Source organism: Dysidea avara, unplaced genomic scaffold, assembly GCF_963678975.1.
Source record: "Dysidea avara unplaced genomic scaffold, odDysAvar1.4 SCAFFOLD_221, whole genome shotgun sequence".
In the NCBI taxonomy this organism is placed as follows: Eukaryota; Metazoa; Porifera; class Demospongiae; order Dictyoceratida; family Dysideidae; genus Dysidea; species Dysidea avara.
In genome coordinates this window covers 1-58,041 of record NW_027078086.1, presented here as the reverse complement: position 1 = coordinate 58,041, position 58,041 = coordinate 1, and the positions used below count along the sequence as shown (strand labels likewise).

The 58,041-nt window shown below is 38.6% G+C and overlaps 1 protein-coding gene across 1 annotated transcript; it reads right to left on the bottom strand.

The window, feature by feature from the left end:
• Positions 1 to 10,914: 10,914 nt before the first annotated feature.
• On the bottom strand, positions 10,915 to 39,930 carry LOC136246186 (uncharacterized; the record flags this gene model as incomplete). The annotated part of the gene is made up of 8 exons (XM_066037629.1): positions 39,884 to 39,930; positions 34,147 to 34,227; positions 34,049 to 34,091; positions 19,126 to 19,328; positions 16,083 to 16,151; positions 15,278 to 15,343; positions 12,519 to 12,596; positions 10,915 to 11,011 (listed from the first exon to the last, which is right to left on the bottom strand). Coding segments are annotated over exons 2-8 (616 nt in total), but the record flags the coding sequence as incomplete, so codon positions are not given.
• Between the last annotated feature and the right edge of the window lie 18,111 nt (positions 39,931 to 58,041).

Below are 58,041 nucleotides of genomic sequence, written 5' to 3'. Positions count from 1 at the left end.
GTTCTAGACTGTTCTAGAACATTCTATGTATGTTCTATTAGAAGTCCTAAAAAAATGTGCACTCTATTAGAGTATTACAATAATATTATCAAATATTGAATTAAATCATGCAATGAAATACATTTATAAGTCTGTCTTCAATAATCATCATTGTATCTACATAGAAAAGAAGAAATGTGAGTAAAGACAAACCTCAAAGTCAGCCATAGGCTGGTTTTGGGGCCTTGTAAAGTACAAAAAGGAGTGAAATCCACACAAAAAACAGCCAAGCTGTGAAAAATGGTGCGGCCTTAAAAAGTCTGGGTGAAAAAAGTTGTGAAATCAAAGGTGGCGGCCAAGAAATGGCTGCAATGATGTTAATGCTAAAAATTTTAATAATGGCTGTGTGCATTGTTAAAATTTATTAGCATTAACATCATTGCAGCCATTTCTTGGCCGCCACCTTTGATTTCACAACTTTTTTCACCCAGGCTTTTTAAGGCCGCACCATTTTTCACAGCTTGGCTGTTTTTGTGTGGATATATATATCAAGACACACGATAGTATGTCGTGCGACCCAAGAAGCCGGCGCGCCACACCTTGAGTATATTAACAGGAAGAAAGAAAACGCAATTTTCACACCTATGTAGCTCTGTGATCCCTTATCCGATTGGAACCAAATTTGCTGGAGACGTGCCGCCCAGTTAGGGTAGTCTACATACCAAATTTGAAGAAAATCGCTCCAGCCATTTCCGAGATACGAGCGAACAAAATTTCGTTTTAATTTCTTCTTCTTCATCTTCATTTCGCACACTTCGCAAAATTCGCCATAAAACACGAATGCGTGCTCGGATTTGGCTGAAATTTGGCACACTTAAAGGGCTCATTAAGGCGGATCTCCGTACCACCTTTGGTAGGAATCCGATGAACATTCACGGAGTTATGACCGATTATTTGCGTAAAATAAGGTCGAAGGTCTGTCACGCCTACAGGGTAAACGCCTTGGAGGAATCAGTTGAAAAGTGATATGTAGATGGAGCAACCATCGTAGGAGTGCCTTTTTGTGGTTTGAAAGGAATCGGGATAAAGACCATGGAGATATGACACGAAACCCAACCTGTGTCAAAATTACGCGATCGATTTTTATGAATAAAAAAACTATTAGTTTTCGTATCTACCAGGCAAACCGCTTAGAGCAACGAGCTGAAAATCAGTATGTAGCTGGAATAATCATCATAGAAAGTCCTTGCAGTAGTACAGAAGAATCGGATTACAAATCACTGAGTTATGATTCGAAAGGCAACTAGGTGCAGCAAATAAAATGCGAGATCGAGATACTCTAATAGAACAGTCACCCTAATAAAGCATTCAGCTGCATTTATAATTTACTCAGTTATATTACATTGTAAGTTATTCTGTAGGGAATTCAGCTACAAACAAGTCACCCTGTAGTCAGATCAGCTAGAAGAAGGTACCTAATAGAGAGTTCAGCTACAAATAAGCCATCATGTAGAGAGTTCAGCTCAAATAAATCACCCTGTAGAGAATTCAACTACAAACAAATTGCCCTGTAGAGTAATCAGCTAGAAGAAGTTACCTTGTAGAGAGTTCAGTTACAAAGAAACAATCATGCAAAGAGTTTAGCTGCAAACAAATCACCCAGTAAAAAGTTCCGCTATTAACAGATCACACTGTAGAGAGTTCAGTTAGAAACAAGTCATCCTGTAGATAGATCAGCTAGAAGAAGTCACTTTGTAGAGAGTTCAGTTACAAAGAAACAATCATGCAAAGAGTTTAGCTGCAAACAAATCACCCAGTAGAAAGTTCCGCTATTAACAGATCACACTGTAGAAAGTTCAGTTAGAAACAAGTCATCCTGTAGATAGATCAGCTAGAAGAAGTCACTTTGTAGAGAGTTCAGCTACAAAGAAACCACCATGTAAAAGAGTTCAGCTGCAAACAAATCACCTGTAGAGAATTCAACTACAAACAAATCACCCTGTAGAAAGATCAGCTAGAAGAAGTTACCTTGTAGAGAGTTCAGCTACAAACAAATCACCCTGTAGAAAGTTCAGCTACAAACAAGTCACCCTATAGAGAGATCAGCTAGAAACAAGTCATCCTGTAGAGAGTTCAGCTAGAAGAAGTTACTTTGTACAGAGTTCAGCTACAAAGAAACTATCATGTAGAGAGTTCAGCTGCAAATAAATCGCCCTGTAGAGAATTCAGCTACAAACAAATCACCCTGTAGAAAGATCAGCTAGAAGAAGTTACCTTGTAGAGAGTTCAGCTACAAACAAATCACCCTGTAGAGAGTTCAGCTACAAAGAAACTACCATATAGAGAGTTCAGCTGCAAACAAATCGCCCTGTAGAGAATTCAGCTACAAACAAATCACCCTGTAGAAAAGTAGATTAGCTAGAAGAAGTTACCTTGTAGAGAGTTCAGCTACAAACAAATCACCCTGTAGAGAGTTCAGCTAGAAACAAGACACTCAGTAGAGAGATCAGCTAGAAACAAGCCACCCATAGAGAGTTCAGCTAGAATAAGTTACACTGTAGAGAGTTCGGCTACAAAGAAACTACCATGTAGAGAATTCAGCTTCAAACAAATCGCCTGTAGAGAATTCAGCTACAAACAAATCACCCTGTAGAAAGATCAGCTAGAAGAAGTTACCTTGTAGAGAGTTCAGCTACAAACAAATCACCCTGTAGACAGTTCAGCTACAAACAAGTCACCCTGTAGAGAGATCAGCTAGAAACAAGTCATCCTGTAGAGAGTTCAGCTAGAAGAAGTTACATTGTAGAGAGTTCAGCTACAAAGAAACTACCATGTAGAGAATTCAGCTACAAACAAATCACCCTATAGAAGGTCAGCTAGAAGAAGTTACCTTGTAGAGAGTTCAGCTACAAACAAATCACCCTGTAGAGAGTTCAGCTACAAACAAGTCACCATGTAGAGAGTTCAGCTAGAAGAAGTTACATTGTAGAGAGTTCAGCTACAAAAAAACTACCATGTAGAGAGTTCAGCTGCAAACAAATCGCCTGTAGAGAATTCAGCTACAAACAAATTACCCTGTAAAAAGATCAGCTAGAAGAAGTTACCTTGTAGAGAGTTCAGCTACAAACAAATCACCCTGTAGAAGTTCAGCTACAAACAAGTCACCCTGTAGAGAGATCAGCTAGAAACAAGCCACCCGTAGAGAGTTTAGCTAGAAGAAGTTACATTGTAGAGAGTTCAGCAGTTTAGCTGCAAACAAATCGCCCTGTAGAGAATTCAACTACAAACAAATCACCCTGTAGAAAGATCAGCTAGAAGAAGTTACCTTGTAGAGAGTTCAGCTACAAACAAATCACCTTGTAGAGAGTTCAGCTACAAACAAGTCACCCTGTAGAGAGATCAGCTAGAAACAAGCCACCCGTAGAGAGTTTAGCTAGAAGAAGTTACATTGTAGAGAGTTCAGCAGTTTAGCTGAAACAAATCGCCCTGTAGAGAGTTCAGCTACAAACAAATCACCCTGTAGAAAGATCAGCTAGAAGAAGTTACCTTGTAGAGAGTTCAGCTACAAACAAATCACCCTGTAGAGAGTTCAGCTACAAACAAGTCATCCGGTAGAGGGATCAGCTAGAAGGATCACCTTGCAGAGAGGTCAGCTACAAAGAAATCACCCTGCTTCATCTTTTCTTCTTCCTGTAGCAGACATGGGGCCAAGTACATGAGTACTTATACTTAAGTACACTTAAGTACAGATTTGAAAGTACTTGTACTTTACTTAAATACTTTCTTAATTTCCCCAGTGTACTTGTACTTATATTCAAGTACTTTGCTAAGTACTTGTATGTACTTGAGTACTTAAAGTACTTTTAAGTACTTGTAAGTACTGCAAACATTGTACGTAGTTTGTACACAGTGGGTGAAGGTGCAGTTTACAACTTTTTGCGATTCTTCTACTGCCTTCCCCAACCTTACTATGTACCATGTTGCCACGATTAATGATGTCATAGCAATAGCATTCTGGCAAACAAAACAATGCTGCTATTCAAGTCAGTGAATTTTAAGAGTTTAAGAGAGAGAATGGTTGACAAAAACCAACCCCCTAGGCGCACTTACATACTACAATACACTGAATACAGCATATATTTTACTACAGCAAAATGTACTTGTACTTTACTTAAGTACTTCCAGCATGTACTTGTACTTTATTTAAGTACTCTCTTGATTGCTGCTGGAGTACTTGTACTTGTACTTGGAAAATTCAAAAGTACTTGTACTTTACTTAAGTACTTTTAAATGTACTTGGCCCCATGTCTGTCCTGTAGTAAAGAAAAAAATGACAGGTTAAAAAGCCCTAAAGCCGGCCATAGGCCGGCTTTGGGGGTATACAAATGCAAAAAGAAGTGAAATCTAATCCAAAACAGCCAAGCTGTAAAAAAAGTGTGCGGCCCTGAGAAAGGCTATGGTGAAAAAAGATGTGAAATCCAAGGTGGCGGCCAAGAAATGGCTGTGATGGTAGGTTAATGGTAAAAATTTTAATAACAACAATTCAGGTGAATTTGGTGCCGCTTGGTCTTGGCACAAAATTCACCTGAGTTGTCGTTATTAAAATTTTTACCATTAACCTACCATCACAGCCATTTCTTGGCCGCCACCTTGGATTTCACATCTTTTTTCACCATAGCCTTTCTCAGGGCCGCACACTTTTTATACAGCTTGGCTGTTTTGGATTAGATATATATATATCAAGACACACAATAGTGTGTCGTGTGGCCCAAGAAGCCAGCGTGCCACACTATGGGTATATTGACAGGAAGAAAGAAAGTGTCATTTTCACATCTTTGTATCTTGGTGATCCCTTATCCGATTGGAATCAAATTTGCTACAGAGTTACCTGCCAGCCAGGGGAGTGTACATTCCAATTTTGAAGGAAATCGCTCCAGCCATTTCCGAGATACGAGCTGCTAAAGTTTCACTTTTTTCTTCGTTTTTTCTTCTTCGTGTTTTCGCACACTTGAAAACTTTGCTATAAAACACAAATGCGTACTCTGATCACCTTGAAATTTGGCACAGAGAAAGGGAGGCCAAAGGCAAATCCTAGCATCAACTTTGGTGCAAATCTGATGAATGGTTCAGGATTTATTAACTGATTATTCGCGTAAAACAAGATCGATTGTTGTCACGCCTACAAGGTAAACCGCTTCATGGAATGAGTTGAAAATTGCTATGTAGATGGAGTAACCATCGTAGGAGTGCCTTTTGGTGGTTTGAAAGGAATCGAGATAAAGACCATGGAGATATGACACAAAACCCAACCTGTGTCACAATTACGTGATCGATTTTTATGAATAAAAAAGTATTAGTTTTTATGCCTACTAGGCAAACCGCTTAGAGTAATGAGCTAAAAATCGGTGTATAGCTGGAATAATCTTCATAGAAAGTCCTTGCAGTAGTACAGAAGAATCCAATTACAAACCACTAAGTTATGATTCGAAAGTCAACTCCGTGTAGCAATTGCGAGGGGTGTGACACCTTTACAAATCTGTACATGATTTGAAATCTGATTTGTGATTTGCAATTGGATCTGTGATTTGAAACTTGACTTGAAACTTCACACATGATTGCCGTAGTCTGATTTGTGATGTTATAACAGTGTTCTGAAGGACAGTAGCCCATGATTAAAACTAGTATTGTATCACTGTGAGTTTGTATTGTTTAGAAATATGTTTTCGAGAGTAGTTTTCAAGCAGTTTTAATTATTTGCGCGGGTGAAACCACTTGAGATTTTGTTGATTTGTGATTTGGTAGCTGAAGGGCGTACGTGATTTGGAGAGGTGTCATACCCCCGAGCAAATGCGAGATCGAGATACCCTAATAGAACAGTCACCCTAATAGAGCATTCAGCTAATTTATTTACTCTATTATAGAATTCTATTACATTGCAAGTTATTTTGTAGGGAGTTCAGCTGCAAACAGTTAGTCTTATAGACAGTTCAGCAAGAAGCAAGTCACCCTATAGAGAGTTCAGCTACAAATATATCACTGTAGTGATTCAGAACATTACAAGTCACACTGAAGAGAGTTCAGCTATAAACAAGTTATGCACCCTGTAGAGAGTTCGGCTACACTCTCTAGAGAATTCAGCTACAAACAAGTCACTGTGAAGAGAGTTCAGCTACAAAGAAACTACCCTGTAGAGAGTTCATCTATACAAATAAGTTACCCTATAGAGATCAGCTGCAAACAAGTAACCCTGTAGAGAGTTCAGCTACAGACAAGTCACTTTATAATGTTCAGCTTTTTTATTTTTTTTATTTTATTTTTTTATGTACAAGTAAGTCACTCTGAAGAGAATTCAGCTACAAACAAGTCACTCTGTAGAGAAGTTTGCTACAAACAAGTCACAGTGTAGAGAGTTCAGCAACCAAAAAATCACCTTGTAAAGAGTTCAGCTATGCAAACAAGTTACTCTGTAGAGAGATCAGCTAGAAACAAGAGAGAGCTCAGCTAGAAGAAGTCACCCTGTAGAGATCTCAGCTGCAAAGAGAGATCAACTACAAACAAATCACCCTGCAGAGCGTTCAGCTATAAATAAATCACCCTGTAGAAAGTTCAAAGACAAACAAATCACCCTATATAGAGTTCAGTTACAAAAAAAAGATCACTCTGTAGAGAGTTCAGCTACAAAGAAACCATCCTGTAGAGAGTTCAGCTACAAACAAGTTACCCTACAGTGAGATCAGATTAAAACAAAAGATTTCAGCTACAAACAAATCACCCTGTAGAGAGTTCAGCTATACAAGTCACCCTGTAGAGAGATCAGCTAGAAGAAGTCACCGTCTAGAGAGATCAGCTAGAAGCAAGTCACCTTGTAGAGAGTTCAGCTTCAAACAAACCATCCTGTAGAGAGTTCAGCTACAAACAAATCACCCTGCCTAGAGTTCAGCTGCAAATAAATTACCCTGTAGAGAGTTCAGCTACAAACAGATCACCCTGTAGAGAGTTCAGCTAGATAAATGTCACCCTACAGAGAGATCAGGTCACCCTATAGAGAGATCAGCTAGAAGAAGTCATGCACCTTGTAGAGAGTTCAGCTACAAAGAACCCACTTTGTAGAGAGTTCAGCTAGAAACAAGTTATCCTATAGAGAGATCAGCTAGAAACAAGTCACCCTGTAGAGATTTCAGCTACAAACAGATCATCCTGTAGATAGTTCAGCTAGATACAAGTCACCCAGTAGAGAGATCAGCTAGAGGAAGTCACCTTGTAGAGAGATCAGCTAGAAACAAGTCACCTTGTAGAGAGTTCAGTGACAAAGAAACCATCCTGTAGAGAGTTCAGCTACAAACAAATCACGCTGTAGAGAGTTCAGGTATAAAATTCATCATGTAGATAGTTTTGATACAAACAAATCACCCTGTAGAGAGTTCAGCAAGATAAAAGTCACCCTGCTGAGTGATCAGGTCACCCTATAGAGAGATCAGCTAGAAGAAGTCACCTTGTAGAGAGTTCAGCTACAAACAAATCACCCTGTAGAGATTTCAGCAACAAACAGATCATCCTGTAAATAGTTCAGCTATAGATACAAGTCACCCTGTAGTAGAAGTCACCTTGTAGAGAGATCAGCTAGAAACAAGTCACCTTGTAGATACCAGCTACAAAGAAACCATCCAGTGGAGAGTTCAGCTACAAACAAATCACCCTGTAGAGAGTTCGGCTACAGGCAAATCACCCTGTAGAGAGTTCAGCTACATTTCAAGTCCCTTAGTAGAGAGATCAGCTGCAAGTTATCCAGTAGGGAATAGTAGACATGTAATAAATATATGTATATAATTTGTATAATTGCTGATAAAATCAAAAACAGTTGAAGTATTAAAAATCTGCTTTGTCTTTCTATTCTTCCTGTGGTAAAGAAAAAGGATAGGTTAAAAAAGCCTCAAAGTTGGCCTATATGGCTAGCTTTGGGTTATACAAATACAAAAAGAAGTGATATCTAATCAAAAACAGCCAAGCTGTAAAAAAAAGGTGCGGCCCCTGAAAGGCCATGGTGAAAAAGATGTGAAATCCAAGGTGGCGGCCAAGAAATGGCTGTGATGGTAGGTTAATGGTAAACATTTTAATAACAATTCAGGTGAATTTGGTGCCGAAACACAAATTCACATGAATGTCGTTATTAAAATTTTTACCATTAACCTACCATCACAGCCATTTCTTGGCCGCCACCTTGGATTTCACATCCTTTTTCACCATGGTCTTTTAGGGGCCGCACCTTATTTTACAGCTTGGCTGTTTTTGATTAGATATATATATATATATACGAAACTCATCTAGATTATGGACAGATTGCAGTTTTGATTCTGTGCACATCTGAGAGCACACTTTCATCTAAAAAGTGGCTGTAAGGTCCTTTATTTCATTATGATGAAGAAAAGGTAACAACACCCTTTGGACAAAACAACACATGATACACAACCTCACAAGCACAAGAACCAGTGTATGTACAGAGGGGAGGTTATCCACAACATAAGGCCAAGGGATCCTGACAACTGGACGCAAAACTGTGTTTATATAAAGGCAATATGTGACTCGGTCTGGCAAAACCGGCCTTATAGCCCACAACAGCAGGTTTGATTTTTTGTCACAAACACAAAGCTACATGAACACATTATTAGATTTCACTGTCACAACCAGCCTGGGTTAACTGGTCTGCTTATGCTGGCTGCTTTTTCCAAGCCCAGTGGTGAGCTGTACAAGCAGTCTTGGGCGTAAATGGGGCTCTGGCCAACAATTAGATGGCTGTGTGTGGCTGTACGACTCAGTGGTGTTGAATAAAGACTAGTACTGTTCATTTACTTCATTTTAGCCAGGTTTGAGCCCTGAATGTCCCATAACTTGGTCTTATTCATCCCTTCACCTTCACCTTCCTCTTCCATTTTCTTTCATTAACCCCTTGCCCTCCCACTGCCCCCGCCACCACCCATTGTAATATTCGCCTGATACAGCTGAGCATGGTCAACCTCGGTAAAAAAAAAACTATCTAAAATGGTGGGAAACTTGGCTGTTGGCTACTTGTTCACTGGATGGTATTAAAGGTAAGGAAATGGTGAAAAATGTGTGAAAATTTTGCACACTTAACTAAAGCCATTGGCGAGCTACAACACTTTGAAAACTTAACACCAACGTACTTCAATACTTGTAAATAGGTGATAAGCCCAGTTTTGTCAGACCAGGTCACATACAGTAAGTCAATTTGAAGCTCCCTTAACAATTGTCAAGAACCATTGTGAATTTGGGGAAGCACCTTCATGCAGGCCTAGCCTTTTGGTGCCATCCCTTTCCATTTTGGATGAATTAGATACTAAATACAAATAAATAAATATTAATTGTGGGTTCCAATTGACAATGCAGTTAAGAGAAACTATTACAATAAGTCTCTACCTTTGTTTTGTACAAGGAACACTTTCTGGGCTTTTGAAAAGAAAGGGCTTTAAAAGTGGTAATGTATACACAATAAGCAGATTGGTTGTAGGCTAGCTTTATGTATCGTTCTCCATGGGCAAGGCTGTGTAACAGACAGAGCATAGTTGAAAACTATGTGAAACATCTATATTGCTTATTAGTGTTAGTACAATTGGCATGTCTGGAAAATCCATGTATGGACAAACCCTACATCATGATGTTACTACCATCTTTTCAACGCCAAAGTAGGGATTTTCACACATAACTATTTGTAATAGCTACCATCATTCATGTCCTATTATCGCTGGAATCCTACTTCATTTTAAATTTTGTACAATTAATTGTACTAGTTTATTAACTTTTTGCTAATGTTGTGTGGCTGTGACTGCTTTATTAGAGTAGCTTGATCTCCCTAATTTTGTCTCAAGTGAGTTACACAATATATTAAGGTATTAAGGGGTGTGTTTTGTGGCATGTTTTGATTGTTTATGGGGCATTTTTGGTACATGCGATTGATTTATAAGTGCAACTACACATATCTACTCCACTTATGCATGTTTATTCACGTGAAAAAGTTTGAACTTCTGTCGCGGCTATACAGGGTAAATTGCTAATGGAAATAACTTGAAATTTGGTGTGTCCATAGGCTAGCCATCGTAGCAGTGCCTTTTGATAGTTAGAAAAATGAAGAAGTAACATCTATAGAATTTAAAAGTAAAACCCAAACAAGTGTTAATTGTGGGATCTAGATACTCTAATAGAACAGTCACAGGGGGGTAAAAAGTGTATAAAAAATTACAGAGTTCGAGCCAGCATACCAAACACCCAAATCATTAACCACTGAGCCACTACTATCACAGCTGATCACCTCACTTAATTTCTACTTCATGAATGAAAATTCCAGCTAAAATTGTAATTTCATAGATTTACCAATGAAAATTCTACATGCATTCTATTTAAAATGTGTGTTCTATTAGAGTATTACAACATTACCACCAAAATGTCAAACAAAACTATACAATTATAACTCCTGTTTTCAGATATCAATAATCATCATTGTGTCTGTAGATAAGAAGAAACGTGGACCTCAAAACCGGGGTCATATAGAGTATTAAAAAAAAGAAATCCACCACACAGCCATTACTATCATTGCAACCATTTCTTGGCCACCACCTTTGAATTCAGAACTGTATTCACTCAGACTATTGAAGTCACACTCTCTTTTCACAGCTTGGCTGTTTTTGTGAGGTTAACTTATATTTCATGATTCCTATTATACAGTAACTACTGTGCTGTATGATCAATATCCTATATACAAATCAACTCTGCTAGTTTATGAAGATTTGTTAGTAGTAATCTGATCATGGCAGTATTTTAAGTTAACTGTGCTTTCTAGGCCTTGTCTATTCAACAGCCAGCCATTGTACTTTTAAGATATGTATTGAAAAAGGGAACTTAGCTACTGACTTGATATTCACTTACATGGTGCTGTAATATTAAAACCACCTGGTAAATATTTGCAACTACTTGATGGAGGTTCACATTCATTAGAATAATAGAAAACTTCGTCAGCTATAACCTACAACAACAAAACATACACAACATCACGTTACTTGAGCCAGTTAAGAGTGTGACATAAAATCTACTGCTGCTATAGTAGCATACACACATGAAACACATGTTGATAAACGTAAATGACTTGAGTTTACTTTAGCTGAAAGTTGATGTTTAACGTACCATTCCTGTGATTATTATTGCTATTAATATTACAAGTGTAAGTTATAGTTATATCCTGGTACGAGGGTGATATCATTGTTATTACACGAGTCCGAGGCGGAGCCGAGGACGAGTGTAATAATAATGATATCATCCGAGTATACGGGATATAACTGTTTTATATCCCAGTGCGCGGGAGTACGCAGAAGTTTACGGATAGTAAATTAAGTTCTGGTTTGAGTTCCTGTCACTGTGCTCAAGATTTCGTCCGAATTGTGTGGAGATTTTACTTCGTAGCCACAAGAGAGACCTTACATACTGCCTACAAACTGTAGCGAAGGGCGGTGTTATGAAGCAGCGGTTCCAGGTACGATTCGCCTTCGTCAGAAATTGGTATAGTGGTGTCTCGTGGTGTGCAAGAGAAAAATAAAGACCAACAAGTGGCTACCATAGTCCAAGATAGAACGATGAAGCTAGAGGAAGTTAGTTCTTCACCATAGTGACCGTTGGGAGTGATTGCTGGAGCAAAATCGTCACGTACTATTCTTGACATTTGTTAAACTATCGTATTGGTAACTTGTGTTATTGTGTAAAGAATTTACAGTTTTCTTGTAAGATTTAGGTAGTTTTAAGTGCTGTATTGGTGTGTTTTGCATCAATATTTCCTTATTTGGCTCTTTTTTCCATCGGTAAACAATGCCATTCGCGGTTATTATGATGTCACGAAAGAGACTGAGTGGCTCCGCAACAGGGTGATAAGTTAGTTATCACTGGGTGATAACTAATATATTGTACAGTAGCAGCGCCGCTCTGTCTAGCTGTATGGTAGTTATAACCCAGCGCGGCGCTTTGATACTCCCACGCACTGGGGTTTAAGGAGTTTTATAAGCTGTGTAGTAGGGATCATTACAACAGGAAACAAGAAACATCATCACCTGATGTGCAGATTAAATCCCTATTTTAACCATATGGCCAGCATGAAAGGAGTATGGATCCAGTAATTCTTTGCAATACAGCATAAGATTTAAGCAGTAGGGATACAGTGATCACACATTTTGTCATGCAATTTATTCCAACAGTCATTGCTATGGTAGTTAAAAAAAGAAAAACTTGGAATCTCTGAAGCAGGAGGTCTGGGGGTTGTAGTCCCCAGGTGCTGTAGTCTTGTTCATTACCTTTAAACATGGTTCGTATTTCACTAGAGTTAATATTAACAGAAGCAACATGAGTATATACTGGGATTGAGCTCTATTTAGCTATAACTAGTTTTTTTTAAAGCATACTGCTCAGCTAGACTATTAGAGTATTTCTAACATCTCAGTAGACACATACACACAGTTCACTAGTACATATGAACACGTACAGCTTACCTTAAATTGGTATACTTCATGTTGTAAAAGTGGTGGAAAGGCTTGGTCAAATGTGTAAGTATATGAAGTAGCATTAATCTAGATATATCATAAGTGCATAATTATTATCTCAAACAAAGTGCACACATTAACTGTAGCAAGGGCGGATCTGGGGGGGGAGGAGTCAATCCCCCCTTTGAAAGAGCCTCTCTTACTCGAGATACTCTTATAGAGCAGTCAAGATCAAGATACTCTAATAGAGCAGTCACGGTGTTCTTAAGAGGAGCAGTGTGGAGTTATAAATAAGGAAATATAGTTGGTGAGGGTATCTATGATGAGGGCCAGTTACTGTCAGCAGGTGATGACCTTTTTTTTTTTGGTCTTCGACTTGCAGCTAGGCTGAAGTTGCAATTCCAGAGTGGAACCCCCATAGTCTGTCCTGTAAATTTAACTGGCTAAACAAAAACAAACAAATATGTAGCTAGGTATGGTGCACAATGTTTACATATTATAGATTGCAGAGGTTTCCTTATTGCATTTAGCCACATACAAATTTCTATAAAATGTTCTAATCATACAGTACAGTAGTACTGTATATTAGGGATCATGGAGATTTGGGTTTTCCTAGCCAAAAATTCACCCAAAAACAACTTCATCGTGGCACCCTGGCAGTATTGGCTAGGTATAACCAAGCCCAAAAGTGCCTTCAGTACGATCCTAAAGGCTTCCAATAAATTGTTACAAAATTAGAAATTTTCTCCTGCCTGCCTGCCTGCCTGCCTGCCTGCCTGCCTGCCTGCCTGCCTGCCTGCCTGCCTGCCTGCCTGCCTGCCTGCCTGCCTGCCTGCCTGCCTGCCTGCCTGCCTGCCTTCAGGCAAGCGTAACTCGATAATGGCTAAGGCTATGGGCTTGTTTTGTTCACTGTTTGATGTCGCTTCGTCCTGAGATGTGCCTTTTGGTATACCGCAGTACGTACAATGCATGCATCATGGGCTTACCTTTGTCCTCCTTTGTGCCCCATTTCTTTTTGCTGACAGCCCAAGGTGTTAATTCGCAGTAGCACAATGCATGGCTTCCTACACTATGTTTGTAAATGGGAATTGTCTGTATTTTCTGTGGTGACTGGATTGATTGCAGAGACGATTCTAACACTGTTCTTCATTTGTAATGCTGTGTAATGAGCTGAAAATAGCTGAAAGCGAAGCGTAATGGCCACTGCACTTTTGAAACAGTATTTGATAACTGGGGCGCGTGCCGTTCAGACAAAAACAAAGTTTATTCTGGCGCCATACTTTCTTTTGATGCAGTATGCGTGGGTTCACCAGTCATAATAATGTCACAAAAAGTAAACAAACAATTTTAAGGAAAAATTAGGAATTTTAAGTTCGATTAGGGATTATAGAAAAAAAAGTAGGGAAACAAGGGAGATCGCCTATACCTGCAGATATACTAATGAACAATTAATTCCCAATTCAGTCTTGGTCTTGGGGTATAGACTGAATTAATTCCTAATTCAGTCTTGGTCTTGGGGTATAGACTGAATTAGGGATTAAATGTTCACTAGTATATCTGTAAGTGTAGGCGATCTCCCTTGTTTCCCTATTTTTTTCTATGATCCCTAATCGAACTTAAAATTCCTAAATTTTCCTTAAACTTGTAGTTCATTATAAATGAAATGATTTCATGTAACAAAGAGCTGTGTTTCCTTCTCCAAAATGTTCCTGGGCCAAACAACAAACTACCACTATGTCCTCATAGCAATTTATCCATATAGAAGCCTGGGCATTTGTTTCTATAAACTTTAGACCTGGTGTTTAAACAAGCCCAGCATCTATTCAGGCCTAGGCCTGTATACAGGCAAAGGGTGATTGTGGATAAAAGTGATGCTGAGAGTGCTAGCATAACCAACTTACAGTTTGGAATCTTCAGTCTACATCATGGTGTGTATTTGGAATTATAGCCTAGTATATATTAAGAACCTGGACATATATATATAAACAAACCCAGGCATAGCTTGGGGTGAAGTACCCAGCATATAATTGAGCCCCTGCATACATAGGCGGCAGAAAGGGGGGAGCTAGGGGGCTGAAGCCCCCCTCACTCTGCTGAGGGGGGCTTAGTCCCCCTCAGAATGATATCATGCCAAAATTATCCTTCTTGGAGTAGAGCTGAAAACCGTGATAAAGATCAATATACTCTAATAGAACGCTCAAATGCCCTAATAGAGCAATCAAGGCATTCATTAAAATGTGTTCCTAAAAGTACGCTTAAAAAAAACCCAATAAAGTTGCCTACAACGGCAATCAAAACAGGTACCTCTTACTTTAAGAGTTGGTGTCTTACCACTGCATCAAGTGTTTCCAGGTGGCTATAGGTTTTGTACTGTTTATAAACGCTATAATTATGTAGTCAACAGTTAAAGGCTTTGCCAAATAAAGTTTTAATTGGCAAAAATAGCCCGTTTTAAATAGTTTTGACTTAGAATGCTTTAAATTGTACCTATAAAATTGCTATAAATTAATTTTGGTGAACTTTGAGACATCGTGAAAGCTGAAATGGCAACAGCTTCTGGGGGGCACAGCCGCCTAGACCCCCTGCTGCCAGAGACTCTATACTCCAGTCAGCCCTCCCTCATATCAACTACTTCCCCCATCACTGCCTGCATATATTTGAGGCCAGCTTTAATACATATAAATATGGTAAGTGTTTATTGTCAACGTAGTGTGGATTTTAAAAAATGTCTAATGTTTAAACATGCCCCATTACATTACATTACTCACACATTCTTGTTGACAAGTGCTATCATTGCTTCTCCAAATATTACAAGCGTCTTTGCAGGAATGCACCTATACAGATTTCATACTCTAATACATACATTATGGATATACACACAGTATACACATAACTTATATCGTTTGTGATAAAAGTGTTTGCATATCTTGTTAATCTGCAAGTGTTGAAAGTATATACTTGTAAATCGTATCTGGCAGAGTATTACAGCGCCAAATGTGGTTGTGGTTATATCTCATGTTCCAATCATGTGATTGATCTGAAACTTGGTGGGTGTGTGTACATTATTATACACTGAATTGCTTCATCTATGGCATGATAGGGCAGAGTTAGTGCATATTCACACCTGGTCAATAATTTATATTATATGGAAAATATACATGAAGTACTGGTGGTTGATAATACCTACTTTGCATGGTCTCAGTCAACCATGCAGAGTATTAAGTCTACAATAAATCAAACCACAACTACTTTATAGCTGAAGGACAGCCAGAGCAGATGGTGAAAACTGGTAGTTTATATGACTTTCCTCTACCAAGTTAGGAGCTATAACTTGATTGATATTCGGTCACTTACACTATGGCTACCAACACCTGTATAATCTAAATTCTAAATTAAAGTATATACCAAGCATGCATGCATACATTGCTCTGAAAAATCAGTAATCTAGATAATATACTATAGGATAGTATATTCATTACTTTTTCATTGTTACAATTTTCTAGGTTGTTAAACTTTTCAGTAATTTCTACAGACACAGAGGTGTATTTCAAGTATTGCATGTACTTTAATTACCTCATTGAGTCGGTCACAGCCATCAACAAAATGTAATATGGATGGATAATCTGGAATAAGCTTGCTATCCTGTAAAAGTATATACATTAGCTACATGTGCATGTCTTAGGAAGTTAGTTGACAGGTTAATTTTTTTATTGAAAGGTGGATGACTTTTTAGACTATCCAGAATACAAAAAACATACTTCAATTAACTACCATTCTATATTGTTTTCTCACATGTAAAGCTATCATTTAGGTGAAGAGTAGGGATAGTAAGGTGGGAATAAGCTAATGAATGGGGGGGTTCCAGCTGAATTCCATGCTATCAGGGGTGGAGGCTTTATTTAGGGGGGCTGGGCTTATCCAGGGATGACATGGATAAGGCCAGGACAAGTTGATTCACAGTTTATCGTCAGGGATACTGTATTTGAAAAGTCATGCAGGCGGGAGGTCATTTTTCATATTTCATAATTCTTTTTACATGGAAAAACTAGCTTCACTCAGTAGCTAGCTACATACTTTAACAATAATTGATTACGTCACTATTTATACGTACTCGTTTATACAATCCCTCTTTAGAAATCCATTTTATTGAAGGTTCTAATGAGTCCCTGAGGGCAGGGATAATCGTTACATTTGTTACATTGTTGCACATACCATGTTTCAATGCTAAGCAATGATCAATCACATGAGAAATAATGAATTATGAAATTATTGCTCTATTCCTAAAAACCCATGCGGGCGGTGACGATAAACTGTGAATCAACTTGGCCTGGCTAAGCACACTAGCATGTGAAGCATGCTAATCTAGAGGCATTCCCCCTAGGAAATTTCGAAAATTAGGTCCTCTGAGATTGAATCTGGGAGTCTTTTAGCAGTTTATCAGTTTGAATGTTGCATTAGGTTGACTGCTCTATTAGGGTATCTCAATCTTGAGGTATTTATATTGTACCTATAAAGGGGTTTGGGGGCATGCCACCCTCCCTCCAGGAAATGTTTGAGATTTAGACTCTCAAAATTGAACCTGAGAGTGATTTTAGCAGTCACCATTAATACTATAGCTGTTGACTGTCGTATTAGGGTGACTGCTCTATTAGGGTATATTTATCTTGATTTATATAGAATCCAGTTGATTCACTGGAATTGCAGGTAGCTAAGCTTTTGTATAGTTAGCTATTTGGTGTAATACAATCAGCATAATTGTTCAATGACAGCTATAGATAATTTTAGGGGGGCTAAGCCCCTCCATAGTGCATAATCTTTTTGACAGGGGCTACAGCCCCCTTTGCTTCCCTTCCGCCCCTGCATGCCATTAGGAACTCTGGATACTATATATCACTTATACAATGACTGTGTCGGGTTTTGTAGAATTGTGTTAGCAACCCACAAAGGATGCAATTTATCAAAAGTTGTGGCTGAGTGCCTTACCCAGTAAGAGACCAGTGTACAGGTCTCTTACTAGAATAAAAATCTTGAATACCATATTTGACCGGTTAATAGCCGCAGCTACTATAAATTTCAGCAAAGAAAACCCTGCAGCTACTATGCAAAGGTGGCTATTATCTGAGGGAAGCTTCTATGGAATTGTGTGGCAGCAGCCCACAGCGTTTATATGGATTCATGAGTGACTGACCTTGTTTAATCATCCTTCCGTAGTAACATGTTTTAATTTCTCTCAAAGACGTTATTCCTGGCTTAAAACAACTACTTTGCCCAGTTTCTGCTTCAAATGCATCTTCATTAACACTTCATCAGTATATGTGACCCAGTCTGAGAAAACCGGGCTTATAGCCTATTTAAAAGTATCGAGAAACGCCGGTTTTAAGTATTTAGTGTGCTGTAGCTCGCCAATGGTTGAAGCTATGTGTACCAAATTTTCACACGTTTTACACCAATTCCTTACCTTCCAGAGGATCCACTGTGCAAGTAGCCAACAACTAAGTTTCCTGCCATTTTAGATAGTTTTTAAACCGAGGTTGACTGTATCAGGCGAGCTGCAAATTGGGTGGGAGGCGGGGGCCCTGGAAGGTGGGCAAGATGGTGTTCAAAAATTGAAAAGGAAGGCCAAGGGATGAATTAGCCCAAGTTTTGGGCCATTGAGGTCTCAAAACTGGCTAAAATGAAAGGAAATTCACAGCAGAGGTGCTTATTCAACACCACAGAGCTGTACAGCCACATACAGTCATCCCCAGGTTGACCAGAGCTCCATTAAGGCCCCACACCACACGTACGGATCACCACTGGGCTTGGGAAAAGTAGCCAGCAAAACCAGACCACTCAAGTCTAGCTGATTTTGATTGTGGAATTAGATAGTTTATTCATGTAGCTTGTGTCCTGGGTGAAAAATCGAATCTGCTGACATGGGCGATAAGACCGGTTTTCTCAGACTGGGTCACATATTCAGATACAAACCATGGCTCTTATCTAAGGACAACTCTTATGGAAATAATTCTAGGCTGTGGAGCAGCTACTATCTGGGGGCAGATATTGTACAAGCTGTGGCTATTAACTGGTCAAATACAGTACTTTACAAATATCAAAGTTTTCTCCAAATGCTATCTATTGTCTAAGCTGATATATACACTCTTAGCCCTTAGGCCTGCAGCTCTTGGGCGTATAGATCAGCAAAATCCCTTGCAGCCATGGTATAACTATTACATACATACATACATACATACATTCATACATACACACACACACACACACACACACACACACACACACACACACACACACACACACACACACACACACACACACACACACACACACACACATACGTACATACATATACATACATACATACATACATACATACATACATACATACATACATACATACATACATACATACGTACATACATACACACACACACACATACATACATACATACGTACATACAGATACATACATACATATATACATACATACATACATACATACATACATACATACACACACACACACACACATACATACATACATACATACATACATACATACATACATACATACATACATACATACATACATACATGTACACACATGTACACCATTTACCAATTTCTTAGGTTTTATGCTCTCCGTATATAATATTCTGCCATCAGGTTCAATAGTTGATTGAATAGTAATACTTTCAAGAGAATTCAGTAGAAGAGGATCAAATTGCAGACTAAACTTAGCAGAATATTTGTAGTATCCTTTAGGATTCCAAACCTCCTCTACTGTTACATTTATTGTTCTGTTCTGTTTACATGGATGATCTACAACATATCTCAGTTGACTAATGCACTTTAACATTATTATGTACAGAAAACAAAGTAGGGATCTACATGTTAATTAATGAAACGAGAGACATAATGGAATAACTAAAATGCTGTAGGAAAGTCTTTTCTTTGGTGTGTGATCAAGGCAAATGGCAGTATGTTGTGTGGCCAAGAAATCCTGTGCACTACACCGTGAGTAAATTTACAGGAAGAAACAAAATGCGATTTTCATGCATACATAGCTCCATACTTCCTTCTAGAATTGCAAATATCCCCACCTTCAGCACCCCCCATATACTAAATTTGAGCAAGATTGCCCGTGAAATATAAACCTTCAAAATGTTCTTAATTTCTTAATTTTTTTGTTTAGGGGCTTAGATTATTCTTTTCGCACACTTTACAAAAACCATTATAAAATGAAAATGTGTACCTTGATTGTCTTGAGCTTTGGTACACTTTAAGAACATATTATGGCACAATCACAAACCAAGTTTGGTGCAAATCTGATTAATAGTCATAGAGCTATGGACGACTTGTTGTCGGTAAACTGCTTATGGGAATAACTTAAAAAATTGGTATGCATATAGGTTAACCATCATAGCTCAAACTTTTTGTTGTTAAAAAGAAATCGTATTGATGGCTATAGAGTTACAAAGAAAAAACCAAACAACTGTAAATTTTGAGGTCGAAATACTCTAATAGAACAGTCACCGTGGAGTAAAAAAGTACATGAAAAATGTCAAAAAAAAACAACTTACCAGCATTCAAACCAGGGACCTCCATATTGAACACCCAAATCCTTAACCACTGAGTTGCTGCTATCACGGCTGATAACCTCACTTAATTTCTACTTTATAAATAAAAATTCTAGCTAAATAAAAATTCTAGCTAAAATATAACAGTTCATAATTTCATAGATCTATCAATGGAAAATCTAGATTATTATAGAACATTTTGCGTGTTCTTTTAAAAAAATGTGTGCTCTATTAGAGCATTACAAAAGTAATCAAATAAACTTTGTAATACAATACTATTACAATACTATTACAACTTCTCTAGTATTCCATCAAATCAAAGCCGATATTATAGTTATTTGTACAGATTGGTGGGGTAGTGTACTACTATCAAGACCTATTCATGCCAATCGTCATCATAATCATCATAATAAGTGCTATGCTTATAAAACTTGTGACAACAGGCTGCAAATTGTATTCTAGGATAAAACATACAGTAAAAATTGAGCAACTGCAACTTATCAGTCACATTTTGCATGAAAATTTGAGATATTCTAATAGAACAGTCCCTACAAAATCTTCATAGGCAAATGCTATACCTAACTTGGAAGGAATTTACTTTGTTATAAAACACTGTTGCAAATAAATACATATATATTGCAACTTTATATAGCCATGAACAAGCAAGCACAAGATTATATCAGCATAAATTGGCTTTAGTATTGGATCAGTAGATAAGAAGAACAATGATTTGTGTTACGGCTGCGTATTGTCTAGCTTACGTGACTTCACTTCAACACGCTCTCACTTGTGCGCCAACTGTTCAACTCATTAACAACATGATTATTTTTCATGTGACAACACTATTTATAGTGTGCACATGACACTCCCTCTCTACAAAGGAGAGTTGTGAAACAAAAACAACTCTCAGCCTAAATGAAGTGTATACAAAAACAAATTAACTATTTGTTGTATGAATCAGTCAGTTATCTTTTCACTAGTGACAGTTAATCATCTGGCAAATGAGATAGGGAATGCGCATCAGCCACAACATTTTCTTTCCATTTTACATGCTTGATAATCAGATCATACTCCTGCAACAACAGCCCCCATCTTAACAGTCTTTGATTGTGATTCTTCATTTTGTGTATGAAGGTAAGAGGGTTGTGATCTGTATATACTAGGATTGGATATTAGGTTGCATTCAGGTATACATCAAAGTGCTTTAGACTTAACACTAGGGCAAGGGTCTCTTGTTCAATTGTTGAATAGTTCTTATGTGAAAAATAACAGACAGGATGTTCCACTCCCTGAGAATCATTCTGCATCAAAACCGCTCCAGCACCAATGCCACTTGCATCAGTCATAAGAATGAACTGCTTCATAAAATCTGGTGCTAGCAGCACAGGTTTGGACAGCAATACAGACTTCAGCATCGCGAATGCAGCTTGACAAGTATTACACCAAACATAATCTTGACCCTTCTTCAGCAAGTTGGTTAGCAGTGCTGCTATCACTGAAAAATTATGGCAGAACCAGTGATAATATTCCACCATGCCAAGAAACCTCATAAGCTCCTTCTTAGTCATTGGTGGTGGGTAGTCAATAACAGCCTGCCCTTGGCACTCAATGGCTGTACCATTCCACTTCCTACTACGTGACCCAGAAAGGTGACCTGGACATGACCAATCTCACTCTTGGTCAAATTAACGGTAAGATTAGCCTCAGCAAACTTAGTGAGTACTTGCCTTGCTCAGTTACTGGGATCTGCCACAATACTGGCTCAATACGTGAAATTAAATACACATTATTTATTTGGTGAGAATTCACCAAGTAACCAGTTAGATAGGTTACAAAGTTACACAACACTATTAACAAAATATCACTTTTAAATAGGTTTAAATTAATGTGAACTTTAATTATAGTACCACATTGTCTTCAGTAAGTATTATCCCATCCAAAAACAGCTTATAGCTGTAAAAAAGTGCGCGTCCAAGTAAAGCAGAATTAACTGCGACAAAAAGTAATGATATCATAATGCGGCCATGTACGAGGTGTGCAAGTTGTAAAATTCATATTAGCTAATTAGATAATAGATAATACAATGTTATTGTTAAAGTGTTAATGAGAACTATGTGCTGCTAGTTTATAAGTGTGTGAGCATCTTCATAAATGCCACACAAATTTAATTCTCAATAAAGCAATGTGTATAGATTCTCTGATAGCAATAAATAGTTTGAGTTTGACCACCTTTCCTTTGTTCGTAGCATTGCCGTATACAGGAAAGGCGGCCAAACTCAAACTATTTATTGCTATCAGAGAATCTATACACATTGCTTTATTGAGAATTAAATTTGTGTGGCATTTATGAAGATGCTCACACACTTATAAACTAGCAGCACATAGTTCTCATTAACACTTTAACAATAACATTGCATTATCTGATTAGCTAATATGAATTTTACAACTTGCACACCTCGTACATGGCCGTATTATGATATCATTACTTTTTGTCGCAGTTAACTCTGCTTTACTTGGACGCGCACTTTTTTACAGCTATAAGCTGTTTTTGGATGGGATTTCAATACTTTTTGTTAGAATAAGCAATGCACTGTTGATAACAGTAGGTGAGTTTCCATGGTTTTGACAGAAACCCCAGATTACAGTGACAGAATATTAAAATATAACTGTAATTTTAGTGGCCAGGGCCGCCCACATGGGGGGGGGGGGGGGGGGGGGGGTATTTTCCCCCTGCCCCAGCCCAAAAGGGGCCCCTTGATTGCCTGTTTAAAGAAAGATCGATATACTCTAATAGAGTAGTCAGGATCTAGACCCTTCCTTGCCCCTGGGCCCCTCTTTAACTCTTTTCCCTGGGCCCCCTAATTTCTCTGGGCGGCCCTGTTAGTGGCATGCAACTGCAGTCAACTAACACCCATTTTAACTAGTAAACCCTTAATAACACTTTGCCTTTCATCTTGTACTGCATTAAAACGATCAAAATACTCTATTAGAGCAGTCACAAAATAGCTGTAACACTGCAATCAATATTTAGCATAGTTACAACTTCTGCTTAGCATTGGATTGTATAGTTTAAATTACTAGCTACTTACAGACTTTACAGTATAAAAATATGGCACTTGTAGAAATGTGACTGTTCTATTAGAGTATCTCGATCTACTTCAAGCATTGACTAATTCAAGTGAAGAAGCTACGCCCCTGCCAAGAGATCTTGTGAAATGAAATGAGAATAGTAAAGAAAAGGCAAGTATGTACAGAGACAATAGAGGGGCGCGTAATTATGTCCTGTTGTAAATAAACACCTTTAAAATTTATATTACTACTAAATAAGCGCACCAGAATAGGCTTGTGAGGCTGTTGTCTCCAAGGTTGTCTCATTACTTGTCTTTTCGTGTTGAAGGGATTTAGTCACAATTGGTGAGTTTAATTATACATGTATTTGTGTTGTAAAACTTAATTGTAAAAAGGCGATTAGCACATATCATGATAAACATGTATTTGTCACAGTAGAGTCTCTCACGATTATTAGACATTGGACCAGGGTAAAAAATTTACTGCTATATTTAGAGGTTGTAGCGTTTGTATATCGTAGTATCTTAATAAATAATCCTCCATGATCACTAATCACTAATAGTACAGTGAAAGCTGGTCATTATTCAGGCCATAGGGACAAAAATTTTCTGACCTAGCTTTTTAAAGAGGTGGCTGCATTTTGTGCCTTAAAAAAGGTAAGAAGCATACTGTTCTAACTGGCTATAGAGATGGATTTAGTGTGTGACAACGTATGAGACAGTGAGTGCTGGCAGCAAGGGGGCAGCCAATCTGTTAGAGCACCAAAGGCACTGCTTCAGACTTAGGCAGTTGGCTGTCAGCCCAAAGTGTAAAAAGTTTCACTATTGGTCCTTATAAGCTCCTGATGAAGAAAGTGATGAAGTCATTATCCATAGGATATATTTTTCACATAACACAGCATTCCAGTGGTTTAGTGGTGACCACAACACTGCCTGAGTTAAACTGTGGTGAGATTTGAGACTACCGGAAGCCCTGGAATTCCTTCAACACATGAAATACCAAATATCTAATGGCCTGGCTTTCATCCACAGTGGACCTGTCTTTGTGGCCACTTGTACAGAAGGGAAACAGCTGCCACACAGTCTTTCGAGCGAGCAGCTGGTTTCCACACCCCTTAATTATCAATTTGTAAAATCTTGAGCAAAATTGTGTGTACAAGCAAGTGCGATGTTGTGCATTGGCAGTGCCGTGTATATGGTTGCTGCCTAGCAGTGACACATCATGAGTATTGAAGTCACAATGTGTTACTGTATCATCCATCTCTGAATGTGTCATTTTGTGTAGAGAGCAATCTTCCACATTCATAAGGCCACCTTGTTATTCAGGCCACATTTTTGGTTCCACAGCTGGCCATATTAATGAGGTTTCATTGTACTTATGTGAATTTTTACTTTTCGTAACTTTTCTTCAGGTTTACTGATGGGCACTATGAAGCATTGTTGACTGGTCCGTACATAATGTGCTGACTTGAAATGCTAAAACAGTACGTAGCATGTCTTGTATGTACATGTAATGTGTTGTAATGTGTCCACACATCCACACATCTTAGAAATAAATATAAATGTATTCTCTATACTCAGTTCCATTGTGCCACTGGGTCATAAGTGGGTTGAGTATGGATCATCCAGGACATTTGGGTCACATTTTGTCCTGGCCAAGTGGATCTCATCCACTGACAGAATATACAGATCAGATCATGTGTATAAATTACGGTGGAACTTGTTTATTGCCACCTTCACTCAATAAGCAGGTAACAGTGTATAAATTTTCAATTAGAATTGGCTTTTCAAGAGAGGTTGTCTTTCTATACTGGTGGCCATTAAGACAGGTTGTACTGATAGAGTGTACATACTAGAGATGCAACAATATCCTCCACTTAGTGTCGTTTGATAGTGATGCAATGGAGACTATGTATTGTTGCATTTAAATACTATGCTATTATATTGCAACTCTAGCACGTATTTATAACAGGAATGTTTGTTAACTGTTTAGACATACTGGAGCCACACCCACTCATCTGGATTCTACAAATGGAGTCATACCAACTTGTCATCATACTTACGTGTTACTCCCATTGTGCTTGGATTGGATGAATATACATGCAGTCATGTGAGACTTGCTACCATGGCAGGCCACTGGAAAACATTTCATAGCTGTTATATTACAGTCATTATAGTACAATTCTTACATTATTGTTGTGAAAAGTGTTTGGCATTCATGTGTCCTCTGTATGTTGTAATTACATGTATAATTTTTGTGTGGGGGTGCTATAAAATGTAATAATGCATGGTGACAATTGGCTAGCTACATGTGCTAATTACTCGCAGCTTGTGTCAAAATCTGGTAACTGCAGTTGTATTGTGTCATTCTTTAAGCCACGCCCTTAGAGAACAAATTACGTCACGATGGGGGCGACTAAATTTGTTAAAAACGCCGAACGATGGTATGCAGCACCATAGATTATATCTGTGGACTATAATCTATGGCAGCACACTTCTTTGTGGCTTTATGCACTGATTAACTACATAGAGCGCCAGTTCATCAATACCCAGTGACTGCAGTTGTGCTCTGCGTCATTCTTTAAATTCCGAGTAAAATTCTTAGAGAGAGCAAATTACATGGGGGCGACTAAATTCAAATTTCAAACTAGCCATTCTCGAAAACATATGTTTCAATCTAAACGAAACTTTTAGAACAGTTTAAAGACACATTGCCCTACATGCCAAGCGAGTATTGTGGAAAACAACAATCTGGGTTTTGTATTTGGCCTCTAGGTTGACTGAGGACGACTGAAACTTCGTTTGGTGCTGAAATTACGACTGTAGGATAATCATGTATGGTGAAATTGATGATGTGAATCTTGAGGCGATTGAGTGAATACTGAAGCGATAGCAGGGCAATCAATGTTTGGAATGCACAAAGGAACGCAAGGCATACACCTGCGGTTGCGTCTAACCGCATGCGATAAAAAAAAAAAAAATGAAACTTCCCCTTTGATGTCGGCAATCTCGATCACAAAACAATCGGCATAGATTTGCTTCACTGCTTGTGTGGTAGTTACTAGTGACACAATGAGTTCAACTCTAGAGTTTCAGAGGGATAGCGTAAGTGGCGGGTGAGTTACAGGACGGCCGAATTTGACAACGTTCGTTCCTGTAAAATCCTCACGTAGTGGTCGCGTCATTTATTGTCTGCGGCGCACGTTTCTGCTTTACTGGCCGCGCGACTCACTACCGTGAGTCTTGATAATAAATCATGTTTTAAATGTTTACTATTGTTTTATTACAAGCAGAATTGCATGTAAGGATACACAGGGTTACATGAAGATTACAAGTATATGTGTACAGGGTAACATGTGAAGGGTGTTCAGGATTACAGGTGGATACACAGGGTTACTTGTGGCTACACAGGGTTACAGATGGATACACAGGGTTACCTGTAGATACACATGGTTACTTGTGGATACACAGGGTTACGGATGGCTACACAGAGTTACAGGTCGCTACACAGGGTTACAGATGGTTACCAGGGTTACATGTGGATACACAGGGTTACGGGTGGTTACACAGGGTTATGGGTGGCTACACAGGGTTTCAGGTGGTTACACAGGGTTACGGGTGGCTACACAGGGTTACAGATGGTTACCAGGGTTACATGTGGATACACAGGGTTACGGGTGGTTACACAGGTTTACGGGTGGCTACACAGGTTTACAGGTGACTATACAGGGTTATGGGTGGATACATAGGATTACAGGTGGATACACAGGGTTACTAGTGGATGCACAGGGTTATGGATGGATACACAGGGTACAGTTGGATATACTGGGTTATGATTGGATACACAGGGTTACGAGTGGATACACAGAGTTTCGGGTGGATACACATGATTACGGGTAAATACACACAGAGTTACGGGTGGATACACAGAGTTACCGGTGGATACACAGGATTACAGATAGCTACACAGGGTTACGTATGGATACACAGGGTTACTTTTTGGATATACATGATTACTTGTGGGTACACAGATATATGTGCCATGTTCGTGATAGATGAAGATCCATTGCTTTGACTTGACTTATAACTAGGGCTCAAACAAATAGTGGTTTTTACTATTTGAATATTTTATTCACAACTACCGAATATTCGAATATTCTTTTTCAGCATTGATATGGATGAGATATCAATAATCTTGTGGCTATACAAGATGTCTCTTTAATACAATTCAGAATCAACATGATTTGATCACTTATGTCATAGAATTGCTTATGTAGGATCAAGTATTTCCATGTACTCTACTACTGATGTTATATATTTCCTTTGAAACGAATATTGAATACCAGAAATGGTATTCGAATATTCTCCGAATATTCGAATAATAGAATATTCGTTTGAGCCCTACTTATAACACTTGATTTGTGGAATTCCTTGCCATTTGATACTGAAGAACTTCATTCATTTAGAGATTTTCATGGCTATGCAAAAAGCCATTTTTTTGTCAATTATGTAATTCAGTGTTATTTTTGTACTTGCATGTGTGGGTGGTGTAATGTATGCTATTGTCTTGCTTTGTGTTTATCTTGTATATTCTTGTATGCTTAGTTAGTTGTTGTTGTTTTTGTATCACTTCAACAAGAAGGAACGGCATTGTGCTGATTGTTGTGAGTATAAAATAATAAATCAAATCAAATATTTGATAGTTATACCATATGTTTAAGCAGGAGCATATGATTTGCCGCCTTTGGTAGTTCATAAGCTCCTGATTTCAGTAATTGCAGACCTAAAATCTAAATTTCAGTGGTTCTATGCTAGGGTTGTGGTAGTGGGGATGAAATCAAATAATTTTAGTATGTATTGAACTGAGTATGTAGAAGTGAAACAAGTATTTCATGCATTATCTGTGACAGTAAAACTTCTTCTACAGCTGATTCATGATCAAAAGACATTAACTATATTTTGTGTTAGAAAGAGTAGTCCTTCCCTGGATCTACCCCTGTGTATCCACAAGCAACCCTGTGTATTCACAAGTAACCCTGTGTATCTACCCGTAACCCTGTGTATCCACATGTAACCCTGTGTAGCCACCGTAACCCTGTATAATCACCTGTAACTCTGTGTATCCACACGTAACCCTGTGTAGCCACCCGTAACCCTGTGTAGCCACCCATAACCCTGTGTAGCTACCTGTAATCCTGTGTATCTATAAGTAACTCTGTGTAGCCACCCGTAACCCTGTGTATCCACCCGTAACCCTGTGTATCCACCCGTAACCCTGTGTATCCACCCATAACCCTGTGTATCCACATGTAACTCTGTGTAGCCACCCGTAACCCTGTGTATCCACCCGTAACCCTGTGTAGCCATCCGTAACCCTGTGTAGCCACCCGTAACGCTGTGTAGCCACCCGTAACGCTGTGTATCCACCCACATGTAACCCTGTGTAACCATCCATAACCCTGTGTAACCACCTGTAACCCTGTGTATCCACAAGTAACCCTGTGTAGCCACCTGTAACCCTGTCTATCCACAAGAAACCCTGTGTATCCACATGTAACCCTGTGTAGCCACAAGTAACCCTGAGTAGCCACCCGTAACCCTGTCTATCCACAAGAAACCCTGCGTATCCACATGTAACCCTGTGTATCCACAAGTAACCCTGAGTAGCCACCCGTAACCCTGTCTATCCACAAGAAACCCAGTGTATCCACATGTAACCCTGTGTATCCACATGTAACCCTGTGTATCCACAAGTAACCCTGTCTATCCACATGTAACCCTGTGTAGTCACCCGTAACCCTGTGTAACCACCCATAACCCTATGTATCCACAAGTAACCCTGTGTATCCACCCGTAACCCTGTGTAGCCACAAGTAACCCATTGTATCCACCTGTAACCCTGTGTATCCACCTGTAACCCTATGTAGCCATCTGTAACCATGCGTATCCACCCGTAACCCTGTGTATTCATAAGTAACCATGTGTATCCACTCATATCCCTATGTATTCACCCGTAATCCATTGTATCCACCTGTAACCCTGTGTATCTATCTGTAACTCTGTGTATCCACTAGTAACCATGTGTATCCACCCGTAACCCTGAATATCCACCCGTAACCCTCTGTATCCACCCATAACCCCTGTATATCCACCTGTAACCCCGTGTATCCATAGGTAATGTTGTGTATCCACACTTAACCCTGTGTATTAACCCGTAACCCTGTGTATCCACAAGTAATCCTGTGTGTCCATTCGTAACACTGTGTATCCACAAGTAACCCTTTGTAGCCATTTGTAACCCTGTGTATCCAGAAGTAACCCTGTGTATCCTTCCGTGCTTTGTGTATCCAGAACTATCCCTGTGTTTCCACAAGTTATTCCTTGTAATAACCTTTCACCCCTTTGTAGGTTTCTGTAACCTTCTTTAATTAACACAATTGTAATGATTTTTAATTATCTATCAATAATTTTGCTGACTTCTATACTTTAATACATAAGCTTGCACCATTCATGTGGTGTAGAGGGTGTATTACGCCATTCTTTTGAGCTATTGTATGTAGGTCAACTATTGCATCGCTGTCCTGTAACCACGTAACCATTGTAACCGGTTACATGCCAAATTTTCGCACATTTCTAATTTCATGTATTGAGCCATATCTAATCTGCCAATACCCCTTCAAGAGATCAAACTTGGATACATATTGAGCACTTCCTATTCTATCGATACAATTTTCGATCCTTGGTAGTGGAAACGAGTCAGTCTTTGTCAGTGAATTAAGTTTGCAGAAGTCTGTACAGAAACAAGTGTACTGTCTGGTTTAGGCACCAATATACCAGGGCTACTCCACTCACTACTGTTTGGTTCTATGATGTGGTTTTGCAGCATGTAATCAATTTCCTTTCTCATTTGTTCAAGTTTAATAGGGTTCATCCTATATGAGTGCCATTTGACAGGAGTCGACCCTCCCACGTCAACATCATGACAGCAACACTTCGTATGACTAGGCATATCACCAAAGACTTTCCTGAAGCTGAGAAGTAACTGTTCCATGTCTACTTCTTCCTCGACAGAGAGATGGCCTAACCTAACTTTCAGGTTATCAAGTAGTGCTGAGTTAGATAACTTTAGCCCATCCTCACCCATACTACTCTCTCCTTCTATGGTGAGCTTCATTGTTGTAGCACAAGACTTTGGGGTTTCTGTTCTTTTGTGATAAACAAAAACATCATCAAATGAATAAAAACCATCATTATTGTAATAATAGAACACAATGAAGTAACTATATAATTTATGAGTTGAACTGCATACAAACTGAATGCTCTATACTGTACTATTAGAGTATCTCAATCGCGCACTTGCTACACATAGTTCGATCTCGCATTATAACTCAGTGGCTTTTACTCCGATTCTTCTATACTACTTCATGGGCTTTCTATGATGATTACTCCATCTACATACTAGTTATTAGCTCACTCTTCTAAGTGGTTTACCTGGTAGGCCTGAAAATTAATAGTTTTTTATTCACGAAACTCGATCACGTAATTGTGACACAGGTTGGGTTTTGTGTCATCTCCATGGTCTTTATCTTGATTCCTTTCAAACCACAAAAGACACTCCTACGATGGTTACTCCATCTACATAGAAATTTTCAACTCATTCCTCCAAGGGGTTTACCCTGTGGGTGTGACAGAAGTTTGACCTTATTTTACACAAATAATCAGTCACAACTTTGTGAATGTTCCTACCAAACTTGGTACTGAAATTTGCTTTAATGAACCCTTTACGTGTGCCAAATTTCAGAGCATGCATTGGTGTTTTATGACTGATTTTACAAAGTGTGTAAAAAGAAGTAGAAAAAAAAACAAAACTTAAAATGAAATTTTGGCTGCTTGTATCTCGAAAATGGCTGGGGCGATTTTCTTCAAATTTGGTATGTAGACTTCCCTTCCTGGTGGGCACTTGTGTAGCAAATTTGGTTCCAATAAGATAAGGGATCACAGAGCTACACATGTGTGAAAATCACGTTTTCTTTCTTCCTGTCAATAATACACCGGCTTCTTGGGCTGCATGACACACTACTGTGTGTCTTGATATAGCACACATTTTTTCAAGGACTTCTAATAGAACACGCATAGAATGCAATCTAGTCTTTCCATTGGTAGATCTATGAAATAATGAACTTTTATTAGTTAGATTTTAGCTAGAATCTTTATTTATAAAGTAGAAATTAAGTGAGATGAATAGCCGTGATAGTGGCAGCTCAGTGGTTAAGGACTTGGGTGTTCAGTATGGAGGTCCCTGGTTCGTATGCTGGTAAGTTTTTTTGACATTGTTCATTCCATTTTTTACCCCGCGGTGACTGTTATATTAGAGTATTTCAACCCTACAATTTACAGTTGTTTGGTTTTTGCCTTGTAATTCTGTAGCAGTCAATGTGATTTCTTTTAAACCACAAAAGGCTTTGTTAACCTATACACATATCGATTTTTAAGTTATTCCCATAAGCGTTTACCCTGTAGTTTGACAATAAGTCGGCCTTTTTTATGCAAATATTCATCTATGGCTCAATGACTATTAATCAGATTTGCACCAAACTTGGTATGTGATTGTGCCACAATACATTCTTAAAGTGTACCAGAGCTCAAGAAAATCAAGCAATGTATTTTCATTTTATAATGATTTTTGTAAAGTGTGCAAAAAGAATAATCTAAGCCCCATAAGCCCCCTAAGCAAAGGAAAAAAAGACCCAGAAAAATTAAGCCAAATTTTGAAGTTTCATATTTCATGATTGTGCTAGGAAATATTGCTCAAATTTGGTATATATGTGGGGTACTGATGGTGGAGGGTGTTTGCAGTATAAAAATAATTCCAATTTGAGAAAGGAGCATGGAGCTACGTATGCGTGAAACTCGTGTTTTGTTTCTTACTCACACTGTGGCACGCTGGCTTTCTTAACTGCACGACACACTACCATGTGTCTTGATATAAAGCAGAAACCAAACATGTGAAACAAGTGTGATCAAGATATTGTAATAGAACAACCAATGAGAAGTAAGAAAAATGTGCACAAAAACATCACAACAACTTGTTTAGGGTTCAAACCAGGGACCTCCACACCTATATGCCCAAGCCCTTTACCACTCTGCCACTACTGTCAGTTGTTCATTTCACTTAAATTCTACCTTATAAATGGAAGTTCTAGTTTACTGCACAGAGTATACTATAGAACTATCCATAGAAAATCTAGATTGTTCTAGAGCATTTATGTGCATTGCATTAGAAGTGCTCAAAAAAATGTGCGCTTTATTAGAGAACTGCTCAGAAAATGTGCACTCTATTAGAGTATAAAATAAATAACTAGGCTATGTACCAAACACATACACATGAGTCATGCAATCGAGATATTCTAATAAAGCAATCAACTTTGCTGTGATTTGATGTCACACCTACTGGCTATACCGCTTATGAGTTAAATTTTCTTGCACGTGTCAGGTAACTATCAAGGTACAAACCTTTAGGAAATCTGTCAATGAGTTACAACACACCTGCAGATACATTACTGGACATTTAATCCCTAATTCAGTTATGGGCAGTAACCGACATAGGGATTAAATGCCCATTAGTATATCTGCAGGTGTAGGCGACCTCCCTACTTTTTTCTATGATCCCTAATCGAACACAATTTTTTTCTTATACTTGTTGAATTACGCTTGTCTCTGAAGACATGAGTAACTTATTCAGTCACAGAAAATTCCACTGCATAAAATAATTTTAATTTTTGTAGCAACTCATTTTAAGTTGCACTGAAGGCACCTTTGAGCTTGGCTATACCTGGCTCACCAAGGCGCCATAAAGGCATTGTGAGGCTGGTTTCTGGTCAATATTTCTTTGTGAGAAAGTGCAAACCTCCATATACAGTACTACTGTACTGTATGATAGCAGCCTTACCCCTTACCTCAGTAGCGGTAGTATTGACCATTGAAATTACCGAAATATCTATCAAACAGTAGTTTGACATTCTTGATCATTTCAATTCCTGCCCTGATTACAACAACCTTTGGATAGTCATGTCAACCATAATTTCTGTAGTCCGAAGTTATGCTTGCAGACTGAATTGATCCATTTGGACATTCTGTTTGTCTTAATGAAGTGTGACTATAAATTTTTTTAACCTTCAAACTTGTATGCATCACAAAATATTTTAAAGTTCAGCAGTATATGTGACCCAGTCTGGGAAAACTGGTCTTATTGCCTATTTAAAAGTATCGAGAAATGCCAGTTTTAAGTATTTAGTGTGTTGTAGCTCGCCGATGGTTGAAGCCATGTGTACCAAATTTTCACATGTTTTACACCAATTCCTTACCTTCTAGAGCATCCACTGTGCACATTGCCAACAACTAAGTTTCCTGCCATTTTAGATAGTTTTTAAACGTGGTTGACTATATCAGGCGAGCTCCAAAAGGAGAGGGAGGCAGGGGCCCGGAAGAAGGACAAGAGGCTGTTCAAAAAATTGAAAAGGAAGGTGTAGGGTTGAATTAGGCCAGGTCATGGGCCATTCAGGTCTTAAAACTGGCTAAAATCAAAGGACATTCACAGCAGAGATATTTATTCAACACCACAGAGCATTACAGCCACATACAGCCACTGACCAGAGCTCCATTAAGGTCCCACACTGCACGTAAATATCGCCACTGGGCTTGGGAAAAGTAGCCAGCCAATTAGGTAGTCTATTCATGTAGCTTTGCGTTTTTGGTGAAAAATCCAACCTGCTGACATGGACAATAAGACCGGTTTTCCCAGACTGGGTCACATATAATAAACAGTCTATGTATCCACTCCAAACAACACAATATACACAGAATACATACATGCACCTTATTCTGAACATCTTACTTTGCGTAGCTATAATGCAATCCATAAAGTTCAGATCTGTAAACTTAAATTATAGATACAAGAGTAACTAACAATGTTAAGTACTTAGAGAGACTTACATTAAATAGATAGGTACAACAAAAAGGTAAATGGATCACTGCAGTACTATTTGAAATCATAAATACTGTTCTACTGATTGTCTAGAAAAGAATTATACATACACATACATACATATTATGGAAATCAGAAATGTCTATGTAGAACACATGATAGTGAAGGGTCCATATTTATGGCCTAATGTATTTCGCGGACTGGACTCATGGACTGGACTCATGGACTGGACTCGTAGTCTCGTGCCCAGACCGCTTTTTTTCTTTTTGTGTGGGGGCGGAGAAAAAAAGGGTCTGGTGGATCTCCAATACATTTTTTGTGCAGCCGGATCTACAACTTTTGGGGATCGTTGATTAGTTGTAATGAATAGCAAAGGCTTGTTAACGAAGCGACAATAGGAAATACGGCGCGCGTACCCAAGGATGCAGCCTTGCAAGCAAACGCGCGCCGTATTTCCTATTGTCGCTTCGTTAACAAGCCTTTGCTATTCATCACAACTAATCAACGATCCCCAAAAGTTGTAGATCCGGCTGCACAAAAAATGTATTGGAGATCCACCAGACCCTTTTTTTCTCCGCCCCCACACAAAACGAAAAAAAGCGGTCTGGGCACGAGACTACTGGACTCGCGGACTGGACTCACGCACTGAGCTGGAAACAGCTATTAAACAGACCTTATCCATCTCTTGCAACACTGGAGATACCACTATTGAGCTACAACTGCTGATACTGCTCTTCCTTACAAGTCAACAAACTAGCGTGTGCACTAATTAATTAGAATACAATTACGATACACGAGTACTAGCAGTGACAAGGCGTGATAGAGGCTATCGTTGTAGCTTAGATGTTTTTCTATTGTTGCTCCAGTACTTAGCACTAGTGTTAGGCCTGTAGTGATGAGCCAGTTTATTTGCTTAGCCCCATCACCTCGCTGGGCGGTGCCACCTATAGCTACCCTGCTAACTTATTACTGGCTCATCTCTAGCTACAACCCTAGCACTAGTGCTAAAGCAATAAAGGAAAACATCTGCGCTACAACAATAGCCTCTATCACGCTTTATCACTGTTAGTACTAGTATATCGTATGTGTATTCTAATTAATTAGTGCGCGCGCTAGTTTGTTGACTTGTAAGGAAGAGCAGTATCAGCAGTTGTAGCTCGATAGTGGTATCTCCAGTGTTGCAAGAGATGGATAAGGCCTGGATTATTGTTTAATAGCTGTTTCCAGCTCAGTGCGTGAGTTCAGTCCGCGAAATACATTAGGCCACTCCAAATAAGACTGTAGTTTCCCGTCCTGAGGTTTTCGTTTTTCGGTGCGGGCGGGAGGCTTATTATCATTACTCATTATTAAAGATTCGACTGCTATATTAGAGTATCTCGATCTTGAGAGGATTTCAAGGTCATGAAAATGGCTTTTTTGCAAGCTAGCAACCATTAGAACCGTTCATTTTAGGTTTCATTGTGCTTTTTAGCAACGCAAAATAAAAGGCTCCATGAGAAGTTTCCAGAAAGCAACACAGGAAGTGGTTTTGGAAAAATAATGACAATAATGACCATTTAGTGCGGGTGCTCAGACATGATGCGGGCGGAGGACGGGAAACTACACTCTCATTTGGAGTGGCCTTAGGCCCATATTTATCCAAAACAGCTGTGCTGAAGGTGTGGTCATCAAAAATAGGCTACTGTTTAAAGATGTACAATATTAATTATTAAAGAGTGGTGGTAGCCTGCAGTAATGTTAATGTCAGCAAAAGATGGTTTCCACCACAATTGATTGACACCACATCTATTTTCATGTTTAGTTAATAGTTTTATACTACAAGTAGAAGGAAAAATTAGGAATTTTCAGTCTGATTACGGATCATAGCAGTGAAACAAGAGAGGTCGCCTGCACCTGCAGATATACTAGTGGACATTTTGCAGGTGTAGGTGACCTCCCTTGTTCCACTACTTTTCATGGCTATGATCCTTAATCAGACTGAAAATTCCTACTACTTGTTTGTTTACCTTTTTAAAAGCATAATCATGACTAATGAACCCACACATACTACACTAAAAGGCAGAATAGCACCAGACATGCTATTAAATTAATTTTGTGTCTGAACGTGTGCCCAAACTATCAATTATTACTGCCATATGCTTTGTTTTTAGCTATGTTCAGCCTGTTACACAGTGTTGCAAACAAGGAACACTACTTGAAGGACCTCTGCAATCAATTCAGTCACAACAGAAAACTCAGATGATTCCCATTACATGGGGAAGCCATCATACTGCATTACCATGAATTGACACCTTTCGCTGTCAGCAAAGATAAGAGTAAGTTCATGAAGCATGCATTGGATGTACTGCAGTATGCCAAAAGGTACCGGTCAGGCTGAAGCAACATCTAACAGTGAAAAAGTCATGCCCGTACCCTTAGTAGTTGTCGAGTTACACTTGTCTGAAGGCATCAGGCAGTTGTTAGTCAGCCAGTAGAAAATCCTGCTAAATAAAAAAACTAAAAATTCTGTAGTAACTTGCTGGAAGCATTTTTGGCTGCTCTGTAGACACTTTTGGGCTTGCTATATCTTACTAATACTGCCAAGGCACCATTAAGGTATTGTGAGGCTGGTTTTAGGGTGATGTTTTTGGCCAGAAAAGCCCAAACTTTAATGATTCTTCTTATATACAGTACTGTTGTGCTGTATGATTATGGAATCCAGTGGTTGCACAATAGCAACACAGCATTTAACAATGTTTTCATTTGTATACAAGTCTATTCTAATCCAGCATGCAGTAATAATTGCTATATACAATTGCTATATACAATTGTTATATTCATAGTGAATAGAACATCTTTATTCATCTCTATTGTGAAGCTATCCTACACAATAAATGATTATAGTGTGTACTGGGTTACAATGCTTTGACCTAAGTAACTGTGATGAGTGGACTGGAGTTGTCCAGTACATTCTTTATACAATGGATTAAGGAAAATTGGCCTACATGCATGAATGGACACAAGAGTGCTTATAAGTACATATTAGCTGCATACTAATTTAAAACATACTATGTATGGAATACATAGTCTAATTTCTTCCTTTTTTTTCTTGTCCTTTTAAAGTAATTTTTCAGTGATGTTGCCATCCCACAAGCACTCTTGTGTCCATTCATGCATGTAGGCCAATTTTCACAACTTGTGACAAAAAAAAGCCATGGGTATCTATACCCATGGTATTTTTTGTCACAAGTTCAAGTTGTGTGCACTGCCTAATTACTAGTAATTATTAGAAATAATCTTGTAGTTTATAAAGAAAATCATATTGCTGGTTGATAAAGATAGTCATACTTATATACGAGTTTACGTACCAGTGAGTTATTTTAGCACAAAGTGACCACTAATTCAATCAAGAACTCACCAACAAGACATGTGAGACAAAGTCTAAAGCAGTTACTGCACATATCTACAATACTTCATCCTTGGTGATTATTGCACCATTGTAAAAATCTGAACAGCACAGTTACTTAGATATGCACAATAACCTACACAAAATCTTTGTATCATGCAGTATGATAGTATGATAGTATAGTATGTAGGGACCACAAAGGTTTGGGCATGGCACATGAAAAAACATCACCCAAAAACCAGCCTCACTTTTCCCTGATGACAATGAGGCAGTAATGGTTAGGTAAAACTAAACCTAAACAAGCCTTCAGATCGACCTGAAATGCTTTCAACAAGTTGCTATGGAAATTTTTTTTAAATATGGAATTTTCTACTGACTGATTGAGTAACTGTCTGACTGAGTAACTGTTTGACTGAGTAACTGACTGACTGATGTCTTCAGACAAGTGTAACTCGATAACAGCTAGGGCTTTATTTTTTCACTGTTAGATATCGCTTAATAAGCTGGACATGTGCCTTTTGGCATACCGCAGTACATACAATGCATTCTTCATGGACTTACCAGTGTCCTCCTTTCTTTCCCATGCATCTTTTCTGACAGCGAAAGGTGTCAATTTAGCAGTAGTGCGTGATGGTTTCTCTTTGTAACAAAAATCGTCCATATTTTTCATAGTGGCTACTTTAATTGCAGAGGTACTTTTCGGACAGTTCTTGATTCATAATGTTGTGTAACGGGTTAAACATAGCTGACAAAGAAGCATAATGAATACTCCACTCTTCAGATGATAATTGGTGGTGTACCATTTCTTTCTTTTGATACAGTATGCATGGGTTCACCAGTCATAATAATTTTATGTTACAAAAGTTAACAAACGAGTACACAAAAAATTTGGAGATTTCAGGGACCATAGTACATCGATAAAAAAAACTGAAACAAGTTGGAGTAGTGCACATATTAAATCACAGTAAAACAATAAGAAGTGTTATATTCCTACTGTGCATTTCCATTGTGGTATCTTAAGCACAGTAGGGATATAACACTTCTTATTTTATTACTATCATGCACTACTCCAGCTTGTTTCAGTACTTTTATTGATGTGCTATGGTCCCTACTCTAGTTGAAAATTCCAAAAAAAATTTGTGTACTTGTACAGCATGAATCAATAGCTCTGTTTGTGGTGTAAATGTTGTGTACACAGTGCAACACAGTGGTGAGCTACAGCTCAAGGGCAGATTTGGGGGGATGCATGGGGGGCTGAAGCAAAATTTTACTATACATGCTAGCTAAACAGAAAATAGAAGCTACAGTACAGGTATAGTTGCATCTAAAGCATACATGGGCAATGAAAATATGAAGAAAAGAGCTAATCTCTTGTAGGAACCAACAAGAGGGGATCAAAGGGATAAAAACTGCTATAAAAAGCTGCTAAATATCTGAATACTCTACGCCACTGCAGGTTACATAACAGTATAAGCACTTCATGAAACTTTTTGCATGACATCAACATGCAAAGAAAATAATTAAAATGAAGGAAATGATGATGATAAAAATAAAAGAATTAAGAAAAAAACACCAAGAGTGGTTGTTTATTGAATATAAGAGACATCTGGCATATGTTAGAAAATGGTATGCATAAAACCCTTTGATCTTTGTGGTCTTTAAAATCATGACCTCTGGAGAGGTTCTCTAAAATGAGACCTCCTATCTCCAGTTGAGGGAGTCAACACACACAGCACGCCTCACTATTGATTACTGATGTGCTGAGTAGCATTGCAGATCTCACAATTGATCACTGATCTGCTATGCTTCCTTCAGGAGGCAGAGTAGATCAGTGAGCTTCCTCGTGATTGTGGGTTTACATTTGTGCAAGATATGATGACATGATGATGTTTTACTGAACCCACAATCAATTAATCTATCTACTAGTATAAATACACCCACACCATTTCTAAGTCAGTTAGAGACCGCCCACTCAGATCTTCGTGGCTTTAAAAAACCTCAGCTTTGCCTCGGGTTTTTAAAATCACGAAGATCCTCATGGTAGGTCTCTAACTACTACTAAGTGTGTTTGATATCACAACATTAAATGTAAAATGCATTTTAAGCCTCCTACTGAAATCTGTGTAGCAGAGAGTCAGAAATGTATGTAACATAAAGAAACTGTTGCAATTCTCTTGCTAGTGAATGTTAATTTGTGCATTAAATATGTACCAACTTTAGTATATTGACATCAAATTTAAAATATCTCCAATTTTAGCAAGACATTTTAGTTAACTGCCTGACTGCCCACCTGCTGCCCGTCTGCTACCCTGGTACTCCTCTCTTTGCCAAAACCTGGTGAAACATACAAATAAACTTACTTGTTTGCATCCTTCGTAGTTACTAAAATTTTCAATAGTAGCATTTAGTTCTGGTACATCTGTAAAAAATCATTAGTACTCAGTGTATTGTGTGTATTTGAAAATTAAGACAATATACTGTATTTCTATAATAATACCATACCTGTTTCACTGCCCATACAAAAGTCTCAATAGTAGCAGTGAAATTTATCCCGTATTTCACTGGTAGCAGTGAAAAAGTTGTAATTGCAATTTCATTGGCTAGAATTTATGTTAACAATTAGTGTTGACACGTGTTTAGTACATAGTGACAAATTGCGTACATGGCAACGCTAATGCACAGCATGCGTATATGCAGCGAGTATGGTATTAACTGGGAATAGCATGGGTAGCAGTGAAATTTGGGATAAATACCACTCTTGTTGTATTGGAAATGGTAAATTTCACTCGGCTTCGCCTCGTGAAATTTATCCCCATTTCCAATACAACACTCGTGATATTTATCCCAAATTTCACTGCTACCCATGCTATTACTAGTACTAATCCAACAAGCGAATGTGTTACTGTATAATACTCTAAATAGCAGCTTGACGTATTATATTGAAATACGTCAAGCGATTAGCCAATAGAATTAGTATTACACTTGTTTGTCAAGGTCCTTTGACAAAAACATGTAATACTAATTTGATTGGCTAAAATAGTGCGGTGTGTTTCTATTAGAAGTAAATGTCTGACTTGACAACTAGAGTTACCATAGTGATAGATGCCCCATGGCATTGCAACAATATGGTTGCTTAGGTTGCTTAGCGGTTGCTAAGTGACCGTTGCTAAGGTAAACATCCTTTTGAGACCATAGCAACGGTTGCTAGGCAACGGTTTCTAAGTATGATTGGTCTGTTGCAGTGGTTATTTTTTGAATTTCTGTTGCCTAGTAACAGTTGCTATGGTTGTCGGATTAATTTGTAATAGGACGGATGGCTGTGGTATTTGGGATTAATAGTTCTCGCATTGTAAACAGGAAGGAAATAGTGCTCGGCTTCGCCTCGCACTATTTTTACTCCTTCCTGTTTACAATGCTCGCACTATTAATCCCAAATACCACAGCCATCCGTCCTATTACATATACATATAAGCTGCGAGAAATTTTCACGAGTTAAATTTTCGTGTTAAAAATTTTTCACCGGTGTCCTCAAGTGACGAAAAAATTTTAACAATGAATTATGTAGCTTTATTAATTTGTTAAAATTATACTGTCCTTTTTGTATATAGGAGAAGCAGAATAACAAGCAGTGAAACTTAAGTGTGGTATCTCCATTCCATGGAGGCTGCACCCTGAGAGTTGTCCGCCGGTCACAAACTCAAGCCAAGTGGACTGGAGTGGAATTGCTGTAGCTAGAAGCTCATTCCATGCAATTTACATATTCATATATATGCTTCATTTAATGGGTCTTGTAGTAGCTGTCTATCATATGGCATGGCAACATTGTCAACGCTATCGCTGGCGGCGAAATCCCCAGGCGAGGACCCAGCAGCAGCTCTCCCCTGGGATGCAGGAGGCCATTCTTGTTTTATTAAAATACTGCAGCAAAGACGTATATACTCTTGAAACGCCAACGGCCAAGCTTCGATCCAGGTGGCCAGAAAGCAGTTAACTGAATTTATTCAACTTCTCTAATATTACGTTGGTAAAAATTTTTTGTGTAATTAATTTTCGTCAGATGCTAGCTTCAACGAAATATTTTTAACGGTTTATAAATATAGGAATACGGCAGCTGGTGAATGTATTGATTATATTAAGCATTAAACTGATTGAATTATTAGAGTAGAAATTGCTTTATAGAGAGTCTGCATTTATGCTATATAGGGATTTGTGGAATATTAATTGACAGATGCTCAACCTTAGAATTTATTATTATAGTGTGTACCATTTGGAATTGCCCTTCACTGACACCATCTCTGTAAAAGAAATATTTTCTGGAATTGATATCAGTAACTAGATAGAAAACATTGAAAATTGTCTGTTATTTATTGTTCTATAAGTAACTCATCCACCATCTTTATCCTAGCTACCATGTACTCATGGCATTGTTAGTGCCTGGCTGAAACCCACTGCAAAACTGCCTAATTCTCTATACATATACCAATATGTAAATGCAAAGCTGGTAACCAGCATTGAAACTGGGTCACTACTGCTGACCCGGATGACCCATTGACCCGGATCACCATCTGGGTCAGACCCGGATTTGACCCGGATTGATAAAACAGAGGCACGTGTCAACTGTTGCGCTTGTAGCTAAACCAACAACGATCTGTTAATGAGTGTGGCTCTACATAGCTTTAAAAGTGTTTTCTATGCATGTGTTAACACACTGGAAATAATGATAAGTGGGTGTGGCTCATGAAAGAAGCTAAGCTGCATGCATTTAGCTATATACTTACTCACTGTGGATGTATACTCTTTTCACTAGTGCAATTATTATCTAATCCAAAACAGCCAAGCTGTAAAAAAAGAGTACAGCCCTCAAAAAGGCTATGGTGAAAAAAGATGTGAAATCCAAGGTGGCGGCCAAGAAATGGCTGTGATGGTAGGTTAATGGTAAAAATTTTAATAACGACAATTTTGGTGCCGCTTGGTCTTGGCACAAAATTCACCTGAATTGTCGTTATTAAAATTTTTACCATTAACCTACCATCACAGCCATTTCTTGGCTGCCACCTTGGATTTCACATCTTTTATCACTATAGCCTTTTTGAGGGCTGCACTCTTTTTTTACAGCTTGGCTGTTTTGGATTAGATTTCACTTCTTTTTGTAATTGTATACCCCAAAGCCAGCTTTGGGGCTTTTTAAACCTATTTTTTTCTTTACTACAGGAAGAAGAAAAGATAAAGCAGATGTTAAATACTTTCTAATTTTATTATTAAATGTACAAATTATATATAATGCATATATTTATTACAGAACTCTCTACATGGTAGTTTCTTTGTAACTGAACACTCTACAAGGTGACTTCTTCTAGCTGATCTCTCTACAGGGTGAATTGTTTGTAGCTGAACTATCTACAAGGTAACTTCTTCTAGCTGAACTCTCTACAGGGTGATTTGTTTGCAGCTGAACTCTCTGCAAGATAGCTTATGTCTCTACAGGGTCACTTGTTTGTAGTTGAACTCTCTACATGATGGTTTCTTTGTAGCTGAACTTTCTACAAGGTAACTTCTTCTAGCTGATGTCTCTACAGGGTCACTAGTTTGTAGCTGAACTCCCTACATGGTGGTTTCTTTGTAACTGAACTCTCTAAAAGGTGACTTCTTCTAACTTATCTTTCTACAGGGTGATTTGTTTGTAGCTGAACTCTCTACAAGGTAACTTCTTCTGGCTGATCTCTGTACAGGGTGAATTGTTTGTAGCTGAACTCTCTATAAGGTAACTTCTTCTAGCTGATCTCTCTACAGGGTGAATTGTTTGTAGCTGAACTCTCTACATGGTGATTTGTTTGTAGCTGATCTTTATACAGGTTACTTGTTTCTAGCTGATCTCTTGAATTCTCTTCAGGGTGACTGCTCTATTAGGATGACTGCTCTATTAGAGTATCTCGATCTCGCATCTGCTACACCAAGTTGGATTTTGTGTTATAACTCCGTAGCTTTAAGTCTGATTCTTCTACACCATTGAAGAGCCTTTCTAAAATGATTACTTCATCTGTACAGTGATTTTCAAAGCTTTATCTCAAGCGGTTTTTCCGGGGGTCCTTCACATACAAAATCCATCGACGATATTTCAAAATATGGAAATTTACCAACCCAAATTTCTAATTTCTGGATAAATTCCTACTACTGATGTCCAAATTTCTGTCTTGGAAATTCTAGAGTGCTACGAAGTTGTAGCTTGAGTTGTAGTATATTCTGTGCCTTAGGCACTGTATAAGATGAGCTGTAGTTTCAGCATGGGTTCAAGCCAAGCCGAGCAGTTCACTAGCGGCCTAGTAAGCCATCGTGAATCTGTCTCGGTTGGGGCGAGGTGCCAGTGCATATGACATCTCAGGAATTTGAATAAAACTCTCATCAGTAATCCACGGACACACTAAAATGACTTACACTGTGGCCTTTACACTGTGGGAATCGAATCAGCTCGAAAGTATACAACAAATTTATGAGAAGATAACGGACACTTGTTAGTGCGCTTATAATCTAGATGGCGCTATATGTCTTCTATTGACAGTGACCCCTCTTCCTTGCATCTCGCCTCGTGTATGACATATAGAGTAAGTCATCAATAACCGGACGATCCTTTTCCCGGACACCTGTAGCTGCCAAATGGATAAACCGATCAGTCTAAAATTGTGAAGCTAGAACATCTCTCTTCTGCACAGACCATGTTCGCTAATACAAATATAAGGATTACTGCACATGGTCAGCGACATCTTGGTGCTGCCCTGGGTTCAAGGGAGTTTGCTGAAGAGTATGTCACAACTAAGGTTGAGTCTTGGACTGCAGAAGTTTCTGCTTTAGCAGAGATTGCTACTAGTAGGCCACATGCTGCTTATTGTGCATTCACCCATGGGTTGATTGGTCGTTGGGTCTACTTGATGAGAACTATTCCTGGTATTAGCTCCTTTTTTTCAGCCATTGGAAGATGCTATTCGTTTGCGGCTTCTTCCTTCACTCAGTGGACGTCCTGCAGGTTCCAATACTGAACGTACCTTGTTTTCTCTTCCTTGTCGTTTTGGTGGCTTGGGTGTAGTCAATCCCACTAGCATTTGTGATTCACAGTTTGCTGCTTCTCAACAAATTACTGCTCTTTTGAAAGAATTAATCATTAAACAGTCTGTTTGTGCTCACCCCCCTGATACTCGATCCATCAAGGCTCAGGTCCATCAGAGCAAGCGTATGGCAACTAAGGAACATGCCCTGGAGATTAGGAACAGTCTCTCTACACAATTTCAAAGAACTGTTGATTTAAATAGCGAACCTGGAGCCTCTTTGTGGTTGTTAGCCCTGCCACTACAAGATCAAGGTTTCCATCTAACTAAACAGGAATTCTGGGATGCACTCCACCTGCGTTATGATTGGAATTTACTGAATACTCCTAGTCACTGTGTTTGTGGTGCCAATTTTTCTACTGATCATGCCATGATATGTCGGCATGGTGGCTTAACATTCGTGCGTCATAATGATTTACGTGACATCACAGCTGAGTTACTGTCTAAAGTATGTAATGACGTTGCCATCGAACCACCTCTTCAATCTCTCAGTGGAGAAGTAATTACTCCTCAGTCTGCCAACTGACAAGATGATTCCAGAGCCGATATTCATGCTCGTGGATTTTGGGGGCGGCGGAAATGTGCCTTTTTTGACATAAGGGTGTTTCATCCAAATGCACAGAGCCACCGCAATACTTCTATTCCATCTGCATATAGACGTCATGAGCAACAAAAGAAGAGGGAGTATGGTGATCGTGTCTGTGAGGTGGAGTTGGCATCTTTCACTCCTTTAGTTTTCTCAACAACCGGGGGTATGGGCAAAGAAGCAGTCACTTTTTATTGCTGTTTAGCTGAATTACTTTCCAGACATAACACCATGACCTACAGTAGCACTCTTGCGTGACTTCGTTGTTTGTTGTCCTTTTCTCTTTTAAGATCTGCAACTATGTGCATCCGGGGAAGCCGTTCCATCTCTTACAGATCATCTGATGCTTCCTCGGAACTGGGCCTTATAAGTGGCCCTAGGGACTTATAATTGTCCCCATTATTGTTGTTTCAGTTGTATCCAGCACACATGCCTTTTGTGCTAGGGTGGTAGGCGGGAATAAAAAAAATCAGTCTAAAATTTGGAGTGTAGGTCTAGGCTAAAGTACTTCAAATATAATATTTCAGCCTGAACGCTTGAAGCAACTAGGAATACGAAGCCAATATATCTGTCCAGAAAAGCAATCAATAACCAGACAAAACGATCAATAATCCGGACAGTGGCCCTGAACTCAGTAACTACAGCTCCGATTTCCGCCAAACTCTAGCAGGCATGTAATATCAGTCTATGGTTGTGTGTTGATAAAAATTTGGAGTCTCTGCTATGTTTGGTTTGGAAGATACGGCTCGTTGAAGTCAGCCTGTTTCGTTGACTACCATTTCCGGACACCGCTATTCTTTGGTTTTTGGGAAGCCAACACATTGACAAGATCTCCACAGCCACTCAAATGATGGAAACAGTTGCTGTGAACATTGTGCTACTGTTGTTTGATCCAGGTATAGTATGTTTTGTGTGCAGCAACTCCTTACATGCCATTAACTAATGTTTTCGTGCAGATGGGTCTAGTATACAGTGCATTAACATGCCCATGTAGTCCAAATCTCTACATGTATGATGGTTTTTTGAGACGTCTTTTTATAGTTTAATGATGTAAAGGGTACAATATAAAATAACTTTCTTCAATTAGCAAGGGTGCTAGCTGGTTTATCCCACCATTTAGCTAAGGCATTATAGTCAAAGTGCTCAACCTTTATAAAGTGATACATCAATAACTATACAATCTTTCTCTGGACACCTGTATAGCTGTCATATGGCTGAACCAATCAGTCTGGTATTTGGACCCGGCATACAAGGTCTTGATTAAAGTACTTTGAATGCAGAATATCAGCCAGAGCACATTTGAAACAGCTAGGAATGTGTCGCACATATGTAATAGAAAAACAACCAATAACTGGGCAAAGCAATCAATAATCCAGATAGTGGCCCTGAAGTCTGTAACAAAAACTCTGATTTCCCTGAAACTCTAAGGAATGTAACATTAGTCTATGGTTGTATGTTGATGAAAGTCTGGAGCCTCAACTATGAGAATGAGATATAGCACACTACAATTAACTTGTTTCATATATATATATATATATATATATATATACTATTTCCGGACACTGCTATTCTTTGGAATAATGCATTTCCATGATCTCCATAGCCACCTAATCGATGTATGAACATCACAATGTCACTGAAATGCTGCATGGGATATACTAACATGCCGGCCTGCTTATTATTGAAGAAATTTCAAATCCGTACAGTGCATTTGTCAGATTGTCCTATAGTGCATTAACTTGTGTGTTTATTAAATTTCTGCACAGTGTGTTGCCTTATTGTTTAATGCGTCTTATTCCTGAGACTACAGAGCAAATGTACATTTATTTTATCCACAGTAAAACCAATTACTTGAATTACTAACAACCAATTACTTGAATTACTAACAACCAATTACTTGAACCAATTAATTACCAACAGCAGCTCTAAAATCCTCAATGAAGTGGACTAATAAAGTCTACTGACTTATAACTACAGTCTGCTAGTAAACAAAAGGCTCTATAGTCTCAGATGGCAGATGCACACCTAGGAAATCATATTTTCAATTTGACACAATTACAGGGTCTTACAGCAACTTATAGTTGATACAAATACCTAGATGGGCATGTGCAGCACTGTTACATTTTGATTAACTTAACACCTTTTAAGTACACACTAAATTGGATATTTGATAATTGGAAAATTATAAACCCTCCAACAAAATAATTTCAATTAAAAAGCTTGTCTATAATTTACTACCTGATACAAAGTACACTTTGTGAGAAAATCACCCATAATGTCACACATGAAATAATTAGCATTTTAGTATTTAAGTGATACTGTTTAGTGCAGAGTCCAGTTTTAAAATATTTCAATTGTAATTCAAGGAATTGAGATTTGATATCATTAACATGTGGATTTGTACCAAGAAGCTTGTTACTTAACTAATCATTGAATATTTTATGTGTCAAATGCACCCATATATGGTGATTTTCTAAATTCAGTGACATATAATGCTACAACCTTCTTTGTTAAGTTATAGTGATTATAGCACTGTCACTTATAATAACCACTGTTTTGTAAGATAGAAAAAGACAGCTACTTACAAGAACAGGTACATATATACTGTGGTGGATATCCTAAGTTGATGTGTATACATGCCATTATAACCAAAAAAGTATATATGCTATGAAGATGATCTTGATGAAGATGATGAAGATGATCTTAATTTAGCTCTCATAATTTTATTTCAGTGCGTAGACATCTGTACAGCTGAACCCTGTGTTATTGATAGACGGATGAAGTCGGAACTTCTACAATACCTCAACTACATGCAGTGCTCCCTCGGTTATTCAAACCTCTATTATCCGAACACTTGGATAACCAAACAGTAGAAATGATTGCTCTATTAGAGTATTTTGTCCAATACAGATGTTCTATTAGAGTATTTGGACAGGGCTCTATATATAAATGAATGGGCATTGACTATCCGAACTTTTTGATAATCTGAACATGTCTTGATACCGATGAGGTTGAATATCTAGGGAGCACTGCAGAATAAGTTAATATGGCTGGCCACTGCAGGTAGCTAGTTTACAATGGCATTAATAAATAAAGGTAGATGGTATATGATTTAACTGCAAACTATGATAACCGTAATTTACACAGTATGCTTTGAAGGTAAGAGATGCAATTAAGTCAGAGTCAAATATGCAGAATCAGTGAAATGGTCTATTAGGGCATTTATCTCTAAAGGGACTGTTCTAGAGTCTAGGAGGCATTTTTCTGTTGCAGATCATTTTCTACTGATTGCTCTATTAGAGAGTATTAATCTGTGTTAATATTTGAAATATCCACATAATACACTAGCATATTTTGGCATAGCACTATCTATTTATTATGCTGGCATATTTACTGCACACCAAGACACAATACCTAGAATGAGATTTTTTATAGATGCCAACTTCATATTTGAAGTGTATACTTTGACCATAATGTTTAATGGTTGATTGATTATATACCTGATTGTGATCTAGTGTGGTTTTGACTCTCCACAGGTTCCTTCCAACTGACACTGGCTACAAGTTTATGTACCTATTTATCCATCTACTCTTGTGATATCTGATCTTGTCTATAGTTAGGCCATCATTATTATATTCCTTCCACCCACACCATTTTTTTAGGTAGCCGCACAAAATGATAATAGATCACGTGAATTACACTATTTCATGATAGTAGGAGGCATAGAGAGACCAAGTTTTAAGGTAAATGCATTATCACGTGTGCATGGAAACATAGCAGAAGGTTGGAAGTTCCTCCACTGTTGTTCAACAAGGTGCATGGGTGTACAGCCCTGGCAGCCTTCAAGATCAAGATACTCTAATAGAGCAGTCAGAGACTGAAATAACTAGAGTTAAGTGTATAATTAATTATCAATATCACCTCCCACCTGCATCACCGTTTGTTCAGTTGGGTGACAGGAAACAAGCAATATAATAATGATGGCCTTAGGTGTTCATAAATCTCCACAGGTTCTTTCCAAGTGACTGGTTGCACAGTATAACGTAAAAGCACTCCAACTAAGACCTTATGCATCCCAAATACCAGACTGATTGGTTCAGCCATTCAACAACTACAGGTGTCCAGAAAAAAGATTGTCCAGTTATTGATGTATCACCAAGGGTATGGCACATGAGAATCTGTTAACAAGATTCCAGATCTCAGTGAAATTCTCTTAGGATTCTGAGATGCTTCCGAGATCCCCTGGATTCCACTGAAGCTATTAGCTACATAATATGGTAATGTAATTTTCCTTGCCACACCCATTTGCCAGCAGTTCATGGGACAAAATGCAGAGCTTTACTATAATTTACAGAGGAATGAAATTATTTTAGAGATTTTAGATTCCAAGATTCTTGAAGATTCCTAGATTCCTGACATGATCGACAAGATTCTGAATCCAGCTGTCTTACCCCTCATGTATCACTGTATAGAGGTTGAACACTTTGACTATAATGGTGGGATAAACCAGCTAGCACCCTTGCTAATTGAAGAAAGTTATTTTATATTGTACCCTTTACATCATTAAACTATAAAAAGACGTCTCAAAAAACCATCATACATGTAGAGATTTGGACTACATGGGCATGTTAATGCACTGTATACTAGACCCATCTGCACGAAAACATTAGTTAATGGCATGTAAGGAGTTGCTGCACACAAAACGGACTATACCTGGATCAAACAGCAGTAGCACAATGTTCACAGCAACTGTTTCCATCATTTGAGTGGCTGTGGAGATCTTGTCAATGCGTTGGCTTCCCAAAAACCAAAGAATAGCGGTGTCCGGAAATGGTAGTCAACGAAACAGGCTGACTTCAACGAGCCGTATCTTCCAAACCAAACATAGCAGAGACTCCAAATTTTTATCAACACACAACCATAGACTGATGTTACATGCCCGCTAGAGTTTGGTGGAAATTGGAGCTGTAGTTACTGAGTTCAGGGCCACTGTCCGGATTATTGATCGTTTTGTCCGGTTATTGATTGCTTTTCCGGACAGATATATTGGCTTCGTATTCCTAGTTGCTTCAAGCGTTCGGGCTGAAATTTTATATTCGAAGTACTTTAGCCTAGACCTTTATACGCTCAAAATTTTAGACTGATTGGTTTATCCGTTTGGTAGTTACAGGTGTCCGGGAAAAGGATCGTCCGGTTATTGATGAATTACTCTAAATGCATGCAGTAAAATGCACTAATGAAATAATCAAAATTCGATGCCAAACATTAAAAAAATTTAAATCATACGGATTTATGTATTTAAAATTCAGTTCATATTTCTGAATTTCCAACAAAAATTTCTATATTTCTAATAAAAATTGCCAAATTTCCATAGTCATCGACGACATTTCTGGAAGTGAAGGACCCCTCGGGTTTTTCTGGCACGCCTGGCAAGTAGTCGTTTTTTATTAGCTAATCTTGATTGCATAATTGTTACACACTGTTGGTATTTTCATTGTTTCTTCCTGGCTTTTAGCTCGATTTCTTTCAAACCACAAAAGGTTTGAGGTTCAATAGTTAACCTATTCACCCACCGATTTTCAGCTTCTTCCCATACGTGGTTTACCCTGTAGGCATGACAACATATCGGTGTTATTTTTCGTGAATAATCGCTAATAACTCTTTGCCTGTTTATCGTATTCCAGCCAAAGTTGGTACCGAGATGCGCCTTTATATTCCCCTTCTGTGTGCCCAACTTCAAGGCAATCAGATATGGCGTTCGCGTTTTATAGCAGTTTTTGTAAGTGTGAGAAGAAAAATAAGAAGAAAAAGAAACTAAGAAACTAAGCCAATTTTTAAGTCTCATATCTCGGGAACACTTGAAGCGATTTCACTCAAATTTGGTATGTGGTGTACTGAAGTTGGCAGGCGTGTCCACAGCAAAAATTGTCCTGTTTCATCAAGGCAACACAGAGCTACGGAGGTGCGAAAATTGCATTTTCGTTCTTCCTGTCAATATACTCACGGGTGTTGGGCATTGGCTTCTTGGGCCGCACAACACACTACCGCATGTCTTGATACCCACATCATCAAATTAATTAATTTGTGTTACATGTGTTCCAATCCAGGTCAGACCCGGATATTCAATAAAGCTGAACTTATGCCTCACTTAGTTTCAACCCTGATTGTAGTTGTGTGAGGCAAGTAAGAACTTCACATTGTATTTAACTTGATTTTTTAATTTTGTCACTGGTACACAGCCATTACAAAGACATGGACTGCAAGTACAATGAATTTTTTTCTGCATTTGATAAAATTAAAACAATTGAGAAACAAGCTAATGTACAATGGCAGTAAATTAAAATTTATATAATTTAACAATACGGTAATATTCTCTGTCCTACAGCTGATTGTTTAGTATTAATTATATTATTCTTTTCCTGACAGCCTCATAGTACACAACCGAAGACTCAACCATGTCATCCTTCAGTCTGTTTCTGTCCTTACATGCAATTCTTCCAGCGCCACTAAAATGTCTTTCCGATTCCGCACTAGCTGCTGGTATAACTAAAAGTTGCCTAGCTAGACAACTTAAAACAGGAAAACTATACCTTTGTTCACCCCACCACAACAAGGGATCAAATATGCTCCAAACAGCATGAGCCTGTGTCAAATTGACACCAGTAATTGAGTCATAGAGACGAAGCTCTTCATTTACTTCTGCTGTAAAATTGCTGGACTTTTTCCTTGGTTCATCACCAGCAGTATTTCTAAATTCAGCCATTGGGTCATGCTTTAATCTCTTATTAGCTACTGCTTCTATTTCCTCCTCAAGTGCCTCAACATCACTATCTTCAGGCTCTTTTGGTGGGTAGACATGCGCTTTTGCAATGGCCATAGCATTTTCTTTAACAATACTAGCAGCCTGTTCTGATAAACTGCGTCGCTCCTCTGCATCCCTCACAAATGAGAATCCTTTAAGAGATGGGTCTAGGTAGGAGGTAGCAACATGCAAAGCAGTTATATCCTCCCACAACTTAGTATCTAATGCTGATACTACGTTTCTCTTCAAAATATGTCCTGCTGCAGTGTCTGAAGCAGATAAATTGCACCAAAAATTCTGCAGTTTATAAAACGAAGGCAAAACAAACTGGAGGGTGGATACAAAAGAATATTCCAGAATGTCAAAAATATCTTCAGCCTTTTCTAAAATATGTAGCACTTCTTCAAGTAGCAATTTTTCTATTGCAGCTACCAGGTCTTCACTTCTTTTATCCCTTAACAGTGGCTTTAATGCCTCATAACTTTTGGATATAGAGTGGAACTTATTAATCAAACCATGCCAAGGTCTTGTTTTACCACCAGCCTTCAGTGTAGCTGGTAAGTTGTACTGGATTCCACCAGATATTTTTACAAATTTTACCAGACTATTTGCACAGTCATCAAGCTCTTTTAGCTCTTGACTCTCTGCACATGATGCATCCCATGCAGTGTTTATTGATGTTGACAAAATTAGGTGACATGCACAATTAACATGGCACTTAGATTTTGTGGCAGCCACCATATTTGACCCTTTTGTCTGTTGTGCATGGGGTATTTTCTGGATCAAGGCCTGCGTCATCCAAAACCTGATCCAGTGCAACTTGAATGTGGTCTGCAGTCTTATTCTCAGAAAAAAATTTGCATGCGTACATAGTATGCTTGAGGGACCATATTCTGTTGTCAGGACCTGATTCCTCCACCCCAAAAAAAGGTAACATTGAGGTAGGAGCGTGACACAACATTATCGGACCACAAATCTTTCACAACAGAAACCGCACCTTGCTCAGCAGACTTTTGTAAGCTACTCTTAATGGTGTCCTGTATTTGGGGTAGCTTGTTAACAATATCTTTGCGCACTGTGAGCCGTCCAACTATAATCTCAGAAGCCGGTACACAGCCATGAGATGCACCCAACTCTATAAAAGATTGAACAAAATCCTTTAATGCTTCTTGTTCTACAAACATGTAAGGCAAGTGTGCAGCAGCAACAAGAGTAGCAGTCTTCTCACGAATTGCCTTCCTTGTTCCCTCCCCAACTTTCTTTCCTGAGCGCATAACAAAGCTATCCAATGTTTTAAAACAAGGTCTATTAGTTGCTTTGCTACTTGTACTGGAGTTGCTACTGCCTTTGGAACTGCTGACAGCACTGCTAAAGCTACTGCTTAGGCTAGTGCTGCTACTAGTGCTATCGCTCTCGCTGGTAGTGGTAATACTGTTCTATATACCATATGCGTATTTTGTACCATATGTGTATGGTACATACCATATATGTATACGCGTACGGTACAACCATACGCGTATGGTACGGAAAATCGTACCATCTGAGTATAGCTAACCGTATGCGTATAATATCAAGCAGAAGGTTTTTGCACTGCCGTACCTATTGACTATGCTGGATGGCACTCTGCTTTCATTTCTTTTCGGGGAAGAGGGAGGTGGAAGGAGCTAGTCTCGTGCCTAGCGGCTTTTGTTCAGTGAAGATTGAGATACTCTAATAAAGCAATCATATTTTGATCTGATTAGCTATTTATTCTCTAGAGCTGAGATGTATTTTGCTTTACTGTGATTAAGATATAATTTACTTTACTGCATGATGCAAACCTAAGGCATTCCTTAAAATAAAGGAATATTGATGGCATGATATCTCGCATGATATAACTTATTTATTTATTTTATTTTTTTTCTAATTAATGACATAAGATAAAACAGTACATAATAAACAAAAACAAGTTATCTTAAATATAACTTATTTGATATTGATATTCATGATTTTTCAATGAATATCATTGGAATGCGCAGTGATATAAACACTAAGCCAGTAGAGGTAGCGTTGTAGCTAAACATAAACATAATAGAGATCTTGATATAATTATCCATATAAATTATTACACATTAATATACTGCATTCTGATTGGTTAAAACATAGCAACCATATTAAATAATTTGCATCCATTGGCAAATCGAGCCAATTTTTTCAGGCATATCAGATGAGCTCGAGAAGCACAATGTAATGATTGCTCAAACAGAGGAAGACCTGTATGCTGATACAATAAATTTGAGGGAGCTAGGTAGCAAAGAGATATAACTGTAGAGAAAGCAATGTTTCAGTTTGAAACTTAATGTAAATTTGGCTGTAGCTTAGCATTATTAGACATGCTATACTCTAAGACTGATGTGCATAGTAATTAATTGTGCAATAAATTCTTTTTAAACTAGTAGTTTGCTGAATCTTTGCTATTGAATGAGGCATGTGCATTGCCTACTGAGATGAAGTAGGAAAACATAACATGGCAGAGATTTTATTGTGAATTTATGAGTTCTCAGGTAATGAACAATTCAGTACTGAATGTATGTTATCTACCATTGCTTAATTGTGACCGGGGCTGCGAAAATAGGGCATGTGGGTACAAACTACATACCATCACATTACAGATCATATATCAGTACTGGAATGGAATATCTGCATTCTGTAGCTCGCCTTATAAAGCCAATTACATGATGAAAATTGCATGGCCATAGCATAATTAATGTAAAAGTTATGGTTCATGAAACACTAATAAAACAGTCAAATTGTGTGTGCCCACATGCCCTATTTTCGCAGGCCCGGTCACAATTGTTAAGTGTCTTGTAGCCACTCACTACTTGCTGCATGTCATGGAAATTTAAGATAATGTATTTAGCTACTCTTATCTGAATGTACTCTTTACAGTTAACAACATCTACATCAATTTGTGCTGTAGGTCCAGTGTGATGAATGTGAGTGGTGGTACTATTTACAGTATGTATAAACAAGAAAAGTACGTAAACAAGAAATTGGATCCTCAAAAGAAAAAGAGTGTATATATAGTAGATAAAAATGTAAAGACAGTGTGGGGCCATGTTGCACAACTGATGACACTTACAAAGTTCATTTTTCAAGTTAGCTTTGCACAAGCAGTATATGTGACCGGATTTCACATAACAAGGCTTCCACACACACAAAATCAAACTTACCTTTTTACCAGAAATGGATTGCTGGCCTAATACACTATCATATTCCACACTGTACTTCCTTCAGGACTGGCAAGTCTGGTTTCTGTGGCAGCTTTCTTCCGACCCTGTCAAAGCCACGAGTGGGAGATTAGTGCCATTGAATGGCCATGGCTTTGTGATAATGGTGTGTAGTGAGCTGGGACTTCACAGAGAGCTCGCCAATAGTGTTCTCAGTCAATTTGGAGTGATTTAAGGGCCACAGAGGGCCATGGAGAACCCAAACTTGGCCTCTGGATTCCAAATCGTCTCCTTGCTTCATTTTATACTCCTATATTAAGCCCACCCACCACCCCCCACCCTCCCACCCTATTACTACCACCTGTGATATTATTACCTGCTCGAGAAAAGCTTCCCAAAACAGGGCTAATTTTGGGTATCAGAAATGTATACACCCACTCAGTGATAGCTAGTAAATAGATGCATACTTGGTGCAAATTTTGTTTGCACAGCTGTAGGCACTGGGAAGTTATTACACAATGATTACTTAAAATTGCTATACCTCCTAACGAAGCTTTGTGCGTCGAAGCCGGGTTTTGTCAAATTCAGTCACATATGCATAATTCAGTTAGAATTTACTAGCTACCATGTACGTTGCATGTAATTGCTCTCCTTGCTTATTGTACCCAATTGTGTTGTAAATTGTCAGTTATCCACACCGCTTATCATTTATAGAGTACCGTATATGACCGTATTAAAGCCGGGCTCAAATACACGCAGGGGCTCAAATATATGCCGGGTACAGCTAGTGGACTGTCATAATAAACGCCGGGGCTCATTTAAACGCCGGGGTGCTAATGATATGACTGAAAGGGGTTCTAAACTCGTGTCAGCTGCTAACTATACAGTGATCATCACCAGTCTTATGATGTCTTGTCTTGTTCGACTATGCCTTCTCTTCTGGTGATGGCCATAGCATATTTATCGTGGTTATTGTCATCTTTCCGCCCGACTTCCAATGTTTCACCCAGCAGAGGAGTCCAAATGGGTTTATGTACGTGATGGGCTATGGATTTCGTATTTCGTAGGTACTTGTACTGGCACCTATCATTCTCAACGAGTGGCTAGTAAGAAATAAACGCCCGGGTCCAAATTAACGCCGGTCTCGTTTAAACGCCGGGTCAAAAATGGTTTATAGGAAATAAATGCCCGGGCTTCTATACGGTCATATACGGTATATAAGACTATCTGCATGCATCTGATAGCTATAAAGTAGCATACACAGTACCATTCATGTGAAGTTCTGCAGACAATGTGAGATCATGTACATAAGATTTAGGCACATCAGTAGGACTATAGTGGAGCATGGCAAGGATAAAATCCATGTGTGTGCATGCTGATGAATAAATTATAGTTACAGCTAAGCAGATTATCATGTTGTGTTCTAAGTTTACCCAGCTAGAAATAGTTGTAAAGATAGCCCATTGTAGCTAGGTGATGGCAAAGCTAGAAGACAATGAGAAAAGGCATAATATGCATATGGTACGTATACGCGTATGCCTATATCATACGCGTATGGTACGGAAAATCATACCGTACGCGTATGGTTATACACGTATGGTACATACCATACGCGTACGGTACAAAATATGCATATGGTATAGAACAGTACCATCACTTCTGCAGGGAGCACTTGCACGAGCAGGCAAGCATCGCTTCATATGATCTATATAACATATTTTTCGTACCCAAAGACCTTTCCTCTCCACTCACCTTTGTTTTATAAAGGATACACACCTTACACACACAGCAACACGCGACTCCAAACACCTCATCATTATTCGAAGGATTTAACACTACTCTAAACTGCTCCCACGTTCTGCTTCCTTTCAAGTTCTTCTTCATCAGAATGTAGTCACCATCAATCACCCATCTAGAAACAACTTGAGGAGATAAGTCTTCATCAAGAACAATTAAATCTTCGCTTTCCATATTGCTGCAAAGCACGAGGTGAAACGTTATATTAGGAACGTTACATTAATGCAAACGTGATCAAATGCGAAATCCGGGTCAGACCCGGATAATTTTATATCCGGGTCTGACCTGGTTGACCTGGACAAAACGTGACCCAGATGACCCAACCCGGTTTCAACGCTGGTAAGAATTTAGTGGCCAGGGTTTTATCATACAGTACGATAGTACTGTATATTAGGGACATCGAAGGTGTGGGGGCGATCCATGATATAATATAACCCAAAAACCTGCCACGATTTTTCCTCACAACGACATTACAGTATTGGTTGGGTAAAACCAAGCCCAAAAGTGTCTTCAGATCGACCTGAAACATTTCCGTCAAGTTGCTACAGAATTTAAAAAAAAAATTTAGTCAATGGAATTTTCTACTGCCTGCCTACCTGCCTACCTGCCTACCTGCCTGATGCCTTCAGTCAAGCGTAGCGGAAAACTGGCTACAGCTACAGCCCTAATTTTTTCGCAGAAACGTTTCTAGATTGCTTAAGAAAAAACCTTTGGTATATTGATAAACATACAATGCTTGCGCTATTGTCTTACCTTTTATCCTTCTTTACCATGGCCATCAGTCAAGGTTCTACCGCTGAGTGTTAATAGACTACAGTACGGCTTCCATACCAGTGTATATTGCATCAAACTATTCGAATACTCGTGGTCACCGGTTGTACCAAAAACACACGCGTACGTCAGACTCACTGTTGATATCGATCAGAGAGAGCAACTCACGGCGAACTATATAGCAATGTGTAAGTCAATAAATATAATTTAATTAGTAACAATGTTAAACCGAGTCGGGTCATCCAGGTCCTGCTTT